Here is a 72089-nt window from a genome sequence, read left to right as displayed (position 1 = left end):
AATTATCACCATTTGAAGTTTTATTATTTAGAAATAAATAAATTATTTTAGTTTTACAAATTTATTATTCAATAATTTTATAAATTTTATAAATTTAATTTATTAATTTATAAATTATGAACTTAATTATTTAAATAGCTAAATAGCTAAATATTTAACTGTTTGAGTTTTTATTATAATTAAAGAGTAAATTTATTTTTTTAGGCGGAATGACTAAAAACGATCAAACATTTCATGAAAATTTCACAAAAGTCCAATACGTTTATATTTTATCCAATTTGTTTAAAAACGCATAATTTTGTTTCAATTATGTCTGACTATTCAATTTTTCTTATGTGACGACATGTGTGGCATTTCCAAAGCAACACCAAGTAGGCGTCATATAAGAAAATCGCGTAATTGAGCATTATTAAACAAAAATTCGTGTTTCAGGACGATACAGATAAAAATTGAAAGATTTAGAATTTTGTGAAATTTTCATGAAAAGTTTGTACTTTTTAGTGATTTGACTTTTTTTTATCATACATGAATTTTGACCAAGTGTTATTCCTAAAAAAATTAAAAGTTTAGATTTTATTTTATTATAAAATATATAAGATTTATTTTGTTAAAATTCTAAATGTCAAGAGTTTCATTTGAAAATAATCTTTTTTTTTTCAATCATTAAGAAAACAAGCCGGTTATGAATTTGAAATAAATTATTTATTAATTAAAATTAAAGTTATTAATATTAAATTAGTAGTTCAAAACATATATTTCAATATATTTCAAAAAAAAAAACATATCTGAATATAATATATAGTAAAATATATAATATTAAAAAAATGTGTTAATGTTTTTTTTAATAGATAGTAAATATAATTTTATAAAAAAAATTAATCCGGTAATTATAGCAGATAAATTATAATTTAAATGATATCTTAAAAAAATCGGACACATTAATTATTGAGATTGACTCATATGCTTATTCGTAGCCTTTCAAAATGATGAGATGAGCCATCACGTTTCAATTCTTCTACATATTTTGATATTAATATTCAATTTGACCGCCGGCCAGCCATCAAAATTCATTAGCCAACCATACAGCGTGCATTTGACGCAGGCCGGCACGCAGACTGATTTTACTATAATTATTTTTGAGGGATGTTTATATGTTAATATTAAAATTTGCATGTTTCATGACGGATGGATCCGGCAAGAGAGTAAAGACTGATCTTGCAGTTCGGACATGAATTTGAGTTTTTAAGATTCAAACTTCACCCAGGTAATAGCTATGAATAGCCATCAATTCTCGGAAAAAAATAGAAGAAAGAACAAAGAATTATTTTACCCTCTAACTTGATATAAAATTACAAGACAGAATCACATTTACTTTAACTTTAGCAAAATCAGCTCAAAAACCTCCTTCCACAATTTCAGTTTGGCGCGTGATAGACAAACATAGTTTTGGCAAACCACCGCTTATTACTTGTGGAATTTTTTCAAATGTTTAATTGTGGATTTGATTTTAATTATTTGTCCTTCATGAAAAGATTTGCAAAATTATATTTTTATTGTTATTTAATTTAATTTTGTGTGTCTTTCGTGGAAGAAATTTATTTATGATCTTTATTATAGCATAAAAGATCGTCTATTGAAATTTTTATTTTTTTGGACAGAGATGCAATCTAATTACGTTATTAGTTAGTGGTAAGTATTAGATTTTTCATTTTTAAATCGGCCTTAAACTACCTGCCCTATTGAGACTCAAACCGAGATCTCATGAATGCACTAGAGTACATTAGCCAATTGGGCTAGGCGTCAGTAACAAAATTTCGTTTATTGACTTTGTGTTGAAAAAGAAGTTTTGAAACAGTTTTTTGAATATGAAGCACGTGTTATTTCATATAGGTTTAATAGCGTAAAAATCGCGAATTTTAGCGTGTTTTGCAAAATTAACACGAACTTTTCATTTTGGCAAATTAAACATGAACTAACAGTTTTTTGCAATGTTAAACACTGTTGGCCGAAACGCTCACGCGCTAACGCCAACTTGTAATATAGATGGACTTTAAGTCCGGGTTGTCGAATGCACGAGGATAGCAGACTAAATGAGAATGATTTTCTTACGAATCTTAATTCGCTTAGCAAAACGAGAATTGAATAGGGCAATGATCCGATCTCTGTCTAGCCAAGTGAAAAACCCTACACCCTAAATACTTCTCTTGCCACTGATCGTTAGCGAGAAATCTGTCCAGTCGGACTTGGACGTTTTGATCATCACGCCGCATATTGGACGAGGTAAACAGAGTCCCTTCAAACCCCAGATCACCAATCTCACAATCGTTGACAACACTCCGAAACTCATCAATCTCTTTTTGATCACTAAGTCGACCCCCACTCTTCTCAAAGTGAAACAGACACAGGTTGAAGTTGCCAAAGATGAGCATCGGCCCATCTATCTCTGAACAAACTTGACGAATCAAATTATAGGTGCGAATTTTATTGTTAGTTTCCGGCTAGCCATAAACTCCCACCCCGAACCACTTTAGATCGACAAAAACATCAAAAGCACAAAAGGCTATGTGGTTATTAGAGAAATCAATAATATCCACATTAATGGATTTGTTCCAAAAAAGAATTAATCCACCTTTTCTACCAACACAAACGACAATAAAAGAATTAAACAAATTAAAACTCCTTTTAATATTAATAAGCTCACCATCCACAAGCTTTGTCTCCATCAAAAAGAACAAATGCGACAAATTTAAATTAATAAAGAATTTGAGAGCACGTACCGGTTCCTCCCACCTAGGAAGTTCTAACTGAGGAGTTTATGTGGACTTTATAGAACCCATCTCTAGCTTTCTTCAAGAAAAGGTTATTTGGATCAAGAGAAATCTGAGCCTCGATAAGGGATCTCTTCGCAATACCTCCAGCTATAGATGCCATTCCTTCTTCATCCCCAACACTTCTGTGGACTTTACTCCGAGTACAGGTCCGTTTCTTCTTTGCCTTTCTAGTCTGCTTACGTGTTATATTTGATATCTGGTCAGTGTGTTAACCAGCAACCCATTAATATCCACAAAACCCTCATTGTCATTTGTTGCCTGACTGTGTTTTACCATCCTGACCCCTTGGTTGGACCTTAGAGCTGTAGCAGTAAACTCTTTATCGTTAACATGGCATTCAACTCCCTCGTCATTTGAGTTTGAACCCAAATCCAAAACCTGTCTTATACCCACCGTATTATCAGCTGCATTTTATTGATTCGTCTCCCCATCATTCCTCATGTACCTCCTGGCATCAGCAGTCTGTTTGGAGCCTTGATTCTGCCCCATTAAAACTCGTTTTTTTCGCGTAGCTCTCAGCACAGGACCATAAGGCCATTCAGATACGTCTGTCTCCTCCGGTTTCGTCTCATACTCCGCCAAAGTATGATCGAGGTAGCCACACCGATAACAAAAGTTTTGAATTCGCTCATACTTAAATGGACTCCAATAGTGCTTCCCCATTTGATTAATAACCTTTGTTCCTCGAATCAATGGTTTTGTAATGTCAATCATCACACGGACTCTACAAGACCCGTTCCAACGTCCCTCAGTTTCATCGTTCCATTCAATTATTCTGCCTGCCTTACCACATATCTTTTTAATCGCCGCCTGACCCCTGCAATTTAATGGTAATTCGTATATGCGGACCCATATGGGACACTCCTGCAGCCTCATATTATTTGGTTGCATACTACCAACCATTGGCTCGAGAATAATCAATTGCTTATCGAAGTGCCAGGGAGATTCTCGCAAAACCCTAACTTTTTCAGTTCTAGTACATAATTCATAAACAAATAGGCCATCACCTATATCCTTCATCTCAGTGGCGGAACTAGGCCGACCCTCCTCGCCGGAAAAAAATTAAAAAAAAAAATAGATTTTCTGGGTTTTTTTCTTGTAGGGCGGTTATAACCGCCCCTACGTTGTTAGAGGCGGTTTTTTCTATGTAGGGCGGTTAAAACTGCCCCTACTATTAAAAAATTTCATATTTTGAGTATATTACAGCCGTTTGATTTTTTTTCAATAGCCAAATGTAAAAATTTCGACCCTCCTAAATTGGAGTCCTGGTTCCGCCACTTCTTCATCTTAAACCCCTTTGCCATCCTCCATGCACTGGTGAGTGCGTTCCTCATATGAGTTTGGTTATATAGCTTTTTGGTAAGCAATTTTCCAATAAAACTGAGGTTGGCTTTAGTCTCAATCTCTTTGTCAACATCGTCCAGATTCATAGATATAGTCTCATCCTCTGTTAGCCTGAGATTTGCACACAGGTCAGCCAAAACCCCTTCCATAGCTTAGTAAACACAAGTAGCCCAACAAAATAGACAGTAATCCAAAAAGGATAGTGGACGGAATAAATTCGATGAAAACTTCAAAAGGAAGAGAAACAACCCTAACCCTAAAAAAACTAGGGTAGAGAAAAGAGCTCCACAAAAGCGGGAGAAAAGCTTTTTAGCCTATTAATCTTAAATCTTCAAATTACATCTATACAACAAAAGCCACAAAATTACAACCAACACATAATAAATGTAGATACCAACAAAACTAAAATTTTGTCTTTGTAATTGAAAAGTGTAAACCCAAAACCAGCACGAAACAGGCAGCAACTATACCAAAATGAAAAAAAGGATCGGGATAAGACATTCATCACCATCAATCCTTGAGACCTCGTGTCACGACCCAAAATACTGTGCCGCAACCGGCGCTAGGGAACGGGAGTGGTAGCTCCGGAACCCGTAGCAAGCCTTAAATCACTAATAATTTTTCGCAAATAAAAAACAAATAACATAAAGCAACAGAAGCAAGTATACGTAACATATATACACAAACATTTACACTAACTGTTCAAAAACCCCGCGGGCTCCAGTTACCGTACCATGTACAAACTGGTCTCGCGGTACTATATACATCAGTTAGTGTATCCAACATATCACCGGCATCTGGTGCCGTGCACAACATATAAAACACGTAGCCTACAAAAACATATAAACAGGACAACAAGTAATATGTACAATCAAAATGTACTGCTGTCTAGGCTACGACTCTGTCAACACGGGACCACTACTGCAGCATTCACAGAAGTCAGAAACTATACATACACAGCTGACTTCATGACTTCAAAGTTGGCCTCTATCTAGGTCCACATACTAAGCACCTGAAAGACATCAAAGGTGAGGGGTCAGTATTTGGGGAAATACTGAGTGAGTTTGCATTTACTAACGGTATTATTATAAAAAAATAGTATCGCATTCCCAGAAAACAATAATATAAAACATATAAACAGGTAATTGATCCGTACAAAACTAATATCCTAGCATGCGACACATCTCTTGAATAATCATATATCGTTCAACCCAATCATAAATCTCAAGTTGTGAGTCCAACTCACTGGTGGGTCCAACCCATTGGATACGGGGACTCCAGGTTACATCGTAACCGAGTGATCACTCGTATCGAAATCATATACCCAATCTTAAATTTCATAATCACATCATGCCATACATATCAAATCATTTCTCAAATGCAAACACACTAGACTGACTCAATACTGGTGATCACGCAGCCTATTGACACCCAATAGGTAGCTAGTTTTTTCGGATCGCATACTAGTCCTCGTATATAAACTTAATAGAAACATATAACATTTAATCAAATCATATATTATGCGATGCGTATAAACAATATATATATTTATATAAAATAACTTTAATATATAATACACGAAAGTAAAGTGCAACTCACAGTGACCGCTATCCAATCTATAATGCACTCGATATGCTGGTCAAACACTTATAATCCCAAAACGTATATCTCGTAGCTTGCCGGTACGTCTGGTACATATACACGTTTAGATTATAAACGTGAACCTCATAAACCTAACGTTCTAGGTTATAGATTTAGGTTTTCCCAATTCATTCTTATCGATTTCCAATTATGCGTTATATTCATTACAAAACCCTAATCGTATTCTCCATGTTCTATGTCCCAATTGCATATTTTTAGAGTCCATAAGCTCTTATGGACTCAAGATATGATACATCAAACTCCCATGCACCAAATGGGCCGAAAACGACCAGGGCAGCCTTGCCTTGGCGTTGGCACGTCGTGCCAAATTTTGGCACGTCGTGCGGCCGTCGACAGCAAGCTTAAACCTCCACAAAATCAATCAAAAACCCATTCCGACTTGCTTGAGACATTCCCGCACATACTCAACATCATTTTTACACAAAATCCATATTAAAAACCATCAAAAACGTCAAATTCAATCCACATACAATATTAACCCAAAACAGCCACCTTTTTATATCATTTTCACACAAATAATCAACCTCTTACCTCGATTAGATGCTCGGAGATGATAAGGCTTTCAATTCCGAAGAGATCGCCGCTTGAATCGCTCGAATCGGACGTCGAACGGAGAAACGGCGGCGAAACGACGATAATCGACGATATTTCTCAATTTCTCTCGACTCTTCTTCTGTTCTCAAATTCAACCTTTCATTTCTTATATAATCCGGCTAAAGTGCCACTTTTTTCCTTGTTCTTTTTGTTTCTTATCATTTATCCTTTAAACTTTTTATTTGTTCAATTTAATCCATAACTAAATCGATAAATTCTTTTATTATGACTTATACGTATTATTTATACCCGATAAATAATACGAAGCTCGATATTAATACTTTCCCGTCAAAACTTATAAATTTTCATTTTCGATACAAAGTGGCTAAATTGCCACTTTGGTCCCTGTACTTTCTTTTTGGGCTTTTCTTAACATTTTTCCTTTTAATTCCAATTCTAACTTTAGAATTGAAATATAACCTTGATTTCCGCATTTTAAATTTCCCAAAACCGACCTATTTGAAATTTATTTACTTTAATTTTTCTGAAATCTTTCCGATATCGCCACTCTAGCGAGTCCAAACTTGATACGTGGTCCAATTAGTTAATTAATTAACTTGGGGTATTACACCTCGCCCCCCTTACTTTTGCCCCTGGAAACGCTTTGGAAGTGGTTGCTGATAATAAACAACCTCTTAAAAAAATGGCATTGTCTTTATTAATGATTGAATTTTACTGTCTAGGCCACTATATAATTTATTTTTTAATTGAAGAATGATCTTCAAATTATGTTATACTGCTACATTCATTTGCTCAAGCAGCTCGTTATATGTCAGACCCGTAAAAATCATTTAATAAGTTAAGAAAATTAGGGCCAGCACTGTGGAAGCCCAAAATAATCTCAAATATACCGACCGGACATTCCTCCTTCAATTGTACTGCAAGCTTTAATCTCCCTGCAAAATTAATTTATTTTCCCTACAATATTACCACTAATTAACTTTATTCATACAGTGTTCTTCAAATCATCTGATTTGCCCCAAATTTTCTTCCTCAGTAGCCTTTCTTCACTTTTTCGGCTCGGCTCGCCGGTGGTTGTCCCAAAAGAAGCCTGTTTCAAGATCAGTGAAAGTCAATCTTTAATTTATGCGTTTAACGGTGCCGTCTTTAATCCGCCGTGTCTTGATAAGTGCTTCACTTTCTATCGATCTCTGCCTGCGCTGAAAGACAACGAAGTTCAGGTGGGTTTATCATTTTGTAGTTTTTAAGATTATCTCATCATACAGAAGTTGAGTAAAACTCTATGAAAAAATAAATAATCTTTTTTATTATTTCTATTTCTATTTATCATATTTCATGTTTTGTAATACACGATTTTTAAATTTTCAGATTTTATTTCTTTTACCTGCACTTTATTTTTATGTTTTAGAACAATGTTTGATTAGTTAGTAAGATTTACCAAATTCAAAAGAAATGACTGTTTATTTTGTTCTATTGGGTGCATAGTTATCAAATTGAGATTCAAAATGCTTGATTGGTTCTTGATTTGTTTTTGGTTTTGATTTGATATTGAAGTAGCTTCAGCAATGTTCTCCCATTTTTAAATTTGAAATATAATGATCTTTACAAGACCTTCAATTACCATTTTACCATTGTGGTCTTTACGATACATATACATTTTATTGTTGATAAAAAAAATTATTTGTCATTTTGATAAGTTTGTTGCCATCCTTTTTTAATTTACCTCTACCACATAGCTGAGCTTGTTTTGTTATTGTATGTATTCATATTAATTACTGATATTTTTACTCTTACTATTCCTTATAGAGAAAAAGATTCTATTGGCTGTAATAACAAGTCTAGCAATAAAAAGCAAGTTGAAACTTCAAAGAATGACAAGAAATAAGAAAACGATGATGACAAAAATGTAATGCTAACACCTAACTTGTTTTATTTTAAGTTCCATCATATTCAACACCTAAATATATATCGTGTTAGAGTACTTACATTTTGGTCTTGTTTTGTGAGTTTGGCTTTTGGCATGAGACTCTTGGCATGAAGCTTTGACAAAAGAAATGGAAGTGCTATGGAGGTGGATTAATGAAAAATTAAAGCATGTGGAGATGATCTTAGCAAACGAATTAGTTCTTTCAAAGCTGATTTTGTATTTTATTTATAATTTTAATCTAATAAGATTATTAAAATAAATTACTATTTGAACAAAATATATTGATATAATTGCATTTAACTCCGCTTCTATTTCAATGTAATGGCTTATAGCATGGTTTTGTTCTTTAATTTTGTAATCAAGGAGGAAAAAATAATAATATATGAGATTGCATATAGATAAAGTTTATTTTGTTATACTTTGACTATTTTTGATTCAATTGATAAATTTGGCGGCTATTATCTGTTCATTTATAAATATTCGTAGTTCTCTGTAGGTTTGCTTTCAATTTACATTCATATAATAAATTTATATTAGTAAACTCATCTTTTTTTAGTTAACTGCAAGTGAACTAATAGTGAACTGATAGTAAATTTATTTTTAGTAAACTAAAAGTAAACCGATAGTACATTATTAAACAAATTTTGAAATCTATATTTCAATTTATTTTTAGTAAACTAAAAATAAACTGATAGTAAAAGCAGTTAATTTTTACACTCCAGTTAATGTTTCTATCGTTATTTTATAGTAAGTAAACAATTAGTAAATTAATTTATCTTTTAGTAAATTAATAGTAAATTTTTAGCAAACGATTAGTAAATTACCTATATTTTATATTTAATTAATTAATTATATTTTATATTTAATAAATTAACTATACTTTATATTTAATAAATTAACTATATTTTATTTGGTAAAACGACAGTAAACGGTTAATAAATTAGCTTATCTTTTAGTAAACGGATATTAAACTGTTAGTAAACAGTTAGTAAATTAATTTATCTTTTAGTAAACTCTTTGAAAAGCAAACTATATAGTATTGGTTTTTTATTTAATAAATCATATAAACCTTTAAACAACCTTCAAAAAATAGTGAGTAAACCGTTGATAAACTCTTAAAATATAGTTATTAAATCTTTGATAAACCTTTAAAAAAATAGTTAGTAAACCTTTGATAAATCCTTTTTAGATATATTTTCTCTTTCATTGTTTAGTGTTTTTGACAAATGATAGTAAACCTTTTTTAAAGGAAACATTTGCATATTGTAATGCCAATGAAATGTTTTAGTACAATTATGATTGAGATAAACTGATAGACAACTTTTAGCAAACCTTCGGTAAACTATTTATTGTAGTAAACTATGTAAGCAGACAGGTAATGTTTGGTAAACCACCTGACTAAAAAAGATTTATGAATTGGTAAATTTTTTGTTAAGTGTTAAGAATTTTTCGGTAAACTTTTTTCTTTTTATGAAAGTACTTTTTATGATTTTACTTGTAATAAAATATAATAAATTTATTATTGTGTAAAATAAGTTAACCATAGGTTTATTATGTGTTTACCATAAGTTAACCATAGGTTCACTAAATATTTACTAAACAACTATTGAATTTACAAAAAGAATCACTTATCAAATATTTCAATTCATCCAACAGACTCTTCATATCAGAGAACCGAGTCTCTCTGTGTTAATTAAGAAAACTGAAACAGAAGGATCAATCAAGAAAACTCAAAAAATGAGGAATTAGGAAACTGACCCAACACTACCATACTCATAAATCTTGCCACGGTTAGAGAAAACGATTTGGGCAACCTATCATCACAGAGAACAGAGAAGAGAGTTCATTATTCTCGCCACACGCGAAGTCGGAGTTGTGCAGTTCCTTCAGTAATCCTCGTCGTCATTGTCCTCCAGTACTCAAGTCAGACTCTCCAAAATTTTAAAAAAAAACCCGTCGGAATTCCTCAATATTTGATTTTAGACTGATTATTGTTGCTGAATTTAAACAAATCATATTTTTATCTTCTTCACGGATTCAAAATGAAAAAAAAAAGCACAATCTTTTTACCATAACATGAGAGACCCATTAATCAAAACTAAATAAAAATCTACTCACCGGAATTGTCGATCAAACTCATGATTTCGTGATTCTCATTTTTTGATAGAATTTCAATGATCTTGGGCTTATATAGTGTTTGCTGTTGCTATTTTTGCTTTGATTTTACGATTAATCGCAAATAAAATTCGATTTGATGTTGTTCTTTATTAATGGATTTTGAGAGAATTGAAGAGATAAGAATTAAAGTGATTAGAGTTTTCTTCTTTTAAAATTTTAAAATTGGAAGATTCATGTTTGCATGTGACTGACTTTGCCAATACCGTACTTATCAATATAAAAAGTTTGATTTTGAAATAAAACTTGGTCAGCCCGTAGTGTATCAACACGGAATGGTCAAACGGTGTTTCTGAGATTATTTATCAAATGCATATGATTTTTTTCTCCAATAAGTTTGTATATGTTTCCATAAAAAAGAATTGATAAATATTACATATATGAACATAAAGAGATAACCCCATCAACAAAAAAAAAACATAAAGAGAAAAGAAAAACAGGTAGAAAAAGAATTAAGGGCATTTAGGACCTCCCCTCTTGGTCTTCCAGTTATTGTAACAGGGACATGTCTCCTTATTTCCATAAGTTCCAGAAGGTACACAGAGACACGTGGCACAGCACTTTTGGCAAAAGAACAAACATGGCTTCTTGTATTGCGTGTTTGAGCATCTGCTGCTGCATCGCCCTCCACACTCTGTTTTGCCGTCCATGCAACATCAAATTTATTTTTATATATAAATAATGCTTATTTAATTGTTACAATTCAGGGCTTATATATTTATATAATCAAATTGAATCGATAAATATACCTCATCTTGATTTTTATTTTTTGAAAACAATACATTTATAGTTTAGTTTAATTTTAAAATATATACATTTTTAATTCTAATCGACCAAACAACTAAATTAATAAAAAAGAACCCAACAGGTTTTTTTTATCTAAAATATTTGTTACTTAATAAAATCATTATTTTTATTTTAAAAATTAATAGTGAATAGATTTGGTTGGATTCGAACCAAATGCAAACTCATTAACGTGATAATGTTGCTTGTTATTTACCTTGAGGATGAAGACTGCCTTGGGTGGTGCCATACTAAATTATGAGACAAGAACGCAAAAAACAATGTTAGTAAGAAAATTGTAAAACATTATTAATGTAATAAAAGTTTATTTTACTACTTTAACTCGGTATAAATATCAATTAAGGACAAGTTTATGATTTTAAATAAAAACACCCACTTATTAGTTAATTTAGCTCATTATAACTGAAGCATTATATATGAATTAAAGCTCATGCGGCAGAAAATTATTGGACAATTTATAGATGAATGGATAAAACGAGCCAAGATATCTATTTAAGAATATATTTATAACGCTTTAAAAGTGTTTTTGTTCTAAACCACGAGTTTAACCTTACGTCATTTTTTTTATCCTAGATTTAAGAGGTAAGGTGAAAACTAATGACTTGAAAGTTGCATGTATAAGAGTCTTACCGTTGGATGCTTGCTATTTGGTTGTGGTTGTGGAGTTGGAGCTTCAGTTATAAAACCCTGCAAGTCCTACTGCTGTTAATCTCAATTAATTTAGTGATAAACCGTGAATTTACATAATTCATAAGGCGTTTTCATGTTTTTTGATAATTGGAGAGAGGGGAACGCTTGTGGGACGAATCGAACCCACGACCTAACAGTTTACTGCCTAGCGCTTATACCGTTTGAGCTACAGCTCAAACGGTGTGGCGTTTTCATGTTATTTTTAGATGATTGTAGTAAGTTTTAGTTAATTATAGTCTAATTTGTTAACGTAATGAATTCTAATTAGGAACCATCACATTGGACATGAATAAAAAATTGAAGGAGCAGTGAAAGAAGATGAATGAACTTACATTGATGTCAACTAAGAAAAGAAACATAAAAGAAAAAAGAAGCATAGCATTGCTTGGTTTCTTCATCATCATGTATTTTAGAAGATAATAAGAGAATGATTGTGTGGTACTTCACTCTGCTACACTATTTATAGCTGCTTACATTACCACTACGTACACATATATCCTAAAAAAATACCGAGATAATCGGATAAAATCGTCATTTTACTTTACATACAAATAAAACATGTTACGTGAGTAAAATTAAATCGATTCTGAAAAATTCAATAAAACTACAGCGAAAAAATGAAATTGAAATATAATTTTAGACCAGATTTTTGAAGCGATCGTCCCTTTTAGAAAAGCAAAATATAGAGATATTTTAGCAATAAGTTTCGAGAAATTCTACCTTAATAGCTATAAACGTAGTTCATACAATTGAAATGATGTGTCTAAATCACAAAAACTTGATGCAATTCTAAAAAAATTGTGCGGAAGTTTTGAGATACAGGTTTTTGCCATTTTTTTATGGCTTTTTATTTACTTTTCGATTCATAAAAAAAAATTATAGTAAATATTAAATATTTTTAAAAAATATGAGTTAAAAATATAAATTTGCATAACAATATAAAATCCCCATATCCAAATATTGTGTGATTCTTAAGCATGTGAAATGGGGACTTCACATGTGGAGTCACATGTGAGCATTTGGGGTTTTGCAACAGAAAAAACTAACAAACAGAAGTGATGAGAGTGATAGATTAACCATGCAAACACCACACACGTTTCTTCCACTTTTACTCTCTAATCTCATGCCCGTGACCTCTATTTCCATTTTGTTTTTTTGTAATCTTGGAAATCAAAATTCTTACCTAATGATTTAAATTGTAATTCAAGTATATGATAAATATTAATTTTTACTAATAAACTACATAAAAAAAAAAGCTATCCGGATAAAATCTGCCCAGATAGAGAGATCCACGTTAATCTTTTTTGTACAAACTAGTCGTAAGCCCGCATATTTACGCGGAATCAAATTATTATTTAATTTAAATAGTAATTTTATAGAAAAAGATATGAATGGTAAAAAATTATAATTTGTAAATTACTAAAATAAAATAAAAATCTATTTTAATAACCGTAGTAATGAATTATTTAAAATATTGAATATTTATGATATATTTTTTGCATTTTTATGTTAATACATCTATTGTATTAGAATTTGATATTTATTTCATGCCAAGGAATGTTTTACTATTACTTCATAAAAATTTTAATCATTTTCTCTCTATAGTATCTTGTAGAGATATACTATTAATAATATTTTTTATTAGAAACAAATTAAAAATATATTTTGATAATTCTAATAATGGACTAACTTAGGTCAGTTTTAATATGAAAATGTTTTAAAATCTAAGTCAAATTAGTGTTCCAAAAATTATAAATAGATAGTAAATTGTAAAGTGAACAAAACATGTGGTTTATATAGATTAGGAGATTGATGTTAAATAATAAATGATGATAAAAATTTAATTAAAACAATTAATTTAATTGAATTCATTCAAAATCTGAGATTTTCATTTCCTTTTTGGTCTTATTTATTTCATTTTCACGAAAATATTATATTTTGTGCCCGATGTACTATTTTATTACAGGTTACTTAGCATAAGACTGTATCAATAATTAAATACATTGTAATTTTTTCAAATAAGAGAAACATTGAACTTCTTTTCAATTTTATAAAAATTAATCATTCAAATGCATGATATCTCAGTGGACAAAAGAAAATCAAAATTATAACAAAAACCCGTAACTTGAATATAAAACATTTACATATAACATTTACACTCATAAAATGGCCATGAACTATTATGAATTTATTGTATTATATATTCATGATTAAAAAAATTAAAAAATTTAAAAAGATATCAAACAATAGATAATTATATAGAAAAATAATTAAAAATAAGTCATGTCACTATTTGACAAACTATAAAAACTGAAAAATGTTGTAACCAACATCACCCTTATTTATTTGTTTTTTTTTTGTCAACATAGATTAGATAGAAAGATCAAATTACAACTGATAGTTATATTACAGACCCTGGATATAGCACTTTTTAACTCTACAAGTCAAGTCATGCGCCAATCCATTGAACTTACGATTCACATACTGTATTATACACTGAACAAAACAAGATTGAAGACGCCATACATCTTGACAAATCTCCCAAGTACGGTAATCCACGATATTACAGGAATTAATCACCTGTGAGACTTGAAGAGCGTCACCCTCGACGATAACGGATTGCCATGAACACGAAGCTGCCCAATTCAGAGACTCCCTAAGTGCTAGGAATTCCAGTATACCTGGATCCCAAATATGTCTGAAGCAAGCATGAAATCGCCCAATAATCAAACCACTCGAAGTTCTTGCCACTGAAGATACAAACCCACAATGATGATCTCGAGAGGTAGAGGCATCATAGTTAATCTTGATAAACCCTTGGGGAGGTGGTCTCCATTCTAATTGAGAAATCACCATAGGTCCAACTTCATGAGGAGACGATTTGTTTTGAGTGATACCTGCAAATTCAGAATAAGCAGCAATGGCAATACTCAACATATCCAACTCACACTGATCCACCTGATCAAATAATAAACTATTTCTCTGCTTCCAAATAAACCAGCAAATAAAGCAACAAAGGTTTAACGATGATTGTGATGGATCTTGGCAAAGTAAATCAGCAGTAACTTGACGCCATAATAAAGGGAATGGCTGATTTTGCAATCTTAGCGTATTAAGTCCTAATGGTGAAGCAAACCAAATGCGTTGAACAAAACGACAGAAGAATAGCAAATGGTTAATAGATTCAACTCCTCCACAGTGTACACAGTTAAGTGTAATGTTAAAACGCTGAAGTAATTGCTCTCCGGTTGGTAAAGCTGCATGAAGCGCTCGCCAAATAAAAACTTTGATTTCAGGTTTGCAATTCAAGTCTCTTCTCTTAGTTTGGTAGATTTGGCAACAATTTTGTGCTGATATGATGACTTACACAAAGGCTTGTTTGATGTGAAATGGTTGGTTTATTTAGTGGATGGTTTGTGCTGCGTTTACTAAATTGTTTCAAGTTCATGGTGGCTTTTAATTTGATACACAATATCTAGAATCTATTTGATGTAGCTTTCCCTTTTTGCTCAAGATCATGCTGTTATTATCTGCTTTGTTAATCTTTTGACTTATGCATACCAAGTGCTTGACAGAATGCCACAATCAGTTTCTCATGTGTTTCTAAGTTCGGGTTAGCTCTATGCTATCAATGGGGATGTACTTCAAGTGAGTTCAGATATGGAGTGCGTAACGGGTATTACTGAGTGTCTTACTACAGTTGTGGCAGCAAGGGTGGAGGTAGACAGCCCAATCTGAACCCCAACTCCTCCATGAAGACACTTTATTGGAATTGTCAGGGACTCGGGACGACCTTGACAAGAAAACACCTTAAATGGTTGGTTAAGTCCCAAACTCCAGATGTCTTATGCTTGGCAGAAACAAAGAATCAGAGTTCATCAATTTTACAGTTTGTGGCTCAATTGGGATATGATAATCTTTTTGTAATTGAACCTATCGGCACTTCTGGAGGTTTTTTGCTATTCTGGACATCTAATGTACAGTTACATATCCAGTCTTATAGTAGTTATATGATAGTTTGTACAGTAAATCAACTACATAGTGCTCAGTTTGATGTTGTGTTTTGTCATTTGCATAGCTCTCCTGGATTGCTGTCACAACAATTAGATGTTATATTAGGGTTCCAGCACCATATGTTACCTTCTTCTGTACTCTTGGGAGATTTTAATGCAATTCTTCACCCGTCTGAAAAGGAGGGTGGAACTCCTTATTTGTCTCCTTCATATACTTTATTTTCAAATTTTGTGGTGCGGATGTCGTTAAAGGATATGGGTTATATTGGCTTTCCATTCACTTGGAGCAACAAGCGTAATTTCCCTTATTTAATAAGAGAAAGATTGGACAGGGCACTTGTTTATTCTACTTGGTTTGATAGCTACTCTACGGCTTCATTACAACATCTTACACCAGTAGGGTCTGATCATGCTCCTATTATCCTTAATACTCATTCCTTTACACCTTGTACATATCGGCATTTTCATTTTGACCAACGTTGGGGTTCAGTTGAGGAAGTTAGTGATATTATTCGTTCATCTTGGAAATTGAATATAACTGGTACATTAATGTTTCAGGTATTTGAGAAGCTCAAGGTGGTTCGTAGATGTTTAAACGATTGGAGACTGACTTCCAATACAAATTCACAGAGAAAGATCATATCCCTTCGACATGAATCGCAGCTCGCCAATTCACAGGTTCAGACAAATATTCAATGGCCTTATATTAAGAGTTTGGAAGCACAACTTGTTCAGGCTCAGGTACAGGAAGAGGCTTATTGGGCTCAAAAATCACGAATCTCTTGGCTTACTTGGGGCGATAAGAACTCAAGCTTTTTCCACAGCAAAACCAAGCAACATCGTTGTCGAAATATGATTTATGCGTTACAAGATTCGGCGGGACAGTGGCATACAAAGGATTCAGAGTTGGTATCTCTTATTACAAAGTACTTTGAGGAGTTATATCAAACATCATATCCAGCCAACATTGATCAGGTTCTTTCATCTTTCCCTTCTAAAGTTTCTACTCATATGAATGCTTCTTTGACTGCTCCAATTTCAGCCCTAGAAATAAAAAATTCAGTTTTCTCTTTACATCCTTGTAAAGCTCCCAGATCTGATGGTTTTACTGCTTTTTTCTATCAACATTACTGGGATATTTTAGGGCCTTCTGTCATTTTAGCAGTTCAAGATTTTTTCATATCTGGTCGGATACTCAAAGGCTTTAACCATACATCTATAACTCTTATCCCTAAAATCCCTATACCCCTTCGTGTTTCTGATTTACGCCCTATCAGTTTATGTTCCATTTTTTATAAGATAATATCAAAAATTATTACTACTCGATTACAACGGTTTCTACCTATATTACTTCCAGAGTCACAAAATGCATTCATTAAGGGTCGCTCTATAGCGGATAATATTCTGGTGGTGCATGAACTTTTTCATTATATGCAGCATCAGAAAAAAAAAAAAAGCGAAACCCTTACATGGCATTAAAATTAGATATCAGCAAAGCTTACGATCGTCTGGAATGGAGTTATATAGAAACAATTCTTTATGAATGGGGTTTTGATAGGACATTTGTTCACTGGATAATGACTTGCATCACGACAGTTACTTACTCCTTCACTATGAATGGTCATTCTTATGGTTATATACAGCCAAGTAGAGGAATTCGGCAAGGTGACCCACTATCACCATTGCTATTTGTTCTTTGTGCTCACGGGTTATCATCCATGTTTGATCAAGCAGTTCAAAGTGGAGTTCTGAATGGTTTGCAGCTTAATAGAAATTGCCCTATCATTTCACACTTATTCTTTGCTGACGATGTTATCATTTTCAACAGAGCTTCTCTAATTTATGCTAAGAACATACAACAGCTTCTTCAGACCTATGCGGCTGCGAGTGGACAAATGATTAATTGTGACAAGTCTGTTGTTTATTTTGGAGGTAATGTGGATCAATTACTGCAAAATTCAATTCTCTCATTATTACGAATGGTCCCCATGGATTTATCAAAACCATATTTAGGTTTATGCCCAGTGATTTATCGCTCAAAAACATCTACATTTGCTTCAGTTCTAGCAAAAATTAAATCTAAGTTGCTGGGTTGGCAAGAAGGTTTCCTTTCGATGAGTGGGAAAGAAATACTACTCAAGGCAATGATTTATGCTATTCCCATATACTCCATGTCATGTTTTAAATTGCCTGTCTCTTTGTGCAAAGTCATTAATAGACTGATTTCAAACTTTTGGTGGGGATCAAATCAAGATGGAGTTAAACACCATTGGTTAGCTTGGGACAAAATGTGTGTGAGTAAATGGCGCGGAGGGTTAGGTTTTAAGGATTTGCTATTGTTTAACCAGTCCTTGTTGGCGAAACAAATGTGGAGAATTATTTCTAATCCTCAAGCTTTGTTATTTAAGTTGTTGCAGGGTCGATATTTTCATAACAAACATATTTTGGAGGCGACTTTAAATCATAATTGTTCTTGGGGATGGCGAAGCCTTCTGTTTGGTATGAAGTTATTAAAACCGGGTCTTATGTAGCAAATTAATTCAGGTACGAATCTCAATCCGCTTTTATCTCCTTGGTTACCAGATACAAATGATTCATTGCATAGCTTGAATCAATGAATAGATAGCAACGAGGTCCTAAGCTTCATTTCAGACTTGCTTACTCCTTCAAAACATAATTGGAATGAGTCTTTGATTAAACATCTTTTTATTCCGGCACATGCACAATGTATATTATCTCTTCCCATTCCTTATTTATTTGTTCAAAAAAAAAACATCACCCTTATTCGGCGGCTGCCACCATTCTTTTGTTATGTCTTATTTTTTACTGATTAATTTTTATTTCCATTTACAAAAACTACAAAAGAATTCACATAAAAGTTCAATAGACTAATTTTTAAATATAATACTTTTTATATACTTTTCCGGTTTCATTTTATTTGATCTTAAATTACAGTTGGTCAACGAAGTTATTCACAAAAAATACCGATAAAAAGGGAGAAGATTTAGTTTACGGATTATTTTCGAATTTGAATAAGGTGCTGATGAGACTGGAGAAAAAAAAAAGATTACGATTCAAATAAGGATGGAAAATAAAAAGGAAAAAGGGTCATTTACACCTCTAAGGTCATAAATAGCTTATCAAGTAAGCCCTTAACGTTCAGAAAAGGTTCAAATATGCCCTCAACGTTTTGAAAAATGAACAACCAGACTCCTCAATTTCGACAATCAGAACGTCTCATTTAAAAGTCAAAATTGGGGCATGATTATTCACTTTTTAAGACGTTGAGGGCATATTTGATTTTTTCTGGATGTTGAAGGCTTGATTGATCTTGGAGTCAAACTTTGGAGGCATAAATGACCCTTTTTTTAAAATAAAATGTTAAATTGGTGGTTAGTGAGAAGAGTGTGGTAGGTGGTTCATTTCATCCAAAATCTGGATCGAAGATATTTAAATCCAGAGTTGTCCCAAATGAGATACTTAACGAGATCATGGAGGAGGAAGGAGAAGTTAGATAGTGGAGATCTTTATTTGCTAATGTTGGACCAAGTTTTTTTAATTTCTTCTAAATTTGACTTCACAATCAATTTACAGATTCTAAAATTATTTATTAGTATATAAGAACATTTCAAAACGCACGGCAAATATTTTAAAGTCTTCTAACTCCAATTTCCACAAGCAAAATCGCGGGCATGACATTTGAGGGTCGAGGGCGTGACAATGGCTGGGTCACAAGCGCGACAAAGGGTTTTACAGAACCCATTTTTTAAGCTTATTTGTCACGGGTGCGACATGCGGAGTCATGGGCGCGACACATGTAACCGTTGGAGGTTAACGGATATATTTGAACACTCCAATGGGTGGCTACCACTGTAAGAAGACCGTTAAAGGATTTTGACAAATTTTAAAATCGCGGGCGCGACATAAAGAGTAGCGAGCGAGACATTGCATATTCTAGCACAACTTTTATCATCTTTGTAGATGACTTGCAAAAGAGTTGTTGAAGCTTATAAATACCCCTGAATCATCACATTAATGTGGTTAGACACTCTACAACAGATCTTATCTACAACAAATCATTTTCTTCTATTCTTATTTATTGTGCATCAATTTACATTGATTTCTTCTTTGTTTTGTTGGTAATCATTAATTGAATTATCATTAATGTAGGTTCTTGATTAAACTTGGAAAATAAACATCTTATGAGTTTGAGTTTAGCTCTAGAAAATCTCCTTTATAATTAGTTTGATGTAAGTTTAAAAACCCATTTTAGTGAATTACAAAATCTCAATCTTTAACTGAGTAGTGGACATAGGATCGGTTTGTGATCTGCACCACTCTAAAATCTTCTCTTCATTTCTCTAAAATCAATCTACATTCATTAAACACTTGGTAGTATGGAGTGTTATTGTAAGAGTGCTTAATCACATCAATGTGGTGGTTGAAGGGTTTATAACCTCCAACAACTCTCCTCAAAGTCATCTAGAAAGATGATAAAACTATTGCTGAATCCTGCAGTGTCATGCCCATGACACATGTGTCCCGCATGCGACATGTTCCTTTCTGATATTCTTCTAATGAGCTTCAGCCATGTGTTCACCATCCATTGGGTTTTCAAATATATATGTTGGAGCGTCATCAGTAACATATGTAACGCCCGTGACATTTAGGTGTCGCACCAGCAACAATAGAAACTTCGTGAAAGGTATAGCAGACCCTAGAGTCACGCCCGTGAAGACAAAATTTCATACCCGTGATTCATGTGTCGCACCCGCAACACCCATATGTCACGGGCGCAATTTCGCTACTAAAAGTGAAGAATTCAAAAGTTTTGATTCTCGCTAGAAGACTCTAAATCAGCTCATAACTCTTTATATTCCATTAATATCAATTCACTTTTACTTAGTCCAACAATCAAATTCAAATTCGTTAATCGTCAAAATCGATTTCTAATCGTTTTGAAATCAACAACGTATTTCACATTTTAAATACGTCTACCTTGAATTCCGATATAAAATTCTTAATATTTTCAATGGTTTATTAAAAACCAGAACATCTTAATTATGTTCCATACATTTTATCATTTCCTTTAAGCATATATCCAAGTTTGAATTCGATACGCGTGAAAATCGGTTTCAAATTTCGTAGCTTTGCGTCGAACGAGAACGAAACTGGTTCAAGCCGCAAGGGAAGGGTTTATTCAGCCCTTATCCCTTACCTACTGCCCTCCCCTGTTCAGCTATGGGAGTAGAAGCCATGTCCATGCCCTGGTGCGTCGCACCAGGGCTGTTACAGCCTGCTCACCGCAGTGCTACGTTCAGCACGGCGTGAGACTTGCTGGTCATGAGACCAACGGGTACGGTGGCTCTCCACCCTCAGGTTATCCCTACACAAAACCCTAACAATATATACCAACCCTCGCAACTCACCAAGCATACAAACCTCAGGTCAAACTCATCAATTAATTGCATCTCAACATCATTTTTAGGCTCAATTCATTTAACATTAACACTTGAATATGAACAGCCATAAACCTCTGAAACCTCTAGTATAAGTTCAGTTTCTTACCCTGATATGATACTACAGATGAGTAGACACTCCTTTCCTCTTTCTATTGCCGTAAAAATTGCTCAATTCCGATATCAAACGAAGAATCTACAAGGTTTCAAAGATTTTGGCATCAAAACTCAATCCTTACAACATCAATCATAAAAAACCCTAACTCTCAGACACCCTAACCAAAATTCATCATCCTTACCTTAAATTGATGTAGTAGAGCATCTCTCTCTCGTTCCGTTGCCGCAAGAATTACGCAAATCGGACGAGAAACAAAGCTTCTGGGTGGATTTGAAATTTTGGCATGAAGAAATCTCAAGGAAGAAGAAGACTCTCATATCTCAACCTAAACTAAAATCTGAAAATCTGATTTAAATGAATAAATATTCATATCCAAATGGCTTTTATAGTCTTGGATAAATTTTCTTTTGATCCTTGAAATGGCCACCTCCTTTTACTTCATTTTCTAACTTTTCTTTTATCCGATTCAGTTCATTAATTATTTAATCATTCGAACTCGATAAATTCCGTATTATTTATATCCAAATAAATAATATTATTCCGCTACCTCATTATTTTATTTTCCGATAATATATTTTATTAGATTTTGGTTAAAACGCTCAAATTTCACTTCAACACTTATCTCTCATTTTCTTACTTTTCTGTTTATTTATTTTTTCCATAAATATCGATATCCATATAATCAATATTAATAATGATTCTTGTTACTAATCCGTTAATTATATTTTCCGAGAATTAAAATAATATTTTCCAATTCGGAAATTAAACTTGACTTAATTCTATATTTCCTTACGACTTTCTTTAGTCCCGTTTCCATTTCTTTTCATAAAATTGTAATATCCAATTTTTCTTATTGGAATTCCAAAATCGACCTACTCAAGTCTTTTGCTGTTTATTTCCTACGATAATATTTTAGCCGTGTCACTTTAATTTCTAAAAAAATGAGACACTTGCTCCCTTTTAGCAATGTCAAACTTACAGGGTATTACAGTATACTAAAAGTATACAAATGGTATACTATATATATATATAATATAATATAAATAAATTAAAAAATATACAAAAATACTAATAGTATATCGTCTTTATGTGTGGATCTTGAAGATCTGGGTTTATTTGCGTGTGGATTTCGTTGGGAACTCTTAGAACATAATTTTAGTGATGAATATTTAGAAAAGTTCATTCTATATTTAAGAAAATAATAAAAATAAGACTAAATCATTTACAACTATAAGAAATGTACATATTAATCCTCGGGTAATAAAAATGATTTTTTCTAGGAAAAAATAGATTAAGCAAAAAAATTCAAATATAAAAAACATACATAATCTTAAAAGATACTAAAACAACGGATTTTTTGACATTTTGAACCAGTTTTAAAAATAAAAAGACACAACACAAATTTTAATGTTGATATAAAATGGTTGACAGTAGTCGTATGCGGCAGCGGAGGAAAGATGACGGTAGGGAAGGTTACAGAGAGAGACATGTGAGAAATTTAAGATTTGAAAAGGAAAAAATTGATGAAAGAATGATGGGTGTTGGGTTACATGGAAAAATGCTTTACAACCCTCCTATTTAACCTACCTTATTTAACTCATCTTATGTGGCAATATTTCATTCGCCAATACCTTTTTAAAAGTGTATATCTCAAAAAACAACTTTTAAGACATCCATTCTTTTTATGCCATATAAAGTGGATTAAGTAAGGTGAGTTAAATAGGAGGGTTATATAGCATTATTCAGGTTACATGTCAAGTTTTAGTCTCATTTATAGTCATATGTTTGTCATGATATTTAAATATGTGCGTAATGTAAAATGTTTTGAAATTTCCGTAATACATGCAAAACAATTTGGTGAAAAAGTGTTGTCCCAAATTAATAATAGACACGCGTATTTGTGGAATTATTTTCTCCTTTTTTAATATTTTTCAATTTTTTCCTTATCTGTTTAGTACAACAAATGCATGATAAAACAACCAAATATTGTCAAAGATGCACATACTAAAATATATGTTCAACAATATCCTCCAAATTTTTAGTGCAAAAATGAATTGAAGTTGCAGAATTCACAAGCTCTAGTCTAACACTGAGGGTACCAATGATTGACCTAAGTGACAATCATTGCGTTGTGGTGCATGAAAGAATTGAGTTATAGCGGAGGTACCAATATTCCTTGCCTGGTATAATCATACATGGTATATCGAAGGAAGTCATGTTCCGAAAGTGGATAAAGTTTTGACAAAATAAAAGTAAAATATGCACAAGAGGGACATAATTAAATCTAAAATCTCATGAACGCACAAAACTCAAAACTCAAGAGAAGATCTTGTTATAGTGAGGCAAGACGAGTTCTCCTGCAATTTATATTTTTTTTTAAAAGTTATCTCAAAATGCACAACCCAAAGTAATAAGTACTAAGGGGTCGTTTGCTTTATCATTCGGAATCGGAATAGGAATGGAAATGTGAATGAGAAAGAATTAGAATGATTGTTTTCATATCTTGTTTGGTTCAATAAATTAGTATAGGAATCAGAATGGGTAAGAGTGTAATTTTTTTTAAAATATTATTTATTATATTTAGATAAAAAATTATTTTTTTAATTATTTTTTATTAATATTTTTAATATTTTTAAAATATATTTTTTATTTGTCTAAAAAAATTATTTTTTTCAAATATTTTTTTACAAAAGAATATTTATTTTTTAAAAAATATTTTTTATTTTATAAAAAACATTAAATAAACATTAAAAAAGATTAATTTTAATATTTTATATTATTATTTATTATTAAAACATTAGTTAAATTTTAATTCCCATAGGAATGGAAAGTCCATCTATTTCATGGGGGTAGGGAGAATGGATGATTCCCATTGAAGGGTAATCTCATTCCCATTACCTAGTGATTTTAGATAAAACAAATATAAACAAAGGGAATCATCCATTCCCATTCACTTTTTCTTTTTTGACGAACCAAACGTCCCCTAATTATGTCTTTTCTTGTATCATTTTCCTCTACCGATTTAGGTAATTTTTGGGAGATTCTTAGATAGACTCAGTCTACTATGTCATCAGTGGACTAACCTATCACATTATGACACGTCATTAAAATATATAGTGACACTATCGTAATTTTGTTTATTACCTTTTTACACTTTTAAATAGTAATACTACGATAGTACCATTTTTTTTAATGACGTGTCATAATGTAATAAGTTTAGTTCATAAATGACGTGGTGGATTGAGTCTACCTAAAAAATTATCTAATCTTTGCTATTTTGCAGTTTAGTTCAATCCAATTCGGTTCCATTTGAACAGCTTGCACGCCCCTACTGAGAAAAGAAAACTCCTTGAGTTCTATCAATATATTGATAGAGAAGGCATTGAACTAAAAATTATTCAAGGTCATAACTAAGCTCAAGAAGTTATTGTGAAGGGCTGAAACCGCAATATTATATCTCTTTTCAGCTGCATCCTTCTTCGTTTGTGAATTATCAAATGATGAATCAGCCTTGTCATGAGATATAATCTTCAGAGAACCGCCACGACAAGAAATAATTTCAAACCATATCCCAGAGGGAAATCTTCTCCGCCTCACCAACCAAAGTAGAATTGCTATAAGGTTTCCCATGAATCAATGAAATAGTAACCTCAAAGAATACACAAATAAAGGTGATGATTGTGTTCAAAATAGTAAAGAAGATGTAGAAAACAGAGGTTGCTGGTAACAGAAGTAGAAGCGGTGTAAACAGAAGAGATCCAATCCAACAGTATGTTGCTTCACGGTATAGTCATAGCTATCTAATCCATGACGGAGAGGATTCCACTTCCGACCCATGTCAATAGTTCAGTAACTCTGTAAATAATTTGCACTAAAGAAAACAACTCACGACTATATCGAACAATGAATGTTTTGATTAATTCGTCCAAAATCTAGCGTCTAGCAAAAGTAACAAATAAAAGTCCATCCCTCTAGGTTCCATCTTCCGACTAGCAGCATTACAACCTCAGATCTCACTAAATATAATTATCACTAACCAAATGAAAATAATTATAATTAATAGAGGTAGCATGTATAATGGAAGAACTAGGATCATTCTTCATAAACTCAAGCATGACTAGCATTTTTCAAAAAAATAAATTCATTAAAAGACAAAGGCCATTCTCTCCAAGTAGCAATGCAATCAGAAACCACCAAAGTTACATTAACAAGCATGACGGTGACATCAACTGCAAAAAATTAGGCTGTATGGTTGTCCGGATCACAAACGCGTGTTTCAAAATTTAACCACGACCATACTTTTTACTAGATTGCATACTTAACAAAGACGGACAAATTCTCTTCTTGAGCAGGAAGAATAGCATTATGGAGATGGAGCCTTCCATTGTAAAATGAACAGCACTGTGAAATATTAACTTTATAGTCTATAATGCTTATTAGATTCATTTAGAAGTTAAGACCAATTTCCAAACATCTCCCACAAGTTTTAGGTTTTCAATGGAGAAGAAGCCTCTCATGGATTTGATTGTTAAAAGAAGGAAACTCTTTCTAGCTTTTGAATTAAGCAACAAAATCTTCTAGCATACTAGTTGTGTGTTGGCAAAAATACGCAAGCGTACGTAGCCAACTTGTAATACAGACTATGAAGTCCGGATATCGTACCCACAGAGAAAGCTCTAAAGACAACCAGTTAAGGAACTCGATTCGAATAGCCGAAAAGATAGTTTTTGTTTGTTGTGTAATTAAAAGACAAAAATTAACAATTGTAATTTAAAGTGAACTAAAGCTGTAATTCAAATGGTGTTTTAACAATAATGGGAAAAGCAGGGATTATTAATCTTCGTTATGCTGTTTACTTGATTCGGGTTATGGATTGTATTGTTCTGATGAGGTTCGAACTAATCTAAGGCACCTAAAATTCTCTCTCGAGCAATTACAGGCAAAAGCATTAAACTCACTAATACTAGGTTAATTATTCACTCTCGCACAATGATTAACCTATGTATAAATCAATTTAATAGTTGTTAAGCAAATTCAAAGAACCCGCACTCGTTAATTCACTCTTGCACAATTAACTCCTGCGTCCTTAATTATATTGTTCTATTCCAATTTTACACTCTCGATCTAAAACTAAAACAAATGGCATAGACTAAGTGATCAATTTAGGCTAAGCGTTAAGCACAATAATTAGAACCCATCAAGAACAAAAACCCATAAATCCAATTCAATTAGACAGAAATAATTGTGATTAATAATCCCCAACGAAGGGTTTAGTTAGCCATAATAATGAAATAACTAAAAACAATAATTAACGAATTCATTCTACGATTAAATAAATACTGAATATGAAATTAATATCAATCGTACCTTATTCGAAGTAAACTAATAATAAACAATGAAAATCCAGCGATAATAATGAAGAACGAATACTAAAACTGTAATAATCTATATTCTAATCTCAAAAACAAAGTCGCGAACCCTAATACAATGTTTAAGAAAGATATTTATACTAAGTCTTCTTGTAATCTTCGAGCTATATGAAATTCCCACAATACCCAGGTCTTTATTTATCGAAATCCACTTTCAGGGGGCCAAAAACGTCTTTTCAACAAGCAGGAGTCGTGGAGTGCACGACGTGCAAGGATTAAGGGCACGTCGTGCCCTTCATAAATTCCAACCGCACGACGTGCACAGCCAAACCGCACGTCGTGCGGTTCCAATTTTTTCAAGCACGTCGTGCTCAACGACGTGCACCCTCTCTTCAAAAGTTCTGGATGTTGGAATTGAAGTGCTCTCAACGTGCACTTAAGGCGCACGACGTGCACCACTAATTTTGTGCTGAAATGTTCTCGTTTCTTGCTCCAAACGCTTCCCGGCTCTCTCGTAAGTCGAAAATCGCTCTAATAAGCTCCAAAACCATCCATTTACGTGCATGTACCTGAAAGGCTTGGACATAACAATAAGAACCAAAACTGACATGATTTCAACATTAAATATGCAATAAAAAGACCTGAAAGTACCTAGAAAATAGGAGTATTTCTACTCCTATCAAACATCCTCACACTTACCTTTTGCTTGTCCTCAAGCAAATAAAGAACAATGCCACATTACCAATCACCAAACTTTGGCAGAATCCCAAAATTAAAGCACTTTCACAACCCCCCTAAATAATGAATCGATCAACACTAAACCTTTAAGCTAAACAACACTGCAAGAATAACATCAAATAACAACGCCTAGTGCCAAATCATGAATTAATAACACCGAGACTACACAGATACACTTATTAAAATATGATTTCTAAATTACATTGATCAAAAAGGGCAATCCAATCACTTCAAAAGCAACAAAAGAAACTTGAGCAAAAGAACAAAATCTCAAGCCTGTATAATGAAATCACCAAGTCACGCCTCATACGGTAGTATCTCGCACACAAGTGAAAAAGGTGTAGAAAATTAAGCTCTCACATCAATACATGTAATTTTGCCATAAGCTTGCATATAGTCCACAATTTCACTGCTAAGTTAAGTCAAACAAAAAGAATCAAAATGGACTTTTAAAGGGTTGTAATGGGGTATAGGTTAGGGTGTGGAAAAAGGTAAATAACATGATGAAAAATTACTTGACAGATCAACAACACAAACTAGAAACCATGTAAATAAAAACTTCAGCTCTTTCTTTATATCAATCTCTTTTTCCCTTTACTTTTCATGCCTTGACTTCTAATTTTCAGATTTATATCTTTTAAGCTCAACTTTTTTTCTTTATTTTTTTTTTCTTTGCTTTCTTTTTCAAGCTCTTTTTTATTTTTCGCTCTTTTCCTGAACTTCAAAAGGCAACACTAATCATATCAAACAAGAGATAATCACTCTAAAATCATGAGCTGAGGATGTTATACATCCTCACACTAGTTTTCTGCATATTCATTAATCTGTCAAGTCAAAATAGAGGTAGAAAAGAGGGAGATAAGAAATGGTAAAGTGTGTAAAATGTGTGTAAACAACAAAAAAAATACGGCTAAGGCTCAAATTGGTTAAACTAAGGGAAAATGGGTAGGCTATTTAAAGTGGTCTAAAGAATGGGTTATCCTGATTGCCATTTATCACTTTCAATTTATTCAACCTACAATGCAACTTTACTGCGGACGTAAGGCAAGTTCTAGAAAATCAACATGTATCGACTCACACCACAATGAAATGAGACATAAAAAGTATGCTCGATAAGGCTCAAAAATCTCACGAAACTGGGTAAACACAAGGTGATTTAAAATACAAACATGTTTAATTGCTCAAAATTTCAAAATTTACACAAGTGCTCCTGTCAAGATTGTCATGCCAAAATTCACAATATTCAGAAGAAAGAACATGTTTTTCAAAGTGCAAATTTTCACCTCAGTCCTATTAATTCATGCTGGCTAACTAAGCAAATGTTATTTAACTGTCATTCTCACAAAGTTGTTCAAACACAAAAGCAAAAATTAACCAACTCATTAAATAGGGGGAACGAAAACACTAAAATCCCAGAATTTCTGACATAGTAAAAATCATGGCATAGGCAACAAAATGACACAGGAAAGCGGTAAGTACAAGTAGCAAAATCTCCAACATGACATAGCATAAATACACCCCACGGGTTCACCATATAAAATAAACAGACTCCTAAAACATCCTACAAACAGACATAAAGTCAAAATAAAAATATAAATAAGAAAGAGAAAATACAGTTTCTCCCTACCCTCACACTAAACGATGCATTGTCCCCAATGCGATCATACTAAAAAAACACACATAAAACATAAAAGTACGATAAGAAAGAAAAAACATAAAGTAACATAAAGCAAGAAAAGTGAAAAAGAGAACAAAACACTCTAGTAGTCCTCCGGTTCTGGTGATGGTGAGTAGACAGGAGAAGGGTAGTCGCCACTCGGGTGAGTAGCCCGCATATGCGCCCTCTGCATGCGATGATGGTCTCGCTGCTCTCTAAGAATCCGCCTCTGCCTGTTCTCCATGCGCGTCTGCCTGGCTTCCATCTGCAGTCTCCAAGTACTCTCAGAAGATGGCTGTACCGGCTCCTCAAAACCTGGAGGACCCTCAGTAGCCTGAGTACCCTGGGCACTCTCCTGAACATACTCAGTCTGCTGCCCCTCTGTATCCTCATCCTGCTGCTCATCCTGATTATCTTCAGCTTCTGGCTGCTCAACTGCACCATATTTCTTCACCCATCTTGTCCTCTGATAGAAAGGGATAATCACATTGTTGTTATCCACCACATTGCACTTCTTCAGGTAGTCGATATCAATATGTTTCAGCTTTGGCTGATGTAGTGCTTCCCATTCTGCCTCTGTAGAATAAACCTGGAAACACTCAGCAATAGCACTCACAAGCAACCCCATACCCAGTGGACTCGCAGCTATCTGCTGCTGCATCTTCAGGACCATCTCTAAAATTCGATAGGACATGTTGATCCGTAAAGTATCGTCGTCAGGATGCAACAAAGCATAGATCACAATCAAATCATTATGGCCAATCTTGTTGGCCTCCTCAATTCCACAAATATTGTACTTGTACCACTTGAATGCTAGCAGTACAGAAACATCCTTGATCAAGTTAACTTTGGAATCCTTTAGAAAGACAGGCTCGCCAGACAATTCTCGCCACATCTGATCCCTTTGATACTCTGGAGGAGTAAGACGCATACCGCCACTACGCATCCCAAATGTGGTTCTCAACCACCTCATATCCAGAGTGTGACGTACCCCTCGCAGACGGAAACTGTACTCTGATTCTACATTACCCTTCCGCTTCAAAGTTGTGAAAAACTCTCTGGTCAGCTCTGTGTAAGTGTGATGGGAACTCTCACTCAACCCAAATAAACCCTATCGCTTCAAGTGACTGTCAAAAGCATCCTGCATATTCAGCTGAGCAAGAGTTGGTGCATCTATAATTTTACAGCCTAGCATTCTCCTCTTACTAATCACAGCATACCTCTCACCTTCCTCTACAGAATAAATAGGAAAGGGACAATCATACCTCGCAGCCATACTTGGCCGCTGTCTGCTACTTGAAGGTGCTGTGACTGGCGGAGGAATCTGTTCCGCAGCTGCTGTCCGTGATCGCCCCCTGCGGAGTTGTGCCACTGGTGGTTCAGGAGAACTATGAGTCCTCACTATGCTCGATTCCTCAGGATCAGTGTCTTCTTCCCCAAAATTAGGATTTTTAGACCTAAATGTCATTATGTGAAAATTGAGAATGAAACCTTAAGAAATTTGGAGGAGAAATCTATTTTAGAGGTAGGTTAGGTATAGGGAATGTTTAATTTTGGATGAATTTGAGGTAGAAGTGAGTGAATTGGGTTAGGGTTTTGTGTTGGGAATTTTCGGAATGAAGAGAGGGAAAAAGGGTTGTTCTTAAATTTGAGAATTATGGTGAAAAAGAGGCTGATTTCGCCATTTTAAGCCATTCTGCCCGTTCGGCGCACGACGTGCGGTGAAGCATTGCACGTCGTGCGGCCGCACGTCGTGCTTTCTTACCCTGCACGTCGTGCGGTAGCACGTCGTGCGATGAAGATGTGCACGACGTGCACTGCACCAAATCCTACATCAGTGCATCAATTCTTCCTGGACCTGCACAACACAAACACACCATACCGGGATTAATCTGAACGACAAAAAAAAAATCAAACACGACAAAACAAAATGAATAAATCAATACAAACACAATTGAAATTATAAAATTAAATCTACCTAATGCACAGAATAAAACCAAAATGCAATAAAACATAAATTATTTGAACTTTTCATCCAAATACCGCTTGTTTAAAGTCACTAGCGTTGACCGTATAGTACCTGACTCAGTTTGGAGCATCGAGAGTGTAGCACTCTCTTACTTCGTCCGTCAACGGACCTAAGTACGGCTTGCACCGCTGTCCATTGACTTTGAAAGTCTCTCCACTTGCACTTTCGAGCTCAATTGCGCCATGCTCAGCTACATGTCGCACCTTGAAAGGTCCGCTCCATCTCGACTTAAGCTTGCCAGGGAATAGACGCAAGCGAGAGTTGTACAGTAGCACATGACTGCCTTCTGTAAACTGCTTAGGCACGATATGAGCATCGTGCCATTTCTTGGTCTTTTCCTTGTACAACTTGGCATTATCATATGCCGACAAGCGAAACTCATCAAGTTCATTCAGTTGCAAGAGGCGCTTCTGCTTCGAGAGTCGAGGGTCAAAATTTAACTCTTTGATGGCCCAATATGCGCGATGCTCTAACTCCAAAGGTAAGTGACAAGCTTTCCCATAGACCAGTCTGTAAGGTGACATACCAGTTGGCGTTTTAAATGCTGTCCGATATGCCCACAACGCATCATCCAATTTTTGAGACCAGTCTTTGCGCGAGCTATTCACTGTCTTTTCAAGAATGCGCTTCAACTCTCTATTGGACACTTCAACCTGTCCACTAGTCTGAGGGTGATATGGAGTCGCCACTCTCATGGTATTTCCTCATCAGGGCGAAAAATTGTTGATTGCAAAAATGTGACCCTCCATCACTGATGATCGCCCGTGGCACCCCAAATCTATTGATCAATTTCTTCAGGAACTCCAGGACCACTTTTCCATCATTAGTGGGTAAAGCAGCTGCTTCCACCCATTTCGACACATAGTCGACACACACCAAGATGTACAAGTTCCCACATGACACAAGGAATGGTCCCATGAAGTCGATACCCCAGACATCAAAAATCTCGACCTCTTGAATAGAAGAAAGAGGCATCTCATCACGCCTTGATATATTGCAAGTTCGTTGGCATCTGTCACAGTGCTGCACAAAATCCCGCACATCCCTATGCAGTGTAGGCCAATAAAAACCACTCTCTAGGACTCGTGCTGCTGTCCTACCCGAAGCATAGTGACCCCCATAATCTGAAGAATGGCACTGAGTCATAATGGCCAACATTTCTTCCTCTGCAACACATCTCCGGATCATCTCATCTGCACAAACTCGGAATAGATATGGCTCATCCCACATATAGCGCTTAACATCAGAGAGGAACTTCTTGCGCTGGTGACTGTTCATGTCAGGAGGCATAATGTCGGTTGAGAGATAGTTGTCGAAGTCTGCATACCATGGATTCATCGTCTCCTTAATGAGCATAAGTGCCTAATCAGGAAACCGTTCATTGATGACTTCGCCTTCTATCACTGGCTCGGGAACCTCTAACCGCGACAAGTGGTCTGCTACCACATTCTCTGTGCCTTTCTTGTCTCTGATCTCCAAATCAAACTCTTGCAGGAGCAAGACCTACCGAATCAACCTAGGCTTTGCATCTTGCTTGGCAAAAAGGTATCGCAGCGCAGCATGATCAGTATAAATGATAACCTTTGAGCCAAGTAGATACTGCCTAAATTTATCCAGTGAAAACACTACAGCTAGCATTTCCTTCTCTGTGGTAGTGTAGTTCAGCTGAGCTCCTGTTAGAGTGCGACTCGCATAATAGATGACATGAAGCTTCTTGTCCTTCCTCTGCCCCAGAATGCTTCCCAAAGCCTGATCGCTCGCATCGCACATGATCTCAAAGGGCAGATCCCAATCTGGACTAGAGATGACTGGGGCAGTGACCAATGCTTCCTTTAACCTGAGAAAAGAAGCTAAACAGGCATCAGTAAACAAAAAAGGCGCGTCCTTGACACGTAAGGTAGTCAAAGGACGTGCTATGGAAGAAAAATCCTTGATGAACCTGCGATAAAAACCTGCGTGCCCGAGGAAGGCACGAACTCCTTTCACTGTGATTGGAGGTGGAAGCTTCTCAATCACCTCTGTCTTTGCCCTGTCAACCTCGATACCCTCTCTGGATATCTTGTGCCCCAAAACAATGCCCTACTTAACCATGAAGTGGCATTTCTCCCAGTTCAGCACCAGTTTCGTCTCTTCGCATCTCTGCAGGACTCGATCTAAATTTCGAAGACAACATTCGAAGGAGTCCCGAAGACTGAAAAGTCGTCCATGAACACTTCCATTATGTCTTCGATCATATCATTGAAGATCGAAGTCATGCACCTCTGAAACGTAGCAGGCGCATTGCAAAGACCGAACGGCATGCGGCGGTAGGCGAAGGTGCCATATGGACAAGTAAAGGTAGTCTTCTCTTGGTCCTCTTGGAAGATAATGATCTGATTGTACCCAGAGTAACCATCCAGAGAACAGTAAAAAGCATGTCCTGCCACTTGCTCTAGCATCTGATCAATAAAAGGAAGCGGGAAGTGATCCTTCCTAGTTTCAGCGTTCAGCTTCCTGTAGTCAATGCACACTCGCCACCCAGTAACAGTGCGAGTAGAAATCTGCTCCCCTTTTTCATTCTCTACGACTGTCATCCCGCCTTTCTTAGGCACACACTGAATTGGGCTCACCCATGAACTATCTGAAATGGGATAGATGATGCCCGCATCAAGTAGCTTTACAATCTCCTTGTGAACCACCTCCTTCATGTTAGGGTTCATCCGTCTCTATCTCTGCGCAGATGCCTTAGACTCATCCTCTAAATGAATCTGATGCATCACTATTGAAGGGCTGATCCCCCTGATATCTGAAATCTGCCACCCAATAGCCAAGATACGTCCCTTGACTACATCAATGACCCTCTGCTCTTGCTTCTTGGTGAGCTTGTTGCTGATGATAATTGGCAAAGTGCCATCAGCTCCCAAGAAAGCATATCGTAAATGTGCAGGCAAAGTCTTGAGCTCCACTTTTGGTGGCTTCTCTAAAGAGGGAGGAGTGATGTGCTTGTTCTTCAACAGTGGTTCGAGGACTGGTTCCTCTAAGTACTCCTCCCTTTCAGCATCTTCCTCTTTAATCGGTATAGACTGCATGATGTATTTATTTTCTGCTAGTTGTTCTTCTACTAACTCATCCACCATGTCTACCCGCATACATACACCTCCAGAATTTTGATGGCGTGTGATCTTTCTCATGTCAAACTCGACGCTCTCATCCCCAATCCTCAGAGTCAGCTTGCCATCATAAACATCGATATGAGCTCTGCCAGTGTTCATGAATGGTCGCCCCAATATCATCGGGCACTCCTTGTCCGCTGCGTAGTCAAGGACAACAAAATCCACAGGGAATATGAATTTGTTGACCTTCATTAGGACATCCTCCACAATCCCATGTGGCTTTTTCAGAGAGTGATCCACTAGCTGCAACATCATCGGCGTAGCCTGTACCTGTTGATCACCAAACATACTACGAAAAAGGGATAAGGGCATCAAATTAATACTAGCACCTAAATCGCAAAGGCAATTGACAGATTGCATGTTACCGATAGTACAAGGGATAGTGAAACTCCCTGGATCCTTAAGCTTGGTCGGTAGACTGCTCAATATGATTGAGCTGCAGTTTTCTGTCATCGGTACTGGTCCCTCTGCATCCCAACTCCGCTTGTTGGTGATGATCTCCTTGAGAAACTTTGCATAGTGCGGCATCTCTCTCAATGCGTCTGCCAGACTGATGTTAATCTGTAGCTTCTTGAAAGTTTCAAGAAATTTGTGAAACTTCCAAGTGTCCTGCGGCTTCTTTATTCTGTGTGGGAATGGCACCTTTGGCACAAAAGGAGGTGGTGAAGGTGGTTTAGCAACTACCTTTTCAGGCTCGCCACCCTCACACTGTTCCTTTTCCGCCTCGACTGTAGCACGTCCTGCATATGGATCATCCAGTGCTTTCCCACTTCTCAACGCAATAGCCTTGAGATGCTCTCTGGGGTTTTCCTCAGTAGTAGCTGGTAGTCCCCCTTGATTCCTGCTCTGCAGTGCTTTAGCTATCTGCTGATTCTGCACCTCAAGATTATGGATGGTGGCAGCATGATTTTTAAATGTCTGCTGCGTCTCAGTATCCTTCTTCATCATCATCTCCATCATCCTGTCAAACTTGCTATGGAGAGATTCGCCCTGCTCTCTCTGCTGAAAGCCAGGTGGATGCTGTGGCCTAACATTCTGATGTTGGAAATTCCCTTGGTTCTGGAAGTTCCCATGATTCTGGAAGTTGCCCTGATTATGTTGTGGGCTTTGTCCTCCTTGGAAACTTGGACCTGCCTAATTGTTGGCATTACCCCCATTATCGTTCCATGAGAAGTTCGGCTGATTCCTCCAGCCTGGGTTGTAAGTAGCAGCATATGGATCATTACCCTGTCTCTGTCCTCCCACGAAATTGACCTGCTCATTAAAAGCTTGTCCCATCACATAGCATTCACTTGACACATGAGTAGGATCTCCACATACTTCACAGCTACTTTGAACTGCAGCAACATTTCCCATATTCATCCCTGCAGTTTGCCTCATAAGAATATCCACCTGAGCCTGCAATGCAGCATTCTTTGCTTTCAGACTCTCCACAGCCGGATCAGCGGTGACTGCCCTTACTCCTTTCTGCGCCGGTACTCTTGCCTTTCATTCGGCCAAGTACACCCATTCATGGCCATCTCATCTAATAAAGAGAATGCTTCATCAGTTGTCTTCCTCATCAGTGACCCGCCTGCAGCTACATCTATAGCGCTTCTGCCCAACTCAGTGGATCCATTGTAAAAGTTCTGGATCAGATTTTCCCTGGTGATGTGATGATGGAGAACTTTCCTCTACATCTCCTTGTATCGCTCCCAAGCTTCATGTATTGATTCTCCATCATGTTGTTGATAGAGCATAATATCCCTTGTCAACTTCGCAGTCTTCGCCATGGAGAAGTACTTGTGCATGAAAGCTTTTGCCAAGTCTGGCCAAGTGTTCACACCTGCTCTAAGTAAAGCATGAATCCATTGTTTCGCCTTATCCCTCAGAGAAAACAGGAATAGGCGCAACCATACTTCATCTTCAGTCATATTGCTGATCTTGAAAGTACAACACACCTCTAGGAAATTTGCCAGATGTGCATTCGGGTCTTCAGTAGGCAGACCATAGAACTGACAACGAGCCTCTAAAAGCTGGATGAAACTTGTCTTGATTTCATAGTAAGGTGTAAGCACAGGATGAGCAAAGTAACCGTGAGTAGTGTTGCCAACATTTGGCTGAAAGAATTCCATCAAAGTCGGTGCTCTCTGCCCATCATTATTCTGGCCTTGTGCATTCTGCGGATTTTGCTGGTTTTGATTATGCGGGATCACTCTGTTATCACCTGCATTGTTGAATCCAGGAGGAACATCATTTTCGTTCTCCATATTGAGATTCCTTTGAGTTGAGTGTGTTGATTTTCTGACACTGCGCTCAAAGGTAGTGAGGTCTTGCTGAAACGGTTCTAACGACAGTCCCTTGCATCGTGTATTATGCATACACTAAGAAAAGAATACCTGAAACAACACAATCAACAAACCACACGCGTAAAACAGAAAAAAATAAAGACTAAAACAAGCCAAGCAATCCTAACTTAGTTGTTAAAGATATGCTTTCCCCGGCAACGGCGCCAAAAACTTGTTGGTAAAAATACGCAAGCGTACGTAGCCAACTTGTAATACAGACTATGAAGTCCGGATATCGTACCCACAGAGAAAGCTCTAAAGACAACCAGTTAAGGATTTCGATTCGAATAGCCGAAAAGATAGTTTTTGTTTGTTGTGTAATTAAAAGACAGAAATTAACAATTGTAATTTAAAGTGAACTAAAGCTGTAATTCAAATGGTTTTTTAACAATAATGGGAAAAGCAGGGATTATTAATCTTCGTTATGCTGTTTACTTGATTCGGGTTATGGATTGTATTGTTCTGATGAGGTTCGAACTAATTTAAGGCACCTAAAATTCTCTCTCGAGCAATTACAGGCAAAGGCATGAAACTCACTAATATTAGGTTAATTATTCACTCTCGCACAATGATTAACCTATGTATAAATCAATTTAATGGTTGTTAAGAAAATTTAAAGAACCTGCACTCGTTAATATACTCTCGCATAATTAACTCCTGCGTTCTTAATTATATTGTTCTATTCCAATTTAACTCTCTCGAGCTAAAACTAAAATAAATGGCATAGACTAAGTGATCAATTTAGGCTAAGCGTTAAGCACAATAATTAGAACCCATCAAGAACAAAAATCCATAAATCCAATTCAATTAGACAGACATAATTGCGATTAATAATCCCCAACGAAGGGTTTAGCTAGCCATAATAATGAAATAACTAAAAACAATAATTAACGAATTCATTCTACGATTAAATAAATACTGAATATGAAATTAATATCAATCGTACCTTGTTCGAAGTAAACTAATAATGAACAATGAAAATCCAGCGATAATAATGAAGAACGAATACTAAAACTGTAATAATCTATATTCTAATATCAAAAATAAAGTCGCGAACCCTAATACAATGTTTAAGAAAGGTATTTATACTAAGTCTTCTTGTAATCTTCGAGCTATATGAAAGTCCCACAATACCCAGGTCTTTATTTGTCGAAATCCACTTTCAGGGGGCCAAAAACCTCTTTTCAACAAGCAGGAGTCGTGGAGTGCACGACGTGCAAGGATCAAGGGCACGTCATGCCCTTCATAAATTCCAACCGCACGACGTGCACAGCCAAACCGCACGTCGTGTGGTTCCACTTTTTTCAAGCACGTCGTGCTCAACGACGTGCACTCTCTCTTCAAAAGTTCTGGATGTTGGAATTGAAGTGCTCTCAACGTGCACTTAAGGCGCACGACGTGCACCACTAATTTTGTGCTGAAATGTTCTCGTTTCTTGCTCCAAACGCTTCCCGGCTCTCTCGTAAGTCCAAAATCGCTCTAATAAGCTCTAAAACCATCCATTTACGTGCATGTACCTGAAAGGCTTGGACATAACAATAAGAACCAAAACTAACATGATTTCAACATTAAATATGCAATAAAAAGACCTAAAAGTACCTAGAAAATAGGAGTATTTCTACTCCTATCAAAGAACATATGTCAAACATGACATCACTCTCACAAATTATGCAACAAATAGTGTAAGATGGTGTTATATTAAATTTATTTCAAATGTAAGCTAATTAACAAACAGCTCCAACAAGTTTAAAATTTCTATCTCAACATTCAAAAATTGATCCAAATTCCAAACAGGAAGATCTATAGGACATACCCGAACACATACTTCACAAGCAATGTATTTATCAAATTCAAAATGGAAACATGCTATTGAGCTCTCTCTTTAAAAAATAATAATAGCTTGTAGAATTCAAAAAATAATTAAAAAGGATAAATGTGAAAGATAGTGAAAAAGAATTATGACATGCATCCTAATCATTAAATCACATACAGAGAAATAACCTACAAAATCCTAGGCGCGGTTTTCAAACTCAACAGCTTTAAGCCTAGTATAACTAATAAACGTAGCCTAGTTCCCCTCTAACTACGAGTCAAACCACAACCACTTGACCACAACCCCCTTTCAAACACTCAAGAATAGATCAGGGTTTACCTGAAAAGACGCCAAAAGGCAGCTAATGCCTGAATCTGCCATGAGTACAAGAGTGACATTGCACAATGAAGAGTTGACACATGGAAGGTTGCTAGAGTAATTGTGTCCATCACCAAAGCGGCAAGAGTGGTCACTCCAAAAATAATACTCCCTCCGTCCCGTAAAGATAGAAAAAGTAGCTCTTTCACAAGAATTAAGAAAGTAGTTTATTATAGGTAATTTGTGATAATTTTCCTAAATTGTCCTTTTAATTTCTTGAAATAAATCATAATTAATTAGTGATTCACACAACCCAAAGCCACTATATAAATAGTAGCCAATAGAAATTTAGATGCATAAAAAGCAAACATTGAAACTTTAAATCAATTAATGTTAATATAAGGATATTTTAATAATTTTATAGTTAACTAACACTACTTTTTCTATCTTTGTGGGACAAAAAAAGTAGCTACTTTTTCTATCTTTACGGGACGGAGGGAGTACCAAATACAGCAAGTCCTTGAATGAAATAAATCAAGAGAGAACCAACAATGATCCGGAGGGTAGACCAAATCTGTATTGCATTGAGAGAAATCATGCCAAGTACTCCTGCCAGCTCCGTATTCAACTTAAAACTTGTCGGTACTCCCATCAACCACACACATATCCTGAACGTAAAAAAACTCATTCGTAGCATCTCTAGCAAATGTAGAAAGCCATAAGCAAGAAGATTCTGCATTGAATAACAATGGCAGATTGGCAAGCCAAATAAATTGCCTAAAAGAAGATCAACAACTAAACTTGACCACATGGAATGTCTAAGAAAAGCAGCATTCTCTGCAAATTTCACACATGATTGTGACCTGAAATTAAGAAAACATTAAGACAAAGAAGAATATTTAGAACACTCTTAGAACAAATAAAGAGAGCAGAATTTGAGCATATATTAAGGATATAATCAGATGGCAAAAAAAATGATAATACCATGACTACAGTAATATTTTATGCACCTTCTTATGAAGTCGAAAAGAAGATGGATTGGTAATGAGTGGAAAAATATAGGTTTAAGTTCACAATTTGACTTTAAGGGTATACAACACTCAAAAAAAATGAACTTGCATTATCACTAATCAAAAGTTTTATCAAATTCCCAGGGTAACAATTTGAAGAAGAAAAAAGTCAATTACACAACCAATTACAATTAATCAATTCCAACAAAATGTACTCCAAATTAAAATGCATTTGACACTTAACATATGAATAAAAACCGCATTCCAATCACCTAAGTCCATTGTCTTGAAGAAAAACAGGCCAATTTGAGATCTGACAACAGCGGATCTGGATATTTGTACATGTAGCACAGAATATCTTTGCCAACATTTTAAATATCTCTAATTTCAAGCCCATTAGTGAAATGTTGTAGATTAACTGGAGAGTGACATAGAAAATAGTGGACACTGATGCAGCAGAAATGGCAAATAAATGCCACATTGTCACGACCCAAAATATTGAGCCGCAACCGGCGCTAGGGAACGGGAGTGGTAGCTCTGGAACCCGTAGCAAGCCTCATTTCGCTATTGATTTTTTGTAAATAATAATAAATACATTAAATAACGGAAGCAACAAATATATATATATATATATATATAACACATATATATAAACATTTACACTAACTGTTTTGTTAACCTCGCGGACTCTCGTTACCGTAACCCGTACGAACTGGCCTCGCGGTACTATATACATCAGTTAGTGTCTCAGAACATGTCACCGGCATCTGGGGCCGTGAACCACATATAATACACGTAGCCTATAAAAATATAAACAAGACCGCACGTAATATGTAGACTCAAAATGTACTACTGTCTAGGCTACGACTCTGTCAACACGGGACCACTACTGCAGCATTCACAGAAGTCAGATACTAAACATATACAATTGACTTCTGGACTTCAAAATTGGCCTCTAGCTAGGTTCACATACTAAGTACCTAAAAGACATCAAAGGTGAGGGGTCAGTATTTGGAAAAATACTGAGTGAGTTGACATTTACTAATGGTATTAATATAAAAACATAGCATCGCATTTCAAGAAAACAATAAAACATATAAACATGTATTCGATCCATACGAAACTAATATCCTAGCATGCGACACATCTCTCGAATAATCATGTATCATTCAACCCAATCGTACATTTCAAGTTGTGAGTCCAACTCACTGGTGGGCCCAACCCACTAGATACGGGAACTTCCAGACTACACCGTAGCCGAGTTCACTCTCGTATCGAATTCATATCGAATCATACATATCCAATCACTTCTCAAATGCAAACACACTAGACTGACTCAATACTGGTGATCACACAGCCTATTGACACCCAATAGGTAGCTAGTTTCTTTGGATTGCATACTAGTTCTCGTATATAGAAATTAATAAAGCATATAACATTTCAATCAATTATATATAATGCGATGCGTGTAAACAGTATATATATCTATATAAAATAACTTTAATATATAATACACGAAAGTAAAATACAACTCACAGTGACCGCAATCCAATCAATAATGTGGTCGACGAAATGATATGCCCTCGCTGTCCCACGTCTACTGACCTCTCTGCTCGCTGACACGTCTGATAAATAATTTATGTTTAATGATTAGACGTTAATCTCGTATTCCTATACGTATAATACTTTTAAGTTTTAGGGTTTAGTTTCATTTCGATGAAGTTTCAAGGAGTTTTCAGGACAATGCGCAGGTGCTGCCTGCACACTGACACTGTTTAGTAAAAAGACGATCTCTCCTAATTGAACCGTTGGATCGAGATGAAATTTGACAGAGGCGTTCCTAAGAGGCAAATCTATAAACTGACCGTTGGGATTTTGAATCTGCCACGTTTTGGGTAGTGTGCGAACGCACACAATGAGTGTGTGAACGCACACTCTAAAACTCAGGGAGTGTGCGAACGCACACTCAATGTGTGCGAACGCACACTCGTGACAGCCCCCGGAAAGTTGTTTTCCGAGGCTTTTTAATCATCCCAACATGCTATACATTCAACTATACAAAACCCGCATCCCGGTTTTCATTAAAACGCTATAATAACTTCAAAAACGTTAAATTCAAACTTAATATCTAATCTTACAAAAACAGCCCCAAAACCTACTGTTTTCGCACCATATATCAACCTCTTACCTCGTTTTGATGCCCGAAGAGGATAGAGCCTTCAATTCCCAAGAGATCGCCGTAAAAATCGCTCGAATCGGACGTCGAACGGCGAAACGGCGGCGAAACGACGATATCGATCGATTTCTCTCCATTTCTCTCGAACTCTCTCTGCCTCTCTAATTCATATTTTCTTTCTTTATATTTCTTGGCTAAAGTGCCATTTTGATCCTTGTTCTTTTTGTTTATTATTATTTATCTTTTGAACTTTTCTTTTATTCAATTTAATCCATAACTAAATCAATAACTTCTTAAATTATTACCTTTACGTATTATTTATATCCGATAAATAATACAAAGCTCGATATCAATATTTTCCCGTCAAAACCTAAAATTTCCATTTTCAACACCAAGTGGCTAAATTACCACTTTGGTCCCTGTACCTTATTTTGTACCTTTCTTGACATTTTTTTCCTTTTAATTCCAATTCTAACTTTTGAATTGAAATATAATATTAAATTTTCCGCACTAATCTTTTACAAAACCGACCTACTAAAACTTATTTATCTTAATTTTATCGGAAAACTTTCCGATAACGCCACTCTGGCGAGTCCAAACTGGACACGTGGTCCAATTAGATAATTAAAAATTTTGGGGTATTACACACATAAAGGTAGAACACCTGAAAAACCTCAAGAAAGGTCATGAAAACTTGCATGAAGCAAGTTACATATGAATAGATGACTGAAAAACAAGCAAATGATCTCTTAGAGTCCATGTTTTTGTCAACAACTATCTTAGCAGCAGTAGCCGCACAGTTGATTGCCACAATTACAGTATCCTATAAATGAAATTAAAAGAAAATAGCTTAAAATATTCAGCATAAGCTTTCCAATTTTTCCCTGTAATCCATCAAGTTGATGGCACCCACAACTACTTCCTCCATAATTTTGTCTGATTATATCTTTGTCCATTTGTTGCTGAAGTAATGCCATTAATGCTTCTCCAGTTATCTTCTTCCATCCTAACCTTTAACATTTTTTCGATACTATACCCTGACCTAGCAAAGCAAAAACTGATTTATTCTGTAGAAACACGGGCATCTTCCTATTTGTATCGGATAGGATCTCCTGTTCAAAGTAATAATCAAAATCTGTAAGATATATTCATCAAATCAATGTCTCTTCAAACAGACAGTTAAAATTCCAATAAACACACAACAAAAGATCTACCAATAGATCAGAATTGGAATAAAGACGTCATCAACTCTTATCATTTGTTTGCACCCTCCTTTTTCTAAGTAACATTTCTCGAACAGTTAAAATTCAATTTAAACTAAGTTTACACTTAATTATATATCAGTAGAAACTTGATTTAAACTAAGTTTAGAGGAATTTAAAACAAAGCCTATTGCATTGGTATTCTCGATTGCCAGTATCTAACTCTAAGCCCCCCATAACGCTAAAAAGACGTCAAATTTCTAATGCTGACATACTAGCTAAAAATTTGCATATGTGGATTAGTATAAATGTTCAACAAACAGTGATTTAAAGGCTTAATTACTTAAAAAAACTTTTACCTTTAATTTTTTTTCGTTTATACCAATTTGCCAAGAAATGAAAGTTGGTTACCGACATTGCCAAGTTTAAAAGTTTATTTTGTAATTGCAAATTAGGTCAAAGTTGGTGTATGAATTTGCATTTAATCCTAAATATTATCTGCATATTTGAGTTACTATTTATTAAAGGTTTGATTGCGTCAAAAAAAATGTTTTGCTATTTCAAAAATTGTCTAAATCTTTCAAATATTGTAAATATGTCACAATTTTTGATAGATTTATTAAAAATACATCTAAGTTTTCAAAATTGATTTGATTGTGCCTATATGACAATTGAATGTGTATTTTTTTTTAAAGTTCCAAATTAGGATACCATGTATCAATTTTAGAAATAGTACGTCGACAGTTATTTGAAAATTTGATAGTTTTTCAATTAATTGACCAAATTAAAATAAATTATAATTTTTAAATTTTATAAATGTTTCAATATATATATAAAATCTTATCGTTCTATTTAATTATTTTTACTCAGTTTTTATTTCACCTTTTTATTATATATATATCAATATAAATGTTTTGAAATAAATAGGCAATTCCTTTCTATTCATAAAATATATTTTTGCGGGTAGATTTTAAAAAAGATATGGATGAAGAGTATTGAAAAAAATAAACTTATATATAATTCATTTGAAATTTACCACAAGTTAAAAAAAATTCGTGGCTTTGGATTCAAAAATTATATTTTTATTTTGGTACAATTTAAGTTAAAAAAAAAAATTCATCATATTTCTATGAATGGTGACAAATATTGATATTGCATTGCAAAAGTTGATTTATTTTTTAGAAAATTGTAAAAAGAAATGAAATTTAATCAATTTAAAAGTTGTGATAAAATAGTTAATATTTTTTATAATTTAAACATTTGACCATTGTCTAACATAATATTTTTAAATGAAATAAATCTAGTATGAAAAATATTATAAAAAATATTATAAAAAATATTAAAAAAATATTACCATATTGATCTCGCGCATTTGCGCGGGATACGACTAGTGAATAAAAGAATCAACGGGGTTTTTCTAATACCTGGAGGCAAGATTGGCAGCTGGATAGCGAAGCCGCATCGGAAGAAATGAACCAATCAAACAATAAATGACTTGAAGAAGATGGCTCACTCTCTGGCCACCAAATCCGACACTTTCTTGTCATTTTTTTTTTCAGTTTCCCTCTGGTTTTCAGTACATGAATTAATAGCAAACTAGCTGCACATAATAGCACTAAATCTCACACTTATATTATAGCATTACATAAATGAAGAGTAATTTGCATGAATTAGAATATTAAAAACGCGATGGCTCTACGCCTTCCTCTCCCTAAACCTCAGGTAAGCCCTAACCCTAGCTTTCACACCCATGAATTCCCTGGCCTTCCCCATGCAAATAATCAGGAACAACACCCCGCAAACAACCAATGACTACCGCTGAGTAATCAGCAGCTGGTAATCTATTTTGAGAACTATCCAAGAACATGGCGATATCATGATTTGGAGAAGGTTTTTGCCCGTTATGGTGTCATGGGTAACGTTTCTTTGGCAACAAAGCTAACGAAGAGGAACTGCTGTTTTGGCTTTCTGCGACCTAGAATGAATAAGGATTCCACTTGGATTTTGTCTCAATTGAACATGATTGATATTGGAAAGTTTAAGCTGAGGGCGTATATCTCTAGGTTTCCCTCTAAGGTTAATTCTCAACCTATAAGGAAGACCAGTATGGTTCAACAGCCTGTAAAGGCTGTGCAGCAGACATTGAAGACGGTCATGATCCCGTCCATAAGGGATAATAGATCATATGTTCAGGTAGTTGCAGATGGTGTAATGACAGCGGAGGGTTCTTTGAGAACGAATTTAATGATGGATGCAGCAGCAGGTCTGGATACCCCAATTCAGAATTCTGCTATTAGATTGTCTATAGAGGATTCTATTGCTTTGAAAAGTAATGATGATTGGATTGAACGTTCCGTTGTTGTTAGAGTTAACGATATTCAATCGATCCTGAAAGCGAGATTATTTTTAACAAAAAAGAATATTGAATTCAGCAAAATTTCACTTATGGGAGGTAATCTTATTTTGCTCACTTTTTACTCTATTGAGGAAGCAGATTATTTCATGTCAGTTCAATCACCTACTTTGCTTGAGTTTTTTCAAACCTTTACACGGGCGAGGGAATTTAAACAGTCTTTCTGTCGTTTAGTTTGGGTATCTATTTCTGGTTTGCCATTGACGCTATGGTCCCCTGAGATTTTTATGATGATAGGAAACGAGATTGGAGAAACGATTAAAGTGCATCCTCTTGTGCATCTTAAGGATCGTTTTGATTCGGGTATGATTCTTATATAGAGTACGTGTCGATTTATTAATCATTCCTTGGAAGTTCAGTTCAGAGGAGAGAAACATTCAGTTTTTGTAGTAGAGACAGACAGGCCTGTTGTCTTTGATGAAAGGGCTGCGAGTGATGATTATTTTTCAGAATGTGAAACAAACAACAGTGTCAGTAAAGAGGAAAGAAGTAGGCGTCCTTCAACTTCAATTGGGTTGTTCTCAGAATTTGTTCCAGAAACAAATAATAGTGCAAGCAAAGAAGTTACGAGCAAAAATTCTGGACTCCCAAGTACCGTGGAAGCAGTGCCTGTTTGCAGCAACAGTGGTTTTGTTCAAATGACCAACGAGTCCATGCATGAGCAGGAACGTATCTTAATTCATAATGAGGAGTCACCGCCTTCAGTCTTTGATTTTGATAAACTACGATTTGCAGGAGAGGAGATACTTGTTAGAACTGAGGTTGCTAGTACTGCGTTGGCACCTGCATCTGTCACTTTAAGGGAGACGTCATCTTTAAGGCCGCAGAAAAAGCTGGGAATTACAGGTTCGATGCAATCTTGCTCGTCGAGTCTTATGGAAACTGAAAGAGAATTATCTGACACGGGCATTATGAACATGAACAGAATTGTGATAGAAAATTTGATTAATGTAACCCAAGAACCACCTAATGAGGCAGTTGAATCATGGAAGGTGGGGTTGGAGCTTAGTCTTTTTGACAAAGATAATGAAACAGATACGGTGAAACAGCTTGCATTGAACTTAGCTGCGGGAGTGGATGTTCAGCAGAGATAAGTTTTTTCTTTAGTTTGGGTTTCTTTATTTTTTATGTCTGATCCTATAATTTTTATTTCTTGGAATTGTAGAGGAGGTTTGTTGAGTTGTGGTAAACATAAATTTATTCGTTCTATGGTTTCTGTTAATAACTTACTTTTTATTGGTTTAGTTGAATCGAAAAGGGAAAATGTGGATGCTTTTCTAGTTAGAAAACTTTGGCCAAATCTTGATTTTAGCTATGACTGGGTTGCTTCTAATGGTGCTTCAGGGGGTCTTCTTTTAATTTGGAATTCGAATTTATTAAGTTCTGTTTCAATTACTAAAGGTGCTAGATGGATTTCGATGGATTTTGTTTATGGGAATAATTCATATCGTCATGTTCTTTTATATGCTAGCAATGTTGCTTCAGAGAGAGTTCTTTTTTGGCAGGAAATTCAGTCGTTGTTGGAGTTTCCTGGAATTGTTTTGATAAGTGGGGATTTTAATGAAGTTCGGCATCCGGATGAGAGGCTGAACTGCGCTGGCTTCTCCCTTTCAATGATTGCTTTCAATGAGTTTATCAATTCAACTGAATTAGTTGATGTTCCGCTGCAGGGTAGGCGATTTACTTGGCATAACTCATATTCGAGATCCAGGATAGATAGATGTTTGGTCTCTGCGGCAGTGGGTTTATATTGGCTGAATCTCTCTCTTACTGCTATGCCTAGAGGAAAATCTGATCATGTTCCAATTTGTTTCCGCTCCGCTAACAAATTTGATTGGGGACCAAAGCCTTTTCGGTCTGTGGATGCATGGTGGGAGCATGATGACTTTGATAATTTTGTTAAAGAGTCTTGGAATTCAGTCTGTTCTTCGTCCAATAATCTTACTCAAAGATTAAGGGAGCTTAGAACGCGAATTAAAAATTGGAATGCTAATATCTTTGTTGATCAGAATAAGAAGATTAAGGACCTAAATTGTGCTATTCTTGCTAAAGAGGTGGCTGCTGATTATAGGCAACTTTCTGTAGAGGAGGAAAGTGATTTAGCAATTCTCAAGAATGAGCTGTGGGTGTCGGAAAAGAGAGTTGAATCATTATGGATTCAAAAATCTCGCTTGAATTGGAACTTGTCGGGTGATTGGAATACTAAATTCTTTCACAGTATTGCCTCTCAGCATCACAGGAATAACCATATTTCTTCGATACAAGTGGAAGATAGTCTATTTGCAGAGCCAGCTGACATTAGATTTCACATTCGAGAATTTTTTAATTCTCCTTACTCGCAGAAAGAGAGAGTCACTACAAAAAAAGGGATGTAAGGGGACAAAATTAGGGGACCAAAATAATTTAATTGTCCCCAATAAATTGAATCCAATAAAAATGGGGACTTCTGAAAAAATTGTCCCCAATTCTTCTATTACAACATTATAGGGGACCAATTTGACTATTTAGTATGAAATTAAAACCTAATTAGAATAGGGGACCAAATTGACTATTTATTATGGAATGAAAACCTAAATAGAATAGGGGACCAAATTGCTAAACTATCCAATTAACTCAAAAAAGCGGCAATTTTAGCAAAAAGGAAAAAAAATTGGCGGTATTTTAGTTTGGTGCAAACTAGTTAAACATCGTGCTTTTTAGTCTATACAAGTGATTCTCTAGGGCAAACTCTCATTGTGCAACACCAATTTTCAGAATTTTCTTATCAAATCCATGGTACGTTTGGTTTTACAATTGTATTAAACATGCTTCTATAACTCTTTAGAACTCAATTTCAATGCTCTTTTGTAGAAGACAAAATTGGATTAAGCATTTGATTTGGATAATTAGTTCTATTTAAAGAGCACAATTGGATTTGGAAATCACTTTTTTGCGAAAAGAACATTGTGGGTCATCATCATTGTAAGTTTACTTTTGCCTTAATTGATTTTTTTTCTTTTCCTTTTGGCTTTTAGTTATTCAATCATAATTGATCATGCTTGAAATAAGTAAATTGAAATTGGATTCGTGATTAAGCTTTAATTGTTGTAGCAGAATAGGGGCAATTAGCAATCTTTAATTGCTAGTCCATTTTAGGGCAATCTTTATATCGCAGACATTTTATAATGGATCCATATAGCTACCTTTTGTTTCAGAATTATTGGTGGGTGGGTCTCTACTATTTCTGCTGCTCTTTCATGAAAAAATCAATCGTAACAATATTTAAAATTCAAGCGATTAATAAATAAAAAGTACTATGATATATGACTGAACTTTTCATTAATGCAACAAAATAGAATCTTAAATCTGCTACAAAATTCTACAACTGAATTGTATTTCTAATTATGCATCAGAATTAGAAATCCAATTCTGCAGCAGAATTGGATTTCCAATTCTGCTGCAGAATTGGATTTCCAATTTTTAATTCTGCTGCAGAATTGAATATCCAATTCTGCAGAATTGAAAAGCCAATTCAGCAACCGAAACAGTTACATTATCTATTTTATGTTACTGCAGAATTAAAAAATTTATTTTAGTTGGTTAAAAAGTATGATTTGGAAAGCCAATAAGTTAGGTGATTATATTGAATTTATGTCTAGAAGTATATAATGATGATTGTCTTTATCCTTTTTTTTATAAAAATTAGTAGTATGAATTTTTTTTATTTTGCCAATTAATGTGATTTTGAAATAGTTCTAACTTGGGTTTAATTACATAGCCTATGGCTCCAGAAAAATGTTGGATGGAGATTGATAACCGTACAGATCCAATCTATATTCGAGGAGTGGATGACTTTTTATCTTATGCATTTAATCATGCTTCTAATGAAAAAGTTATTCGATGTCCATGTATAAAGTGCAGAAATGTCAACTATAGGGAGAAGTATGAAGTTAGGTATCACTTGTTAAAGTATGGAATTGTTAAAACTTATACTCAGTGGTATTTACATGGCGAGTCCTCAAATGAAGCCACATATATCAATGATGAGCCAAATCTAAACGATGATTCTTTCTTTGATGATGAGATGATTAGATTGGTAGAAGATATTCACGTTCCTTCTAACCTCAACAATAATGGAGAACATGGTTCCAATTCTTCAAGTTCTAATAGAGTAGCTAATGAAGAAGAGCCTGAAAGATATGCTGCAAATTTTTACAATTTGCTAAGGGAAGCGAAAAAGAAGTTGCATTCAGAATGTGAGCTATCGATATTGGCGGTTGTAGTTAAGTTGCTTCATTTAAAGAGTTTTCATAGATGGACTAACAAATCTTTCGATGAGTTAGTTAAGTTATTGAGGGAGATTATTCCTAATGCAAAACATACTATACCAGAGTCGTACAGTAGTGCTCGCAAATACATTAGTGCTCTAGGCCTTAATTATGAGAAGTATGATGTTTGCTTGAATCATTGTACCTTATATTGGGGATCATTTTCTAATGCAACTTCTTGTGGAGTATGCGGATTATCAAGATGGAAGTCATCTGAAGAGGGAGATAACAGTAAACGAATCCCGCATAAAGTGCTTAGGTATTTTCCTTTAAAACCTAGACTGCAGAGATTATTTATGTCTAGTCAGATTGCCTCAAATATGTCTTGGCATAAAAATAAACGGTATGATGATGGTGACAAGGAGATAATGCGACATCCATCAGATAGCCTTGCTTGGAAAAAATTTGATGAGTTACACAGGTCATTTGCAAGTGATGTTCGTAATGTAAGGTTAGGTTTAGCTACCGACGGTTTTCAGCCTTTTGGGAATTTGAGCTCTCAACATAGCATTTGGCCTGTTATCGTAATACCTTATAATTTGCCTCCTTGGATGTGTTTGAAGCAATCTAATATGATCATGTCAATGATCATACCCGGACCACATAGTCCGGGAATGGGAATAGATATCTTTCTACAACCTTTAATATCCGAGCTTAAGGAATTATGGGAGGTTGGTGTAGACACTTATGACGCACATAGCAAGAAAAATTTCAAATTACATGCAGCAATCATGTGGACCATTAATGATTTTCCAGCATATGCAGACTTATCAGGGTGGTCAACTAAAGGTTACAAAGCTTGTCCTTGTTGTCATAAACATACCAGTGCCAAACGCTTACCAGGATCGATGAAGTTATGTTATATGGATCATAGGCGATTTTTGCCTCGTAACCATAAATGGCGAAAAAACACTACATCATTTAATGGTGTAAGAGAAATGAGAGAAAATCCAAAGCCATTGACTGGTGATGAAGTGTTGAAAGAGTTTAATAATTTCACTCAACTTCCGTTTAATAGAGGCATTAAAAGGAAGTATGATGCGTCTAATAGCTTTGAACACTGGAGAAAGAAGAGTATTTTTTTTGAGTTACCTTACTGGAAGACTCTTCTTATACGACATAATCTTGATGTGATGCATATTGAGAAGAATGTGTGCGATAGTGTGTTGGGGACTGTGATGAATATAAAAGGAAAAACAAAAGATACATTGAATAGTCGTTATGATCTTGTTAGCTTGGGCATTAGACCTGAACTTCATCCAATTGATAAAGGAGACAAGGTTTGCATTCCAATGGCTCGTTATACATTATCTAATACTGAAAAAGATGCCGTGTGTAAGATGTTGGCTAGTTTGAAGACTCCGGATGGTTTTCTCTCGAAAATTTCCCGATGTGTAAATTTGAAAGAACACAAAATATCAGGTATGAAGAGTCATGATTACCATGTTTTCATACAAAGACTTCTTCCTCTTGCTATTCGTAGTTTCTTGCCAAAAGATGTTTGCGAGCCTTTAATAGAATTAAGTGCCTTCTTTAGAGATTTATGTTGCAAGAATTTAGATGTTTCTAGTTTGGACCGTCTCCAGAAACAAATAAATTTAACTTTATGCAAGTTGGAGATGACTTTTCTACCATCATTGTTTGATATTATGGTGCATTTGCTCGTGCACTTACCCGAGGAAGCTAAACTTGCTGGGTCTGTTCAGTATAGGTGGATGTATCTAGTTGAGAGATATCTATTCAAATTAAAATTATTGATTCGCAATATGGCCAAGCTAGAGGGTTCAATTGCTGAAGGTTACATAGCAGATGAGTGTTTGACATTTTGTTCAAGATATTTGGTAGGAGTTGATACCAAATTTAACCAGCCACCAAGAAATGATGATGGGTGCAGTGAGAATGCCACTACTTATGGGCTAAAGATATTTAAAACAATTGGACGCCCTATAGGAAAAAGTGAGTATTTATGGCTTGAAGATGATTGGAGGAAAAAGGCGCAACTTTATATTCTAAATAACTGTGAAGAAGTATGGCCTTATGTCGAGTAAGTATTTTTCATTTTTTTATTTTTTTTTTCTCTAAATATAGCATATTTTGTTCTCAACTTTCAATTTTTTCCAGGGATTTCAAAAACTCCAAACAACAGATGAATCATACCCAGTTTATGAAAATATACAATAAGGAATTTCCAGATTGGTTTTTTGACTGTGTAAGTGCTTACATATTTATATGAATAATTTAGTTTATTTTATATATTAACTACACTTTTAACTTACACTACAAATTTTGATGTTTTAAAATTAGGTGAGTAAGCTGCATGCACAAGGATCCGCTTCTGATGATTTGTTAAGTTTAGCTAAGGGTCCTTTAACACGGTATAAACGTTACAATGGTTATATCGTGAATGGTTTTCGCTTTCACACCTTAGATCGTCAAAGACATAGAGTAAGTCAGAACTCTGGTATATTGTCTAAAGGAGATGATATTCTGGTGTTAAAGAGTATTATGGTAGATTAGAAGAGGTATGGGAGCTGCAATACTTAGGAAGGAACTCAATTTGTCTGTTCAACTGTGAATGGTTTGATGTGCAACATGTAGGTACTGGTTATAAAGTAGATAATTACTCAATAACCAGTGTCAAAGCCGATCGTCGTCTATATATAAATGAGCCGTTCATTTTAGCATGTCATGCTGAGCAAATATTTTATATTGAAGATCCAAAAGATTCAAAATGGCTTGTCATAATGAAGGCATATCCTCGAGATATCTACAACATGCCTATGCAATTAGAGGAAGATGTCTTTCAAATAGACGAAGACTATGAGGTGTTTCAAGAAGAGGATAATGACGTAGATGGTCGTGCACCGTGCTCGTTAGATAATGATGATGGGGTTTCTAATATGCATAGGAATGATGTTGATGGTGAAGAAGTACCACTTGAAATTGCTCGACAAATTGAAGACCAAATTAGACAAAATGATTCATTAGGTTTCAACTTAAATGACGATGAGAACGTTAATACATTTGAGCCCATGGAAAGTAGTGACAGTGATAATGATGATGAAACTAATGATTGTGAAGATGATGATGATGATTGAACGTTTATTAAGTAGTGTTTATCTACAATTATTACTTTATGGTGTCAAATGACTCAGTTAATATTAATTTCTGCTTCTATTTTCATCATTTTTGACTTGGATATATGTGATTTTAGTAGGTTAAGTTTATTCTCATTAATTTAATATTAGACTTGAATCCTTGAATTTGACTTGTTGAGTGTCATTATTGGATTGAAGTAGCCTATCATTTCAGATAATTTGTTTCTCTTTCTTTTTAAATCTCCATTAATGTGCTTTAGTTTAATTAAATTATGGATTTTGTTTGGTTCAGAAAATTATATATGCGGTCTATTTTGCTTTTTAGTGTTTGTTAATTGAGAATGTTGATTTTGTTTTTCCAGAAATGTCAAGCAAACGCAAAAGCATCAGTAGAAAGTTGCCACCAACACTAAAAAAACATGCCTTTAATCGAGGAATAAGTGAGGCACATGATTCCAATGAGACTCTCCCACCTTCTCAACCAATTTCTAGCGAGGAAATTGTGATTGAGGGTTGGAGACAAGTGTCAAAAGTTTCAACGGTTAATAAGCATCGCAATTTAACACCGGCCATTAGAAATCGTTCATTTCTTACAAAAGAAATACGCTAAGCTAGTGGTATGGTTTTTTTCTGTTTTTTTTTTTGTTTGCCAATTTATTTCTGTTTTGAATTTGCAGAATTAATTCTGCAGAATTGAAAAAAAAATGCAGAATTAATTCTACCTGCGGATTCAATTCTGCAGAATTTTGCAATTCTGCAGAATTGTAATTCTGCAGAATTTTGCAATTAGAATTTTGCAATTCTGCAGAATTTTGCAATTCAATTCTGCAGAAATAAAAATTTACAGAATTGTAATTCTGCAGTTTCAAAAATATGCAGAATTGTAATTCTGCAGAATTGAATCTGCAGAAACAAAAATTTGCAAAATTGTAATTCTGCAGATTCAAAAACCTGCAGAATTACAATTCTGCAGATTTTAACAATTCTGCATATTAAAACCTGCAGAATTATAATTCTGCAGATTCAAACTGCATAATTAATTCTGCAAAAAGATTATATTTGCCACTGTAAATTTTTAAAAAATTGAATATTTGTTTTACTTCTTTTGCTGGCTACATAGGATCTCAGTCAAATGAACAAGCTGTAATTTCTTCCACCCAAAAGGCTTTTAATCATCGACGTCGAGCTAATGGCGTTGATGCTGCAATGAACGCCGTGGAAGTCGGTTAGTCTTTCTCTCTACAACATATATAAGAATGGGGTTTTTAATGTTATTTTGATGGTTTTTGTATGTTAAAAATATTAGGAGAGATAGTTAGAGATCATAATTCTCAGTTACCACATGCTGAAATTTCTTCTCAAGTTCCACACAGTATATCAGGTAACATTTTGCATAACTATAATAACTTTTCAACTATAATAATTCTCAGTTACTGCATGCTGCAATTTAATATGTTTCCATATTTTTTTAGTTTCTGACGGTTATGATCATGAGACCCACACAACTCATGTTGACAATCAACCTTTCCATTCTTCGCCAGTTGATGGTATGCTAAAACAATTATTTGATTCATTTTAACATTGGAAAATATTTTTTTTATTTGTAAAGAAAGACTAATTTTATTGATATTTATTTTGAAGGAATTTCATTGCGTTCTCCGACTGTTAGAGGATTATATAAAGGTGTTGATTTGGACAAACTTACAAATGACAAAAAGGACAAGTTAACTGTTTTCATACCTCCTGGAAAATACTTTTCTCCAATTGGTAAGCATGAAAGAAAATTAGCTTCATGGTTGGGTTATTGTGCTAGATCTGTTGGGCCGCCAATTGAGTCATGGAGAAATATTGAAAAGACTAAGGGGCTTTTATTATTTAAAATGGTAAAGGTACAAAATTCTAAACTTGCTAATTATTTTATTTTTCTTTTATTTATCATTCTTAATGTGTATAGTAGCAGTATTAATTGATATCATATTTCTAATTAATTTTTGCAGGACTATTTTGATGTTAGTCCTGAAAGCCCTGCAAAATGGAAGAAACTTGAAGAAAAAGGTGATGTGAGACCTGACACACCAGAAATGAAGCAAGAAAAATTTGAAATGTATTGCTTTTATAAGATGGGAATATTATACCGCAAGTGGAAGCATAAGCTACATGTGAAGTACATGATGTATACGAACGACGAGGATCGACTGAAAAATATTCCTCAAGGGCTGTCTTCTGGTGGGTGGAAGTCCATGTTTAACGTGTTTCGTCAACAAGAATTTCTGGTAATTTATTAAATTATTGAATATTTCATATGCATTGTTTATACAAATTTACTCTATACAAATTTTCGTTTGTAATTGTACGTAGGAAACAAGTAAAAAGAATTCATTTAATCGTTCTAGACAAAGGATTGTAGCATCTACTGGTCCAACTCCTTTTGTTCAAGTTGAGTATGATATGGTAAGTATAAAATAATTAATATAATAACTATAAGAGATTTTTTTATCCTTACATATAAATTATTTATTTAGTATTGTCATTAAAATTATAGATGGATGAAGAAATTGGTGTACCACCTATTTCTGAAGTTTGGATGGCTACACATACATTTGTGAATGAAAATGGTGCACAAGATTTTCATGATCCAGAGTCATCAAGGATATATGTATGTTATTCATTACAACTTATTAGATTTTTATGATTGGTATCTATTGTTTACTATTTAATAATTAATGTTAATTTTATTTTTGCAGGAAGAAATGCAAAGAATTGAAAACCAGCCAAGAAATGATGATGAACCGGTTCCTAATCCGGATGACGTCTTAGAGGAGGTGTGCGGAACAAAATCGGATTATGTTCGTGGTAGAGGTTTAGGGTACAAAGCACGTAAAAAAGGTATGGCTATAGCAACTGCTAGTAATGATGAGGTTGTAGAATTGAGGCGTTGCGTAGCAGAAATGACTACTCGTATACAGTTGCAAGAACAACTCCATAAAGAATTCTTGGAAAGACTCGATAGCATGCATAATGGTTTCCAATTTTCAAATAGTCAAGTTGATTCAGTAAGTTACTAATAAGTATGTCTATTATTTTCTTATATTTAAATTTTTGTTATGTTATGTTTTAATATTATTTATTTAATTTGTATTTTGTAGGATAAAGCGTGATTGGATCAAGACATATGGTCAATTTGGTTAAAGACAGTGTAAAAGTTAAATACACTCCATTCTTATTGTTTATTGTTTTAGTACAACTACTTTTTCATTTGAATAAATTTTAGTTTGTTTTTTTATATTAGAACCAATGACAATGAATATTTGTTTTATATTTCAATTTTTAAATGGTATAATATTATTAAATATTTAGATGTTTTTATTTTTACTATTATTTTTTATTATGTTTTAATTAAATAATTATAAAATTATTTGATATACAAATTAGTATCATATAAAAAATTAAAACTGTCGATATTTAATTGGGATGAAATTTGTCCCTATTTAATTGGGATGAAATTTGTCCCTGGCGGATGGGATGAAAATCGTCCCTGTTAATTAGGGACGAAAACCATTCCCTTAAATGGGGACAAATGTCGTCCTTATTAATTAGGGATGAAAGTCGTCCTTATAAATTGGGGACAAAAATTGTCCCTATTAAATGAGGACGATAATGGTCCCTATTTAAGGGGATGATTTTCGTCCCTGAATTTAGGGACAATAGTTGTCCCCATAATGGGGACAACTTTTTTTTTTTGGTCCCAAAGGAATAGGGGACGGAGGCAATAGGGACAAATTCAGGGGACCAATTTAATTATCCCCTAAAGAATAAAGGACCATTTTTTAAAGATAAGAGGGCCATTTTTTTAGTCCCCTTACATTCCTTTTTTTGTAGTGAGTCCGATTTGACTTATCTGGGTTGATGTTTTCGAAGCTTAATGCAGACCAAGCGGACACTCTAATTCAGCAATTTGATGAAGATGAAGTGTTCTCGGCTATTTCTTCTTGCCATGAAAAGAAAGCGCCAGGTCCGGATGGCTTTAATTTCTTTTTCTATCGCAGAGCTTGGACAACTATGAAAGTGGCCATTTTGGAGATGTTTGTTGATTTTCATAGGTCGGGTTTTATTCCTCGTGGTATTAACACCTCTTTTATGGTTTTAATACCTAAGGTGATTGGCTCATCCAATATTAGAGACTTTCGTCCTATTAGCTTGGTGAATGGGTTGTACAAGCTTCTATCTAAAGCTCTGTCGAGACGCTTAGCTCCCATGATTTTTTTTTTGTTTCAGAAAATCAACATACTTTTCTGAAAGGAAGAAGCATTATGGATTGTTCCATGATAGCCAATGAATTAATTCACTTGGCTCATAGGCGTAAGGATCGGGTTCTTGTTCTAAAACTTGATTTCCAGAAAGCGTTTGACAGTATCGATTGGGAATACTTGTTTTCAGTTATGCGTTGTATGGGATTTCCCCGGAAATGGATACAATGGATGTCTTCTTGCTTATCTACAGCAACTACGTCTATCTTGGTGAATGGTAGTCCAGTTAATCCGATTAAGCTGCGCCGTGGTGTTCGTCAAGGAGATCCTATCTCTCCTTATTTGTTTGTTTTGGCGATAGAAGGTCTGAAATGTATTTTGGATAAATCCAATCGTATGGGATGCACTACGGGTTTCGATTTTTGTGCTGAGCGCGAGTCTATCTCCTTATTACAGTTTGCTGACGATACTCTTATTTTTCTTCCTTTCGATTTAGTGCAGCTTCGATATTTGACTCGGATTTTACGTTGCTTTGAAGTTATTTCTGGGTTGAAAATTAACTTTCATAAAAGCTCTATTATGGGAGTTAATGTTAGTGAATCAGATTTATCTTCAGCTGCTATGGTTGTAGGATGTAAGACTGAATCTCTTCCTATCAAATATTTGGGTTTACCTTTGGTTAAGCGTCAATTGGCCTCTGGTTTTTGGGATCATGTTGTGGAAAGGTTTAAATCAAAGCTTGCTTTATGGAAAGGGTCTTTGTTATCTCCTGCAGGGAGGTTAGTGCTTATTAAATCTGTCCTGTTTAGTGTGCCAGTTTATTTCATGTCTGTTTTTAGTATGCCGTGTGCTGTTCAGAGAAGACTGGATTCTTATATGAAGCGTTTTTTGTGGACGGGCGATGCTTCATCTAGAACGCTTTGTAAAGTTTCTTGGGAGGGTATTTATCAAGATTATGATATGGGTGGTTTGGGTATTACTAATCTTAAAATCAGGAATCAAAGTCTGCTTTTTAAATGGGTCTGGAAATTACGCTTTATGGACAGGAACTCGTTATGGTTTGCTGTTATCTCTAATTGTTCATTAATTTCAGATTGGAATTCATTGCTTTAAGCTGATTCTAAGATTTTATCTACTGTTTGGAGGGGGATCAAAAAGAGATGCTGTAATGATGTTTTTATGTGGGGTGTGTTTGCGGATAATGTTCGATTTATGGTGGGCGATGGAGCTTTGATTTCTGTTTGGGATGATAATTGGCTTGGATATGGTTTAGCAAAGGATTTATTTCTGAGACTTTATAACCTTTCAAACCATAAACATGCTTTTATTTTAGATATCAGATGTGAAGGATGGAAGTGGCGTCGGAGATTAAGAGGCTCGGAGCAGATTTTATTTCGAGATTTACAGAATCTGTTTGAGGTTCTTCAGTTTATGGATGGTAGGTATGATGTAATTTCATGGAACTCCCCCTCGTTGATTTTTTCAGCAGCATCTTTTTGCAAATTGGTGGCTTCTGCAGCTACTGCTCGGTCTTCTACTGTTAATTCTGCAGCAGTTTTGCAAGCTGAAACAGTCCAGGTCGGTGATCGTCGTGCAGCTGTTCAATCTTCAGCAGCTACTCGGTCTATTTCAGCAGCAGGTCTTCAAGACGTTCAGCAGCAAACTGGCCTCTCCAATCGAGCTCGTGTCTTTATGGAAGAGCTGCAGTTACGTCAGCCTGCTGCTGTAAATCATCAGCAGCTCGGTTTTGAGGATGTTAGGGATACAGGAGATGGGGCTTTGAGGAATGACTTTGAGGATGTAATTGTGAGAGATTATACAGGTATTTCTAAGACTTCTTTATTTACTCGTCTTTGGAAATCGCAGGCTCCACCACGTGTTAAATTTTTCATTTGGGTAGCTCTCCACAATCGAGTTCCTACTTTGGATTTTTTGGCTAAACGATTGATAGTCTCTCCGGATAACAGTATGTGTTCTCTCTGTGATGTTGTGGAAACGCAGGAACATTTATTTATCCATTGTGTCTTTGCGAGGAGTATTTGGTGTGGTGTTATTCAGAGATTGTATTTAGTTTGGGTTATTCCGTATTCTTTTGATGATTTTATGGTTCAATGGCAGAGTATGATACCTAGGGGTCCTTATTGGAAGCTGTGGGAGATGCTTTGGTATTTGATTGTGTGGGAAATTTGGAAATGCAGGAATGGTAGAGTTTTTCGGAACGAAGTTTCAAACAAGGATGCGGTGATCTTTAGTTGCTTTTCTAAAGCTGTTTTTGTTTTTAAGAGTTATAATAGGAGTTTTAGCTATTCGAGTTTGGATTTCTTTTTGAATCCATCAGTGTTTTGTATTCGAACCATTGATTCTCACCCAGCCTTTAGCGTGCCACCTAGTGTGTGTCGCTTCTTGTGCGAAAGTTTAAAGTAGTGGTTTTGCCACTTCTTGTGGCTTTAATATATTTTTATTCATAAAAAAAATTGTATGAATTAGGTTTAATAGAAGCGGAACAATAGAAGCGGAACGGAAGAGAATAGGAGGTGAAATTATTATTTTTTTCTGTTCGGACACGTAATAATTGATGGAGAGGTAAAAAGAAGACTTAAGTGGCAATTTGCCTCCTCAACTTGTAAGCAATGGACAATTAATATATATAAACTAATTTTGTGGACAAATTAGTCACGAACTTGATAGTTATGGCAATTAACTCTATTTGGACAAATTAGCTTACAACTTGAGGGGCGAATTGTCAATTTAGGAAATAATTAGTTTATAAGTTGAGGAGACAAATTGCCAAAATGGGATTCATTGTCATCACCTTTTGTCCTACTTTTTTTCATCCCTTTCTCTTGTATATTTCTTTTTAAATATATTTTCCATACCCAACCATTAGATTATTAAAATAATAAATTTAATTTTTTATTAAAAAACTAATATTAATAATAAATTATTTTATATGACAATTATAATATTAATGACTTTAATGTTATTAAATTCAATCATTTTTATATTATATAGTGAAATACTAATGGCAACTTAATAGGTGGGTCAATTAGCTTTACTTAAAAAATTGAAATTTATTTAGAAAAAAGAAAGTGTTTGAGAAGATTAGAAGATAGATTTTAAAGTGGTTCGATTTAAATTAAAACTTAAATCAACTACTCAATTAAATATTGAGATTTTATAGTTCACTAAAACTTCAAACAAGTTATAACTTGTGTTGATAGCTTAACATCTAACTTTACACAATTGAATATTCAAGTCAATTAAAAATCCACAGTAAATAGTAATCAATAAATGTTACCAACAAAACTAAAAACAATTAATGTAAAACTAATCTTTTTAGAAAGTTGACAAATTTTTTGCGGGCAGGATAAGGTCGCGCCCATGACGAGAAGGTTCGGGCCCGCAACCTAACTTCTAAGTGTGAATCAACGGTCACCGAAATGTAGAAGGCATTCATTGTGGCATCAAATATATATGTTGTAGCCCCAACAATAATTTAGAGAAAAAATCATAATTGCCCATACTGTGTCTATTTAATCCCACATTTACGGTTTGACCATTCCGTGTTGATTCAATACGGGTTGACTCATCTTTCTTTCACAATTAAATTTCTCCAATTGAAAAATACGGATTCAACAGAACTCTTCCTAATTCAACTAACTGAAAAGATTATCAAATGGATAAGTGGTGGCACAACTTTAAACCGGTGATTCACCGTCACCGACATCGTTTTGTCATTCTTCTCCGAGCTGGAATGGTGGTCAGTTCTTTCTCGTTTATCATCACAATTTGAACAATCGACTGATATTGACGCTCATTGAGAATCAAATTGATTCGATATCATATCTCACAAGCACTTATTTGTAGATCCTTTAATAGTCCAATTTTTCTTTGATTTGTATCATCTTAAAATCATACACGTATCATTTTAATTTTCTATCTTAATGATTGATGAATTTCTGCTTATTTCTTCGTTTTGTTTGCTAATGTGTCACAAAGATTCAATTTGTGTTAGATTGATGTTTTGTAATTGATTTTTTTTACTAATTTGAAATGTAAATCTTGTTGCTCTCAACCTGTTTGTGTATATGTCTAAATGAGATAATTGAATTTTACATGATAGTTTAACACATGTTGATATTTTGATTCCTCCTCAAAACTCATATAATGGATGATAGTAATTTGATTTATTGTTAATTTCTTTGCTTATTTATCGACTTATGATTTTGTTTTGATTGAATTTCACTGTATTGTGTTAATTGTGTAAATATATTAATGGTTGTTATTCTTGTTATTACAGTAGCAATGAAGGTGAGATCATCAGTGAAGAAAACATGTCAACTCTAACATGGCGAGAACAATGACGACGAGGATTACTGAAGGAACTGCACAACTCTGACTCCGCGCGTGGCGAGAACAATGAACTCTCTGTTCTTTGTGATGATAGGTTGCCCAAATCGTTTTCTCTAATTGTGGCAAGATTTATGAGTATGGTAGTGTTGGGTTAGTTTCTTAATTCTTCATTTTTGAGTTTTCTTGGTTGATCCTTCTGTTTCAGTTTTCTTAATTAACTCATAGAGAATCGGTTCTCTGATACGAAGACTCTATTGGATGAATTGAAAGATTTTATAAGTGATTCTATATGTAAACTGTCTGTTGAAGTAAACCTTTAGTAACTATTTGGAATACAATTAGTCAACTTTTTTGTTAATTCATTTTAAAAATTTAGTTATCTATTCGGTTTTCTTGACATGTTTTTGAGACTGAAGGTAATGTTGAAGTTTCTTCTTCATAAAAAAACTCTTAGTGAACTTTGAAACAAAAGCTTTCAATATTGAAATTGTTCCTGATCTTCCAATTCAACAAGATAGGTATGTGTTTTATATATTGATTCATTTTAATTATACAATTGTTTTTTGGTTTATTTTTTTTTAAACAGTGATTGTGGAGCGTTAACCCTTGCAATTACGAAGTATTTGATCTAGATAAAGTCAATTTCTTTGGATTTCAGCATTGAAAACCATCGAGAGCATATTGCATTGTTTTTGTATAAATATGGGAATATGAAGATGGAAGAAAACATTGAAAGTGATGAAGAAGTTGAATATAAGAAGACGAAGCAAGAAAAAGATTTAGAACCTGTAATTGTCTTGTATATGGATTTTAGTTTTAGTAGTTTGTTTGGATTATTTTGTTTTATTTTTGTATGTGTATATGTTTATTTTTAAACCTACGAATGCTGGCTGTTAACTATTTTAGTTTTTATAAATTCAGTAATTGTTTAGTAAACTATTAGTGAACTTGCAGTAAACTACATGTTAGTATATATTTTCATAAAAAGAAAAAAGGTTTATCAAAGATTTCTTAACCCTTAACTAAAGGTTTACCAATTCATAAAATTATTTTACCAAACATTACCTATCTGTTTACAATATTGTACAATAATAAATAACTTACCAAAAGTTAACTAAAAGTTACCTATTAGTTTACCTCGATCATAATTGTACTAAAATATTTCATTGGCATCACAATATGCAAACGTTTCCTTTAAAAAGGTTTACTATCATTTGTCAAAAACACTAAACAATGAAAGAGAAAATATATTTAAATAAGATTTATCAAAGGTTTACTAACTATATTGTAAAGGTTTATCAAAGGTTTACTAACTATTTTTTAAAGGTTGTTTAAAGGTTTATATAATTTGTTAAATAAAAAAATCAATACTATATAGTTTACTTTTCAAAGAGTTTATTAAAAGATCATCAAATTTATAAACAGTATATGAGAAAAAAAAACATTAATATGATGACAAAAGCTATATACAAATAAAACCATAAAAAGTACTATCTTTTTACTAATAAAAAGTTTGCTATTAATTTACTAGCTGTTTACTAACAGTTTACTTAAAAATCAAATTTACTATTACTTTATTTATTGACCATATAGTTAAACCGTTTATTATCAGTTTACTAATAGATAAATTAATTTACCATTCGTTTACTAGTTTTACTGAAAATTGTAGTTAATTTATTAAATATAAAAAGTATAGTTAATTTATTATCCGTTTACTAAAAGTTTACTATCAGTTCACTAAAAGATAAGTTTACAAAATATTTCTCTAAATTTTTAAAAAATTACCACGAGAGTAATTTTCTTGTTTATTTAAAATTGACTATTAAATAAATTTCGAAGCCGCAAAAACTCGGAGATCTCAACACCCATGAAAAAAGAAAAGGAAGGGATTTGTTCGGATAGAAGAAAAAATTGAAAAGGGGTTAAATTGTGTAAACAAAAGAGAAGAAAATGGAATTGATGAGTGACATAAAACCCCAAAAAATAAAAAGATATAGATAAAATGCATTTTCCAACATGAATGTGGGACAACTTTTCCAACCAAAAAGTTACAGGCATCAGTTCCTTGATCCATTATATCAAGCTATAAGACGGAAAGACAAAAAAAGCAAACTCGTTCTGAAACCTCCTCTCATAGGAAACCAAAGCAAACTCGTTGCCTACCATTCTGAAACCTCCTCTCTTAAGTTCTTTTTTATGCAATCTCTTAGCCATCTTTCTCTGCTTGTTTTTTTTTTTGCACTAGCTATTAATATCATCTAGACTATTCAAATGGGCATTTCGTCGAACACTTGGAGTGCCTTCTTTAATGAAATTAAAGATATAATATATCTGTCATTAAACTTAGAACAAGAACAAGATTTCAAATTGGAAAACAAACTTGCAAATTATCATCATTACAGTACACAAGCTCATCAATAGAATGAAAATTAATCAGTTAATTTTCCACCATATATCAAACCAAACTAAAAAAAAGGTAGCTAAGCTAACACTCACAGAAAACAAAACAACATTAATAAAATCAAAAATTAGATCCAAAATAGAGAGAATTTACAAATCACTGCTAAAGAAGACAAAGTAGACAACAGTAAACCGACAATCGCATTTAGTGGCAGTGGCGGCAGCGACGGCACGGAGAAGACGGAGATGTTGGAAATTGATGAGACTCTTTACCAATTTTCCAAAGGATTAAATCACTATAACGAGAAGAACTTAAAGTTTGTTGTATCTTTGGAAGCGGAATAGCCGGACCGTAATATTGGGATTATTTAGAGCTGCTACATTGGTGGGTCTAATTTCCTCTATAATTTAAGTCGCGCCCATCATGAGGATGTCGGCCCCGTGAAAAGCCTTATGTGACTAAATTATACTTCCTCCGTCCCAAAACAATAGTCCACTTTTCTTATTTTTTTGTTCCAAAACAATAGTCCACTTTCCTTATAAATCACAATTTATAGTATTTATTTTTCATATTACCCTTATTTAAAATGTATTATTTATTGCTATTTGCCTATAGTCATAACCAGTGTTTTAAAAACCGGACCGGACCAGCCGGTCGGACCGGTTGAACCGCGAATCGGCCAGTGGTCCGGTCTGAAACTGCGAAAAGCCGGATCTTTTTGTTGAACCGGATTGGACCGGTTGAACCGGATTGAACCGGTAAAAAACCGGATGTTGAACCGGATCGGACCGGATTGAACCGGTAAAAAACCGGTGAATCATAATTTTTTTAATTTTTTTTAAATTTATCAAACCGGTTGAACCGTTCATTGAACCTGTTCAACCGGTTGAACCGGAAACCAGTGGCCTCACCGGTTCGGCCACCGGTTCGGTTTTTAAAACACTGGTCATAACATTTAATAAGGGTATTGATAGGAAAAATGAAGATAAATTTGTGAAAAGTTAGAACATTAATTGTATTTCTTAAACTGTGTGAAAAGGAGAAAGTGGACTATTGTTTTGAGACGGATGGAGTAGAAATTTTGGTTTTTGCTAAAAGGCTCCAAAATATGTCTTAAGTATTTTAGAATGTTTCTACACACTTATAAATGTGATTAGAAATTTTTAATTGACTAGTTTCGCACTACGTGCTATGCACGTGTCTCGTAACGTAACTCGTCGATGAACATATTTGTAAGTTTATTATAATTATATTAATTTTTTATTTATAATTAATATTAAATTAGTTAAGAATTTTTGTAAAAGTAAATATAATATATTCGGTTATTAAATTTTTTTCCATACTGAATTTTTTTTTTTTTTTGGTTTTATAATAACCATAATTAAATAATTAACTTAATTTTATTAATAATATCTTTAAAAATAATAAGATAGAAATTTAAATAATAATATATTGACCAAATACAGTATTTTAATTTTGTAGTTCAATCAAACTAAAAGATATGTATTCATACTAATTTAGAGACAATTTAATTATTTTTTACATACTAAAAATTAAATTGGAGATAATTTAGCTACCTATTCTAATTAGGACTTTAATTACAATAGTGATTAATTAAATAACTAATTAGTTAATGACTATAAAACCTTTATTTAGTAGTAAATTGAAAAGGATTATTCAGTAAATTTGTCTGTCTCCCCACCCCTCCGTGCTTTTATATATAGTATAGATATAGATTAATAAAGTCAAAACTATGGAGATCTAAAATGATATATCCAACATTGTCCATCTTTTTGATTTTGATAATCAACTAAATACAATGGCTAAGTTAGGCTAGTCTTCAAACTGATTTTGGCTCTCCTTATTTTATGCATTGTCACGACCCAAAATCTTGATCGGAGACCGGCGCTAGAGAATGGGAATGATGACTCTGAAACCTGTAACCAGTCTGAAAATTACTATAAATTTTTTACTTTTTAAAATATTATGTAATTAAATATTTATTTTTAGAAAATTGACCTCATTTATAATAAACATCAGAGTTTAAAGTACTTAAATACTTTTATACATAAATCATAAAACACTATACTATTGCGGATATTCAGAATATAATTTTTTTTCAAGTATCGTATAAAAATGACTTTTGAGGAAATAAAACTAAATTGTCGATATATTCACCAAGAGACTTAACTGTGTAAATTTAAAAAACTTCAAAAAACAACTTGGTGTAATAAATAGAGAAATGCTTCAAGAGAATAGTCGTAGAACAGGAGTATAGAAAGTCACCGACCATCCTTTTTATTTCTCAATATTTCTACCATTTTCTATATCTAGAATTTTCCATTGAAGTATATAAAAAAACACCTACAAAATAGGAAAGTAGATTAGGAACACCTACATTTGAAGGGTTGGCTCAGTTGGCCAAACTCTAATGATATGTGTATAAGGTTGAGGGTTCGACCTTCAACACTCACGAGCAGTGTGCCTATTTAAAAAATATATAATATTAACTCCCGCTAGCCCCGCTAATAATTTAAGTAAGCTATTTATGATTAAAAAAAATAAGAAACACCTAAAATATCATTCACACCGCCATATGAAAGCTATATATATGGGATAGTCCATCTATTTTGTATGAATGAGAGAGCATTAGCGAGTGTGCACATGAAGTGAGTAAAGTAGGAGAGCAATTTAAAGTTTGGACTCTCTCTAGGGTTTATCCCTTCTTCTAGGGTTCATCCCTTTACCCCTAACTAGTCTAGCTTGAATTATCACAAACCTTAATCTGCCCAACAAACATCTAACTTCACTCAACTATAAACTGCAGCATCTCTCATCAACACCCTTAATATCGTCGATAGCACTTATTGAACACCTGCTTTCAACTACAACCTCTCCCTCTGTGAAACACCACTTCTTAATTCTCTACCAACTTCCCCATTATGAGCCAACAACCTATAAGTATTAAAGACCTCACTATGTTTGCTGCAAACTTGAATATGTCCGAGCCAACTCTCAACCTCGTCCAAGAAGAAGTTGAAAACCGCTTCGTCTTGGTGGGTCAGTTTGCGGGTAAGAAGTTTATCCACGATAGCATTGTCAGGGACGTCCTACAAAGATCCTGGAGAACAGCCATGGGCTTTCATATCTCGAAAGACAGGGATGGCACCTACATCTTTCATCTCAATCCAGAGGAGGACTGCGAGAAGGTGCTGTCTGGAAGGCCGTGGTGCATCACCAACCATCTGCTTGTCATACAGCGATGGCGTGATGATGAGGCACTCGATTCCATTGATTTCTCCATATCTCCATTCTGGGTCCATGCCATGGGTTTACCAGCAAACAGAATCAACGTCCAGAATGCCAGAAGTATCGGTTGCCTCTTTGAGCAATATATTTCTTCAGACTGCGAAGGCAATCCTAATGGAGGAGGGTGGGGCACTTTACGTTTCCAGGTTATGATCGATGTGACAAAACCACTCAGGAAAGGTTTCTATATCCCCACTAACGATGGCTCGAAGAAATGGATCAATTTCATGTACGAAAGAATGCCCGATATCTGCTTCCGTTGTGGGGATCATTGGTCATTCTACTTATTCTTGTACCACCATTGTCACTGTTAGCGAAAACCCAGATGAACCTGCATTTGGCACAGACATGAGGGTAGGGTTCCGCAAATCTCAGGCAGAAGCTAAAAAGAAAACCACAACCACACAACGATTCACCAACTCTGGTAGCTCGACAGGAGCATGGTCAAGAACCGGGGAATCACCGGATACTACCGGAGAGCAAGGATCTCCGACAATTCCTCAAGCCAGGGCTGGTAGAGGGTTGCTTACTTTGGACCGCTGGGTAGACCGTAGTGCCAGTATCCATGGGGCAACTAAGGACTCTGGGAAAAATACAAGCAGCAAGTACGAGGATGCAGGTCCAAATATTCTGGTGAAAAGGTCTGACAAAGGAAAAGAAGTCAACAACTCCAATCTACCTATTTTTAGCATTAAGAGAGACAAAGCCCCTGAAAAGCTAATGGCTAGTTCATTTCACGCTTTTGGAAAAGTGACAAACCACAATACCAAAAGTAACTTGGGACCATCCCACAAGGTAGTTGTTCAACATGCTTGCGATATGGAAAAACTGCTGGATAATGTTGAGCCATCCATCCATAACCCGGTGGCATACAAAAAGATACAACTTGACCCCTGTATCTTTGCCACAAGTCCAAACTTGAAGGCTGACTCAGCTAAGGGAGCCATCTACTGTAATAGGCAGATTTTAGAGGAACCGGGCCTCTTGCACCTTGTTCTACCATCTGCTGGCAACGACACTCTCCCAAGCCCAGACCCACTGACCAACACAACAAGTACTCTGAAGCCTACGTGTGTTATCACATCCATGCAAAGTGAAAACCCATCCATGCAGCAGATTGGAGATAATACGCTGAATCCTAGTGACACGCCGGAGGAAGGCCTGGATGAGGTTCTAGTAAAGGAAACCACTTCGCCTCAGCAACCAATGGCTCAATTCCCAATCCGTCACCGGCTGAAGAAGCTGGCCAGACAGAGGGGTCTCCTGAATCCCATCCATGCACCAGTTCAGAGTGGAGCAATCTCAATGCCAATGAGCCACAACCCCTCTACTGGGTCAAAGAGAGAAGGGTCCAACTTAATTGTCCAGGAGTTTAAGAAACCATGTTACCCGAAAGAATCCAAAGAGGTGGAGGGCGCCAGCCATAGTGGGCCCCAACTGGATAAATGAAGTCGATAGTATGGAACTGTCAGGGTTTGGGGAACCCCCTGACGGTTCACTACCTCCAAAGGATTGTCAAATCCTATTCTCCAAGTATCGTTTTTCTTTCCGAAACTAAGAACAGTAGTCAAAAAGTGGAAAAGGTGTTCAGAAAATGCGGCTTTAGAGACTTCAAGTGTGTTAGATCCGTTGGGTCTCTCGGGTGGCATCGCGCTTGCTTGGAATTCCACATGTAATGTTAGTTTAGTTAATTTTCAGCATTTTTATTTCCATTGTACGGTCTCTTGTAATGAGGTGAATGTTGCTTGGAACTTTATTGGAATATACCTCAGTGTTGATTACGTTGAACGTGCAAATCAATTTAACTTTCTAGTTAGTTACTTAAGTAATGTCTCCGGCCAGGTAGTAGTAGCTGGGGACTTTAACTGCATAGTTAGTAGACACGAAAAGTTTGGTGGTTTAGCTTACAATGTCGGTCGTATGGAAACATTCCAAAATTTCCACAACGAAGCTCGGTTAATTGACATGGGCTTCGAAGGATCGCAATTCACTTGGAATAACCGAAGACGAGGTGAGGCTAACATCCAAATGCGCTTGGATCGGTGCTTAGCTAATGTTGATTGGCTCCGGAGTTTCCCTAGTGGTAAAGTGATTCACCTTGGAGAAATGGGGTCAGATCACAAACCCCTTTTGTTGGATCTGCTCCCGGAGGTGGTCAAAGGTCAGAAGCGTTTCTGTTTCGACCAACGTTGGGGAATAAATGCAGAAGTTCAGTAGCTCATTAGTGGAATTTGGCTAGAGAATAATCTCGAGGCAGGAGAGACACCAGCTGCTGAGACATCCACAACCAGGAACCCACTACACACCATTCATGATAAGCTGAAACAGCGCAGGTCCAAACTCGTTTAGTGGTCCAGCTCTAAGAAACAAAACGCGAGACGCAACATACAAGCTCTCCATGATCAAATCAGCGCTCTCCATCAACAAGGCTATAGTGACAACGCAGATAGCATTAAGATTTTAGAGACTGATCTAACTCAGGAAGTGCTTCGAGAGGAGCAATATTGGCAACAAAAGTCCCGAATCAATTGGCTTCGCTCTGGCGACCGGAATACGTCGTACTTCCACTCCAAAGTTATTGAACGAAGAAGGCAAAACAACATTATTCAGCTTAACAACAGCGAGGGGAGGCTGTGCAACACTCAAGGTCAGATTGTAAAGATTGCCTTGGATTATTTCAAGGATATCTACACATCTTCAACTCCTTCCAACATTGCTGAAGCCATCAGACCAATCCAGAGGAAAGTCACGACCAGTATCAACCACAGCTTAACCAGGGATGTCTCGGAGGCGGAGATTCGGAAAGCTGTTTGTGACATACACCCCAACAAGGCGCCAGGCCAAGACGGGATGACAGGGCTCTTCTACCAATCTAACTGGGAGACGGTTAAAGTGGATACGTGTGCGGCGATTAGAGCTTTCTTTGAAGGAGCTAGCCTGCCAAGAGGATTGAACCACACGACCATTACTCTCGTTCCAAAGGTCAAAAGCCCGCTGTCCATGTCGGATCTCAGGCCAATTAGCCTTTGCCCGGTTTTCTATAAAATCATCTCCAGAATCTTGACGAATAGATTGCAGCCGCATATGTCTCACCTCATAAGCGAACACCAAAGCGCTTTCGTCTGAGGTCGCAACATATCAGACAACATTTTATTAGCGCACGAGATGACTCATTACCTGAAAACAAGAAGAGGGAGCTCGAAGTTTGAGTTGGCACTCAAATTAGACATGAGTAAAGCTTACGAGCGGATAGAGTGGGAGTTCGTTAAAAAAGTGATGCGTAATATGGGTTTCCATTACAAATGGATTAGGTGGATAATGTGCTGCATTAATTCAGTTTCCTATTCGGTTACCTTGAACGGAAATTCTCATGGTTTCGTTAAACCAACGAGAGGCTTACGTCAAGGGGATCCGCTTTCGCCGTTTATCTTCCTCCTTTGCGCAGAATGCTTCTCATCCCTCCTCTGCCAAGCGGAATTGGATGGTCGGATTAGTGGAGTCAAAATCGCTAGAAGAAGTCCTCAAGTTTCGCATTTACTTTTTGCGGACGACGGCCTGTTATTCTTTCAAGCTTCAACTCCACAAGCTACGTCCATCTCAAGCATCATTGCCTTGTATTGTGAGGCTTCGGGTCAGCTCATTAATAAGAACAAGTCCACCATCTTCTACAGTAGAAACACACCTGATTCTATTCGGTTGCTAATCGCGTCAGTCCTAGAGGTGCGCAACTCGGGAGGGCAGGATAAATATCTGGGTCTACCGGCCTTGGTCACCAAATCAAAGAGAGAAACCTTCAAAGAGATAAGCGGTAAGATCAGAAACAAAGTTAGCGGCTGGAAGGGATGTCTTCTTTCAAACGGAGGAAGGGAAGTGTTGATCAAAAGTATTGCGTTAGCTGTCCCGGTGTTCACCATGTCGTGCTTATGCTACCAAAGAGTCTTCATAAGGAAATTAACTCGATTATCTCCAACTTTTGGTGGGGTCAGAAAAAGAATGAACGTCGTCTTCACTGGGTCTCTTGGGCAAAAATGTGCAAATCAAAGGACGAGGGTGGATTGGGATTCCGAGACCTAGAAAATTTCAACTTAGCGCTCTTGGCTAAGCAAGGATGGCGCCTACTCAGTCAGCCTGATTCTCTCATATCCCGGGTGTTTAAAGGAAAATACTACCCTCTGGATACTTTTACAAACGCCAAACATCACTCAAATGGCTCGTGGGCTTGGAAGAGTATACTCCGAGGAAGATCAGTGCTTGAAAAGGGTCTCCGGTGGCAGGTTCGATCGGGTGAAAACATAAACATCCGCACTGACCCTTGGATTCCCACGGTTTTTCCTTTTAAACCTGCTACGCTCCCATCTATCCCTCATAATGTCACTCGGGTAGCGGATATAATTGATCGTCGATCCAATAACTGGAATGAGCAGCTTGTTAATGACAGCTTTAACGTGGAGGATGCAAGGTCTATTCTCTCACTACCTACGAGCATCACAGGAGGCCCAGATAAGCTAATTTGGAACGGAACAAACGCAGGTAATTTTTCGGTTCGTTCAGCCTATCACCTTGCTGTATCCGGGCAATCAACCACCATGGTG

The 72089-nt window shown here is 35.2% G+C and overlaps 6 protein-coding genes, 1 long non-coding RNA gene, 1 other non-coding gene and 1 pseudogene across 8 annotated transcripts; 6 read left to right on the top strand and 3 right to left on the bottom strand.

Annotated features, from left to right (window-relative positions):
• Positions 1 to 7126: 7126 nt before the first annotated feature.
• Positions 7127 to 8636, top strand: LOC126678867 (uncharacterized). The gene is made up of 2 exons (XR_007640752.1): positions 7127 to 7612; positions 8199 to 8636. It is a non-coding gene; the product is annotated as an uncharacterized LOC126678867 (long non-coding RNA).
• Positions 8637 to 10770: 2134 nt separating this feature from the next.
• LOC126676661 (gibberellin-regulated protein 6) lies at positions 10771 to 12460 on the bottom strand. Its single transcript, XM_050370917.2, has 4 exons — positions 12321 to 12460; positions 11929 to 11985; positions 11495 to 11528; positions 10771 to 11128 (listed from the first exon to the last, which is right to left on the bottom strand). The coding sequence occupies exons 1-4, from the start codon at positions 12390 to 12392 to the stop codon at positions 10947 to 10949; spliced, it is 345 nt and encodes a 114-aa protein (XP_050226874.1). The 5' UTR covers positions 12393 to 12460; the 3' UTR covers positions 10771 to 10946.
• A 1934-nt stretch (positions 12461 to 14394) lies between these two features.
• LOC126678374 (uncharacterized) lies at positions 14395 to 15742 on the bottom strand. Its single transcript, XM_050373273.1, has 3 exons — positions 15687 to 15742; positions 15550 to 15608; positions 14395 to 15245 (listed from the first exon to the last, which is right to left on the bottom strand). Exons 1-3 carry the CDS (start codon positions 15740 to 15742, stop codon positions 14395 to 14397), a joined length of 966 nt encoding a protein of 321 aa, XP_050229230.1.
• Positions 15276 to 18749, top strand: LOC126676595 (uncharacterized). The gene is made up of 2 exons (XM_050370829.1): positions 15276 to 16976; positions 17830 to 18749. Exons 1-2 carry the CDS (start codon positions 15741 to 15743, stop codon positions 17848 to 17850), a joined length of 1257 nt encoding a protein of 418 aa, XP_050226786.1. The 5' UTR covers positions 15276 to 15740; the 3' UTR covers positions 17851 to 18749.
• Positions 18750 to 23870: 5121 nt separating this feature from the next.
• LOC126678373 (N-acetylglucosaminyl-phosphatidylinositol biosynthetic protein gpi1-like) lies at positions 23871 to 44916 on the bottom strand (annotated as a pseudogene).
• Positions 36174 to 36280, top strand: LOC126679674 (small nucleolar RNA R71). The gene has a single exon (XR_007640960.1). It is a non-coding gene; the product is annotated as a small nucleolar RNA R71 (small nucleolar RNA).
• Positions 44917 to 46990: 2074 nt separating the features above from the next.
• Positions 46991 to 48157, top strand: LOC126678371 (uncharacterized). Its single transcript, XM_050373272.1, has one exon. It carries the CDS (start codon positions 46991 to 46993, stop codon positions 48155 to 48157), a length of 1167 nt encoding a protein of 388 aa, XP_050229229.1.
• A 1385-nt stretch (positions 48158 to 49542) lies between these two features.
• On the top strand, positions 49543 to 53187 carry LOC126678370 (uncharacterized). The gene is made up of 4 exons (XM_050373271.1): positions 49543 to 52133; positions 52211 to 52298; positions 52394 to 52589; positions 52688 to 53187. Exons 1-4 carry the CDS (start codon positions 49543 to 49545, stop codon positions 53185 to 53187), a joined length of 3375 nt encoding a protein of 1124 aa, XP_050229228.1.
• Positions 53188 to 53495: 308 nt separating this feature from the next.
• Positions 53496 to 56426, top strand: LOC126678762 (uncharacterized). The gene is made up of 10 exons (XM_050373662.2): positions 53496 to 53804; positions 54308 to 54412; positions 54494 to 54568; positions 54660 to 54734; positions 54829 to 55076; positions 55185 to 55460; positions 55546 to 55638; positions 55730 to 55843; positions 55932 to 56240; positions 56334 to 56426. The coding sequence occupies exons 2-10, from the start codon at positions 54394 to 54396 to the stop codon at positions 56343 to 56345; spliced, it is 1221 nt and encodes a 406-aa protein (XP_050229619.1). The 5' UTR covers positions 53496 to 53804; positions 54308 to 54393; the 3' UTR covers positions 56346 to 56426.
• Positions 56427 to 72089: the final 15663 nt, after the last annotated feature.

The sequence above is a fragment of the Mercurialis annua genome, linkage group LG4 (genome assembly GCF_937616625.2).
Source record: "Mercurialis annua linkage group LG4, ddMerAnnu1.2, whole genome shotgun sequence".
NCBI classification, from domain to species: domain Eukaryota; kingdom Viridiplantae; phylum Streptophyta; class Magnoliopsida; order Malpighiales; family Euphorbiaceae; genus Mercurialis; species Mercurialis annua.
Note: the sequence above shows the minus strand (reverse complement) of the source record. Positions and strands in the feature narration are given on the sequence as shown.

Coding starts and splice junctions, on each gene's coding strand:
- LOC126678371 (XM_050373272.1), top strand. CDS start 46,991: ATGGTTTCTGTTAATAACTTACTTTTTATTGGTTTAGTTGAATCGAAA.
- LOC126676595 (XM_050370829.1), top strand. CDS start 15,741: ATGAAGACACTTTATTGGAATTGTCAGGGACTCGGGACGACCTTGACA. Junction 16,977..17,829: donor ATCCAGCCAACATTGATCAG/GTTCTTTCATCT, acceptor CATTTTCAACAG/AGCTTCTCTAATTTATGCTA.
- LOC126678762 (XM_050373662.2), top strand. Junction 54,569..54,659: donor AGTTCCACACAGTATATCAG/GTAACATTTTGC, acceptor ATATTTTTTTAG/TTTCTGACGGTTATGATCAT. Junction 55,461..55,545: donor TTCGTCAACAAGAATTTCTG/GTAATTTATTAA, acceptor AATTGTACGTAG/GAAACAAGTAAAAAGAATTC.
- LOC126678370 (XM_050373271.1), top strand. CDS start 49,543: ATGGCTCCAGAAAAATGTTGGATGGAGATTGATAACCGTACAGATCCA. Junction 52,134..52,210: donor GAAGTATGGCCTTATGTCGA/GTAAGTATTTTT, acceptor AATTTTTTCCAG/GGATTTCAAAAACTCCAAAC. Junction 52,299..52,393: donor CAGATTGGTTTTTTGACTGT/GTAAGTGCTTAC, acceptor TTTTAAAATTAG/GTGAGTAAGCTGCATGCACA.
- LOC126676661 (XM_050370917.2), bottom strand. CDS start 12,392: ATGATGATGAAGAAACCAAGCAATGCTATGCTTCTTTTTTCTTTTATG. Junction 11,986..12,320: donor TTTTCTTAGTTGACATCAAT/GTAAGTTCATTC, acceptor TAGGACTTGCAG/GGTTTTATAACTGAAGCTCC. Junction 11,129..11,494: donor AGGCAGTCTTCATCCTCAAG/GTAAATAACAAG, acceptor ACGGCAAAACAG/AGTGTGGAGGGCGATGCAGC.
- LOC126678374 (XM_050373273.1), bottom strand. CDS start 15,742: ATGGAGGAGTTGGGGTTCAGATTGGGCTGTCTACCTCCACCCTTGCTG. Junction 15,609..15,686: donor CCACCCTTGCTGCCACAACT/GTAGTAAGACAC, acceptor TTGATAGCATAG/AGCTAACCCGAACTTAGAAA. Junction 15,246..15,549: donor GGCATTCTGTCAAGCACTTG/GTATGCATAAGT, acceptor CGCTTCATGCAG/CTTTACCAACCGGAGAGCAA.